Here is a 70,272-nt window from a genome sequence, read left to right on the forward strand (position 1 = left end):
TTTCTGTTCGATTGGGTTGGAGAACTGGCAGTGTAAATGGGAGGTTGCGTCTGCCTGTGTGCAGGTCTGCTGGATAGGTGGGAAATGGTTGTAGAGAAGAGTACGGAAACGAAGGGTCCGATGTCGCTGCTGTCAGGCAGTAGAATTCAAGCGAATGCAGCAGTGGCGGTTAAATCGTTTTCGGGTGACTGTGTTCTGGCTGCTGGGGGGCAGGGGGCATCCTGTCTAAAGTCAACTTCACCCTCGGCATGGGGGAGGCAGCTTTTCTGAAGTCACGGTGTTTGATGACGCAGTGCCGTTTAAGGTACCCGTTAAATGCCTTGTTAGCTTTTAGGATGCTTTAACGAGCGTGTCAGAAATGCCAAGGGGAGAAACTCCTCTCGTTGCTCTTTAGCCCCCCCCGCTCCCCTGTGCTCCAGGCGAGGGATGAGTACAAGGAATTAAAACTGGTGGTATATCCTGCGCAGAAGTTTGGCGCTCCGCAGTGTGTTTTCACAGTGGTGCTTTTCGACAGGCTTGAAGCCAAGAGGTGGCTTTACGTTGCAGACTGCAAGATGACAGAGCCCTGAGCTTTGGGGAAGCAGGACGGGAAGGTTGGCTGCTTCGTTAACAGCTGACCTCTTCTCTAGCTCTGACTACCTGCTCTCTCTGCATGTGGGGAGACTGGGAGCACTTCAAGTGGCAAAGGCTTAAGTTTGCGGCATCCTTTCCCTTTCCTTTGTATGATGACTTACTGGCATGATTTACTGGCCTGCTGTATCAGCCCGTTGCTTTAATAGGCTGCGTGCTAAGAGGGGCTACAGCATAAGTGTTAGTGCCACTGGCTGGCTGTGAAGCTTGGCTTGGCTCCAAGGCTAGGGACACGCTTGATGTCTTGGAGGTCACACAGCCGTTTTCTTGGGTGGCAGGAGGGCACATGGGAGCAGGGCCTAGCAGGAAGCTTGCCATCAGACAGCAGTTTTCCATAGCTCACATTGTGTCAGGAAGCCACTTCTGCAGGAATTGGACCTCTTGATTAACTGTTTCAGGAAAGCCAGGCCTCTAGCTTGACCTTCAGTAGGGGATCATCGGTGTGGTCTTTGAGAAAATGTCAGTGGTGGGGAAGGCAAGGCTCTTCCCTTCCAAACTGGGACGCTCGAGAAGTTGAGTGTACTAAGAAGAATATAGGAATTGCATGTATGCAGTAGACTGTGCGGTAGGGTAGAAAGAGGAGGGAAGAGAGAAAAATAATGCATCCACTTAGTGTGCCTGTGAGTAGAGTAGAAGCAGGAGAGGAGGCCAATGCCTGCATCCACATACTGTGCCTCCGTGCTGCTGCTTGACAAATGTCCATTAATAGTCCCAGATTTTGCAGGAGTATTTCACAGAGATGGTGTAGTTTAAAGTATCTGGCTTTCCGTGAAGTTATTCTGCTGCGCATGTGACGCAGCTTTATTGCTGTTTTGATGTGGGGCTGGCGGAATTGAGTGTATGCGTATGCGGTTGAGGAGGAACAGGGGGATTTGACCTGGTGCTTTCCAGATTTCTGAGACCACCACTTTAAATACATTTGCACGATTGCTTTAAATGGAACTGCATGGTTTGGCAGGTAAGCAAGCAGCTTTCTGACTGCCAATTTAAAGTAAAGACTAAGTTTTCAAGCCTCTTTATAAAGCTGGCAAAGTTCAGTCTCTGAAAGTGGCAACACCTTCAAAATAGTAGATTCTTTTTTACCCTCAGGTGAAGAGTTAGACAGAATCACAGAACCGTGAGGGTTGGAAGGGACCTCTGGAGATCATACAGCCCACCCGCCCTGGCAAGGCGGGGCCACCTAGAGCAGATGACACAGGAAGGTGCCCAGGCAGGTTTGGAATGTCTCCAGAGAGGGGGCCACCACTACTCTCCTGGGCAGCTTGTTCCAGTGCTCTGCCACCCTTGATGTAAAGAAGTTCTTCCTCACGTTGGGGTGAAGCTTCTTGACTTTTAGTTTGTGGCCATTGGTCCTCATCCTGCCGTTGAGCACCACTGAAAAGAGTCTGGAACCAGTGTTTGATGATTCAATGGACGGATAGTTTTTCCCTTCCCACCTTTCTTGATGTATGGTATCAAGAGTAGAAAGCCCCGAGAAGGATGCTTGCTGTACCTTGTATGTATTATAGCACCATGCGGTGACATGACGTAACTGATTTGCCAACTGTAAGCATCCTGTTCAAAATGACTTTCATGCTGGACATGCACTGTTGTCTGAGAAGCACAGTAGGTACTCGTTGGTAACAGTGGTGTAAAGCGTTAACCATCCTTTCTTTCTCTCTTTCCTAAAGCTTATGCAATGAGGACAGAAACCTGCTGCATGCTAGAGAGAGAGAGAGACGAATTGGGGAGGCTCAGCAGGAGAAAAACAAGCTCCCTGAGAAGCCTCCCGTCTTTGCAGCACCCTACAAGGTAATGGGGGCGGGGGGGGGGGGGGGCGGTGTGGTGGAGGGAGAGGAGGAAAGATGGTTGGAGCGTAAGAGCAGAGCTGTGGCTTCTGCATATGGTGTAGCAGAGTTGAGTGTGACACGTGCAGAACCAGCATCTTCCCATCTGCTTAACTTAAGCTCATCAGAGTATGGGTTTAAAGCTCTGAAGATGGTGCAAGCGCAGTAAGGTCTTTGGGCTGGGCAGATTCATTTGGAGGCTACTTCCTGTAGTTTGGGAATTTGAGGGAGAGCACCCAAGAGCAGCTTGGCTGCCTGTCTGTGTGCAGCTGTGATAGAAACAAACGGGTCTGCTGTTAGTGTTCCTGAAGACTGCAGGCACACCTACAAGTTTGGCTCAGAAGAACTAAGAGTGAGCAGAGCAGTCCCACTTGCTTTGGAGGGACTGCACTGCAGGATCAAGATGAGCTTGCCTAACTTTGCTTGTGGTGATACACAGTGATGCAATTAAGATCCTGACGAATCTCTCTTACAGAGCTGAGTCTCCTGAAGTTGAGGGTCCGTGCTTTTTCCATTTCTGCCTCTGTTCTTCTGTTGCAGACTCATAAAGGAGATGACTTGTCAAACCAAATTCGGAACGTGCTGGGCAATTATGAGGATGTCATGGGGCTCATCAACTCCAAAACCCAATGGAATTTCTTAGGGCTTCAGGAAGTCCTTCCTCCGGTCTCACCTGAAGCACCTCATTTCCCACACTCCCTTGATGAAAATACCAGCCCTACATCATCACCTTCATTCCACGACACAGCCCACCATCCACCCACTACGGCTGTAAGTGCTCCTCCTGCTCACCGCTCAAGTCCCTGCGAAAAGGCACAATCAAGGACAAAACCGCATTCAGGTTTGCACGTGCAGAGCGGCAGCTCATCCAACGGTCAGAGCCAAAGTCGCAAACGCAGTTGTGGTGACAAGGAAAGTCACGAAGGTCTTCATCGCAAGGGAAGTGACAGGCGTGCGGCTGGTGAAGGTCGTGCTCATGATCTGGACTACTCCATTTTCTCATTTTCTTCATTTCTGACACCTTTGCCTCCTCCACTGGAACCTCTGTCACCTCTGCGTTCCGACCTGCACGTCAGTTCCAAGTCAGAAAAGAGCAGCAAAAGCCAGGAGCTGACCTACAGTCAAAGAAAATCGTTTCAGGACCTAGTGACAGGATCAGAGGAAGAGGAAAGTCAGGACGGCTCAGACATTGACCTGAGCAGCAACACTCGGCCTTCCTCTCGGACGGTTCCTACAGCTTTGCCATCAAAGCCCAGCGCGATGCAGCAGAAACCAACTGCCTGTGTGAGACCAATGGATGTCCAAGATCAGGCGCGAGAGGAATCGCCAGATCTCAAACCTCTCCTGGAGGAATACCATAGAGAGCCCTTTGAAAAGATCTCAGATCTGAAGGTGAATGCCAGAGCCAGACTATTCAAATCAGAAATCCCTTCTGAGCCCGTAAAGGTGAGTTAGGAGACTCTGTTGCTGGCAGGGTAAGCTCAGCTATGGGAGGACAGGTCACCAAAGGGCAGAGACTACGAGCAGCATTGATGGCTGTGCACACTTTATCACTTTTAGAAGGTGTATTTTAAGAGTGCCTTTTGCCAGTACATCTGGGGGAGATACCTGGATGGTGAAAATGCAGCACTCGCCATGATTCCGTGTCTGTTTTATCAGTGAGGCTGCAGCAGGCCTTATGGTTAGAGCGACTGCTTCTGTTGCTGTGACTTTTGTCTTGCCTGTAAAGATTGTTGAAAAGAAGAAGGGGGAAATGATACGCTGAGAGGTCAGGGGGTTGGTACTCAGTGCTGGTGAGTAGAAGTCCCATATGTTCGCTGAGTACTGGGACAGCTGACTGTGCAGGGAGTTCTATGGTCACCTGGTAGGATGAAGGTTTTTGGGCTTTTTGGGGTTTTGGGTAGTTGTCTGTGAACACCACAGGGCTCTCCTAAGTGAGTTTGTACGATGTAACTGTAGACCCTCAGGGAAGTATCGATGTAAACAAAAAATATCCTGAAGATTTCTACCAGATGGACTTAGCCCTTGGGAAGCACGAGACCATTCTGTTTCCCGCTCCATGGAATGTTTTTTGAGCAGTTTCTCGAAGGAAATTTAGTGCAGAAGTGGGATTGTAAATCATAAGCAAGACCCTGAAAGCCCTCTAAAATTCTGCATTCAGGGAAAGACTGTAGGCTCTTTCTTGTCCCCCAGCTATGAGCAAAAGGAGCAGAGCTCTTTTGTTTGTTGTTGTCAGCAGAAGGCATCCTGGGCAGCAAGCTCGAGCATATCTTAGTTCTGGTCACTGCACTTGACCTTTCTCTGCCAAGGACTGAGACCTAAGGCAGCTGGGCAAGGAGAGAGGTGGAGAGAGTTTTAAGATTGTGTTTTGCCTTTGTAGGAGAAAGGGAGAGTGTGGGTGCCTTCTGCCTTTTGTGGAAGAGGGTGTTGATCAGCTGCAAATGGCTGTAGGCAATTTCTTGTGGAAAAGGAGAGGAAACTGGCAAAATGACATTGATGAGAAGTTAACAGGTACCTTAATGCCCAGGTTTGAAAAGAAACAAGTAATAGACACAGACTAAACCCAACCAAACAGTAGCTATGCTGGGTTTGGATCTAAGTGACTAGAATTTTGTTGCAAAATGCCTTTTAGCTTTTAATAGCCTGATTCCTGCTGACCTCCAGCAGTACATAAACCCTCAAGTGGTTAAATTGCTTTAGGAAGTAAAGCTAGAGCTTCTGAGAAACTTGAAACCTTCAGGCAAAGGAAGGCAAACCTGTGATTTTTTTTCTTTTTCTCCGAAGCTCTTTGGACACAAGAAAGAGGTCCATGCATTTAGTTTGAGATTGAGCAAAATAATCCATCTTGGAGTTAGAAAAGCATGTAATATCTTTGAGGACTGTTTTATTTCCTCCAGGCAGCCAGGCAGGAACAGGACAGTGCACCCATTGTTTACTGAGCATTTTGATGTAAAATGCTTCCATTGCCAGGAGCCTTCATTGTCAGCTGAAGAAAGCAAGAGTAGAAGTTGATGGAAACGGTTTGGTTTGTTTTCAAACCTGCAGCAAGGGTGGTGGCAGGCTGGAGCTGCTGTCTTGTCTTGTCTTGTCTTGTCTTGTCTTGTCTTGTCTTGTCTTGTCTTGTCTTGTCTGTGAGTGGGGCTTCTGGGTTGACCCTGGGACAGAAGCAGGAGAGTGCCTGGAGGTATGGCATTGTTTCAGTGACTCAACTTTAGGTTGCCTTGGAAAGGAGAGGAGTGGACTTGAATGGGTTAAGCGCGCTTGTGAAATCGTCCACAGGGGACTTGGCTGCATGCAACCTGCTGGTTAAACTGGGGCTCACAGAGGACCTGAAATAGCACCCAGATAAATTATTTTAGAAGGCTCCTGTGGACTTTGAGCCTGGTGGCTTTGATTTGTAGTCTGCCATGAAGTCGCGAGTGTCAAAACCAAGCGAGCAGCGTAAACACAAATACGAGAACAAGTAGATTTTGATGTAACTTTGAAGATTTCTGTCTCACTGGATGAGGCAGAGCCATTCTGTACATTTCTGTGGTGCCTCAGTATTGCTTTAGTGTGCATAAAGCAAAAAGTATAGCATGGTTTTTGTTTTTCATGAAATGTAGAAGTGAAACTTAACGCTGGGAGCAATGGCAAGCAGATGGACTTTAGCTTTGCTTTGCTGGAATTACAAGAGTCTTGCTCCATTACGGTCAAGAACTAAGTTGGTGAGGGAGATGTAGGATGCGTTGCTTGTTTCTGCTCCTCCTGCACTGCTAAACCCACCCAGCTGGCTACCTGAAGCTAGAAGAAAACTTGAACAAGTGCATCCCCAAACGTACATTTTACAGCTGCTGCAGTGTGAGGTGCCTTGTTAGTGCAGCACTGGAACCAAGTTTCTTCTCTTTCCACAAGGACAGTCGGATAGGAAGGTTTTTGAAAGTTGGGTTTCCGTTTCAGTTTTCTTTGAGTTGCATTTTGCCTTTCCTTCTCTCTTCCACCTTTTGTCTTGTTTGTTGTGGCCATTGTGTTTTTGATGAAATGAAGTGAATTTTCTGCGCTAAAAACGGTGCGTCTTGCGGTAATTATTAACCCTCTGTGAAAATTAATCCTAGCCTTAGGCAATCTGCTCAGAAAATTGCCTTCTCTGCTCATGGGTTTGTCGTTCTCTGACTGCAGCTTCCCGAATTTCGTAGAACAGCTCGAGCTGCTGCTACGGGGACTCGGCTGCCAAACAGTATCTGAACGTTATTTTGCAGTAGCAACGAACCCTCAGGCAATTTCCACGTAACAAAATGGCCTTTAAAGTCTGTAGCTATAATTCATGGAGCAGTCATGAAAGACATATTTAGCTCTGTGCAATCTGAGAATTTAAACAAATTATATCAACCAAGATTTTGTGACTAGATAACAAAAGTCCCTTTTTGAGCTTCTGATTTGAATGGTTTTGAGCCAATACAAAAATAGCACCAAGGGAAACCTAAGGGTGTGCAAGTATTCCCACGCTGAAGTCAGGGAAGGGATACTCATCCTTAAAATACAGCTTGTTTCGAAGTCTGTGCACACTTTATCTGGTTTGTTATTGGCTTAGTGCAAAGCCCACAGGCAACAGTGCGAAGACACCTCGGTAAGCTTCAGCTCAAGTTCCATATTTTTCCTTATAAAAAGGCTAATAACTCTTTTTGTGTGAACTTTAAAACAGAAACAAATATAAAAAACAACCCCTACAATTCCTGAACCTGAAAGAAGTCAGAAGAAAATCTTGTGTTAACTACCTGCCTGTACCTCCCGTACTTGATGCGGTTTTGCTGCTTTTGTTTGCTCGACACCAGTGTTGCGGTTTCCCCTGTGTAGCCAGTTCTCCTGTGGCTTGCAGGGGCCATTTTTACTGCAGCAGCTGCCAGTTTTGTTTGCCCTCTTAAGAAAGGGTAGACGTTCCCCATGCGTCAAACACTTGTGGGAATCGGTGAGCGGATGAAAGAAAGAGATCTGTTGAACAAGTGCACTGTGTCTGCAGCAAGCGATAAACATCCCTTAAAAACATGCTTAAGGACCACCCATGCTGATAGTTTGCTTGCAGGATGGTGCCTGCCTGACTAGAAATTATTTTAATCACAGGTATATTCACACAGTCTTCGTATTTGTTCCAATAAACGCTCTCCTGAATAGGTAACTAGGAACGGTTGCTTCAGCTTTCCCCAAAAGCAGCTTTGTCACCACATCCTCTAAAACCAGGTGGATGGAGTAAGCCATGCTTCAGATTGTTGGACCTGTCTTTGTATCAGAGATGTATTATCATCTCTTTAGTGGTAAATCTTTGGCAGAGCATCTGCTTTGGTGTCTGGTGTTCCTTAAGATAGCCTGCAAAAACCTGTATGGATTTCTGTGTTTACGTGTTTGTTTTCATCAAGTTGATTGTAGCTTCAAGTTTTGGCAGGCTTTTTCAGTACACAGCAGAACATTATTGCATCCCTAATCAAGATGATTAGAGGCTTGGTTAAAATACATACAGTCTCTTTTGTTGGCTGGGTCATTTTGGAAGCGTGCCCTATGTGTGTGCATCTTGCATCTACCTATAGTATTAGAGGGTAGATTCTTAACACAGAAATGCAGGTGGAAAATCACTTTGAAGAGTAAGTTAGTGTGTTATTCCTAGCGTGACTTGTGTGTGAACAGAGAGTGCATTTAATATGCAAGATCTCCTCCCGCTCTGAGCTAGCGAAGCACGTGCAGATGAAGTGAGGACAGGGTGGTAGGTTTTGGTCTGATCTTGCCCCGCCTGTTCTATTCAAACTAAGTCTTCATTCATGCATATGCAGTTTTGTGATCCCCGTTGCATTCAAGGGGCCAAAGCCCATGCGGTTGACATGGAAAAATAAATTTGTAACCAAATATTTCTCTTAAAATATAGTATTAAATTGGAAGCAGCTGTAAATGGGAAACTTTTTCAGCAGCCTGAAGAGGTGACCTTCTCTGCTGATAATTGATAGCTGCAGTGGCAAAGCTCTCATTAGGAAACAAAGAAAACTGCCAGCACAGTGAAGGGCATGGAACTCAAACTGGCTTTTCTGATCCTGCTCGCTCGGGTTTTCTCAGCACTAATAATTTAGCCTGAAACCAGGCAAAGAGCAGTAGCTGGTATTCTTGAGCCACACACACACACACACACGTTGCGAGTCCATTTCAATTAGGAGGAGATAGCAGGCAACATAGGAAATGCCTGCGTGCTCTAGCTCTTCTTGACCTACGCTGCTTGCATATCTACAGGCACCAGTTTCACCTGAGGTGAAAGGGACTGAGAAGCAGCACAGGGCTGATTGGTGTCAGAGGGGCAGCTCTACGTGGGCTGTGACGACAGAGGCATACAGATAAGCAGGCGGAAATTACTGAAATGAGAAGGAGCAGAAAGGTCTTTAGGCGAGGCAGGCTGTTTACAAATCAGGGAGCAAGCTTCAGCCCCCTACTTCCACATGCCAGAGCTGTGTGGTCCTTCAGCTCCATTTGGCACACCTTGGCAGAGTGGAATAAAAATGTGTGCTGTAATTTCTAATGGAATACCTTTGATAAAAAGCAGCAGCCTTAAAAGCTCTTCAGCCATTACCCCAAACCAGCGCTGCTTATTCCTTGTAGTATCTGTGGCAAAACCTTCTTTTCAAAAAGATGCCCACTTTCTGAGTTTCCCAGCTTTGGCGAGCGTTGACTGCATTGTGCAGAGAGGAGAAAGCTGGGCTTTTGCCACTATTCTGTCAATGCTTCTCGTGCTTTGCCCTTCCGCCTCCAGCTATCACACCGAGACCAAGGAGCAGGCTACTGGTGCCTCCTGCTGTGAGGCTGTAACTGAGTCTGCCACAAAAGACGGCAGTGCCGGGCAGGCTGATGCCGTCCCTGTCTTGAGTTACTGCCTGGTTGGGGCACTGCACTGCTTCTGGTTGATGGCTGGGTGTCTGGCCCACACATCATGGCCAGTGGACATCTCCTTTGTGTACCAGGTGGTTCCTCAAGCAATTTAGTTTGCTTTGGGGTGATTCTTATTATCCCGAGTTCCTTGTTCATCTCTCTCTAGTGTGTCTAAGAGATCTCTGTAAGCCTCAGGGCATGTGCTTATGGAAGTGTGTGGGTTTTTTGGAATTGCCGGTGAAAAGAGGACTTGGAGGTATTTCGGAGAGTTTTGTCACACAGTTGCTGTGCAGCTTGAACAGAATGCCTGTGCATTTCTTAAATTGTTTTCTACATAAAAATCTCCCTTCTTTTGCGGGTGTGTGCACCTGTACATTTGTGCAAGCCTGTTGTAGTGAAGGCAGGCTAGCTCCTCCCCGTGTTGCTCTAACCCGGCGGTGCATTCAAGGTTTTATCCTGAACTGCACAAGTTAGTCATACTGCTTTTCAACTTTTCTAATCACAGTTGGTGTTCCCTTGAGTCCAGGAGCTGGCATTTAAGAGTCCGGTGGGTTATTCTTCCACTTACAGCCACCTTTACTTTGCCTGCTCCCAGTTTAGGGCTTTATACTGGCTTCTTATTCTGCTGAGTGCACGTGGGTGCACAGAAGGACACCAGTTAGGAAGCAGGGGGAATCCTGTCAGCTGGACAAGCACCACTGTTTAATGAACTCTCTTTCACTTTGGTTCTTTCTCATCTTTATTGGAATATATCTTCTACTAAAGACTTGAAAACAACAGGCTTTGTAGAATAAAGTGCCCTTCTGATGGGGCTTTTTAGTCTTTTCTTATTAAGGGACTCCCGTGGCCTTTGTAGAACTGTTGGTAAGCAAACGTTTGATGAGTGCCTCTGTTTATCTCAGTCAGCTGGTAAAGGAACAAAGAAACTCATGCTGCTTCCTTCTTTTTATTTGCTTGTAGCAAACCTTCCGCTGGGATGCCCAAGCCGTTAAGGAAATTTTGAAGGTAGGTGCTCTTAAATAATAGATCGACGTGTTTGTGTTTTGTATACATTGAAGTAGTGGTGGGGGGAGGAGGAGGAATATCACCGCGTGCATGGCACTGCTGCTGGACTGGGCTTCTCTGTCCCTGTAATTATGGTACATTTGCGCCAATCTGAGCCAGCTCTTAATGCAAAACTGCCTCTGCAACCTGTGTCAGAGATGGCTTTGTGGGCAGCGCACAGGCTGCCAGTACTCAGCTGGGTCTGAGTACATGGGACCCTTTCACCGAGCACAGAGTGCAAATAAGATAAGTGTTCCAGGAGAGGCAGTGAGGGTGGCAGGCCATATGAGTTCCTTTATTTCTGGGAGTGAGTATTACACTCTTCAGGATTTAAACTTAATAGGGAGACAAGAAAAGTCTGTCTTGTGTGATTTCAACAGAGTGGTTCTGAATTTCTGAGCCCCAGCTTCCCCAAAGGCTTTGTCTAGATTGACCCCCATTAAGGTGTTTTAGCGTATGTTCAAGACAAAGATCGTTGTCTGTGCTAGGCTGTTCACGTGTTTGTTGCAGTGCAAGCCAAAGCTTTAGCCCAGTCCTCTGTGTCCAGCTGTGGTGCCAGAAGAGGCAGGTTGGAGGTTGATCCCTATCTCCTGGCTGCGGTCTGTGTGCTGTGCTCTTAGCCGGACCATGGCTTAGCCCAACTAGCTGGTCCCTGGGTGAGAGTTAGGGCAGGGCAACAGGGCAGAAAGGCTCCTAAAGACATAGCCCATCAGGCAGTCGCTCTCTTTGGTTTGAAACCACGTCTTGGAGCTCTGCAGCAAAGGCATCTTGGCCAGTCAGAGCAAAAGGCAGTGTTTCAGGTAGAATAGCATGAGGAATGGCTGGCAGTCAGAGCTCCCTAGCTGACCCCCTTGAGTTTTGAAAAGCCTTTCAGGGGGGTGTTGTTGCTGTAATAGGAACATAATAGGAAGTTCCTGAACTTTGAAAAAGTCCAGAGCTACTGGTAGACAGGTTTTATGTCCTTTTCCCTTTATTAACTGTGATAGCCTAATCCTGCAAACATAGGAAGTATTTAACTCTCTACAAGCTTCACTGAGATTGCTGCTAATTGGGCAATGCAAGTATGCTTGGAGAAAAGGAGCAAGTGCTCATGACGGTCTGGCTCGCTGAGCTCAAAGAGGGCTTCTTGCTGTGGTATTGCCTCTTGGGTTTACGATGGAAATGCTGCGTGGTCTCCTGCATCCTCCTGGGGCTCGGCGGGCGGCTTCCGGGGAATGCTCTCGGCCGTCGCAGGGCTCGGCTCCTCCGCGGGGCTCGGCTCCTCCGCCGCCTTCTCCCGCTGCTCGGCAGCCGCCTTCTTGCGCTCCTCGACCTCCTCCACCGGCAGCCGTCCCCTCGCGGCCTCGGGCCCCGCTGCCGCCGCCGCTTGGTCCCCGGGGCCGCTCTCCCGGGCAGCTTCAGCAGCCGCCGGCTCCCGGGGCCGCGCCCCCTCGGCTCCCCGGGGCCTCACCAAGACGGAGGCGAGGGCGAGGGCCAGGACGGTGAAGAGCAACCGGACGGGCAGGTACAAGTCCACGGCCACGTCCGTCCCGCCCTGCTGCTAGAGCCCGCCCGTGTTACAAGTCATTGCCATGAAGCACCACTAGTGAGACAAGAACCTTAGCCCAAGCCCCACACTTGATAAACACTAACACAGCAAATACCGGCTCTAAGTAAGTTACAACATTCTGAAACTGTGATATCAACAGGAACAACTCTGAGAGCCAATAAATCAGCATTGTGACGAGTGACTATTAATCCAGTCAGATCTGTTGTTATCTCAACCCCTCATGCCCCACGTTTGGGCACCAAAAAGAACTCTCGTGGTTTAAAACCAGGCAGAGGGCTCGTTCACTCACTCCCCCCCTCCTTTCCCTCCCCCTACTCCCAGAGGGACGGAGAGGAGAATTGAAAAGAATGCAACTCCCACGGGTTGAGATAAGAACAGTTCAGTAACTAAGGTATAACACAGATCACTACTGCTACCACCAATAATAATAATGATAAAGGAAATAACAAGGGAAGAGAATACATCACGTTGCCACCAGTCAACCAATACCTCGCCCGCCCCCCTTTCCCCCCCCCCAGCCCGACCAAGCACCGACCCATACCTCCTCCAACCGCGCAGTGCCCCAGCCCTTCCGGCTAACTCCCAGTTACATCCTGGGCATGACGTGCTGTGGTATGGAATACCTCTTTGGCTAGCTTGGGTCAGGTGTCCTGTCTCTGCTTCCTCCCGGCTTCCCCTCCTCCCTGGCAGAGCGTGAGGCTCACAAAGTCCTTGGCCAAACCAAAACATCATTGTTATCAGCTCTGTTCCCGAGCCGAAAGTCAAAACACTGCACTGCACCAGCTACCAAGGAGGAGAAAAATGACTGCTACTGCTGAACCCAGGATACCTGGGTGAGAGTTAGAGCAGGGCAACAGGGCAGAAAGGCTCCTAAAGACATAGCCCATCAGGCAGTCGCTCTCTTTGGTTTGAAACCACGTCTTGGAGCTCTGCAGCAAAGGCATCTTGGCCAGTCAGAGCAAAAGGCAGTGTTTCAGGTAGAATAGCATGAGGAATGGCTGGCAGTCAGAGCTCCCTAGCTGACCCCCTTGAGTTTTGAAAAGCCTTTCAGGGGGGTGTTGTTGCTGTAATAGGAACATAATAGGAAGTTCCTGAACTTTGAAAAAGTCCAGAGCTACTGGTAGACAGGTTTTATGTCCTTTTCCCTTTATTAACTGTGATAGCCTAATCCTGCAAACATAGGAAGTATTTAACTCTCTACAAGCTTCACCGAGATTGCTGCTAATTGGGCAATGCAAGTATGCTTGGAGAAAAAGAGCAAGTGCTCATGACGGTCTGGCTCGCTGAGCTCAAAGAGGGCTTCTTGCTGTGGTATTGCCTCTTGGGTTTACGATGGGCTCAGCTTTTTATTGTACATGAATATAAATGTCTTTGAGGTACAACTTCAGTTGCCTGTATCAGCAAAAATACTGTAACCCACTTCTGTCATTTGCTTTCCAGGAAATGACCCAGTCATGGCCACCTCTTCTGACAGATATTCCTACTCCTCCTACTGCAGAGCCTTCCAAATTTCCATTACCAACAAAGGTAAACACCCTCTTTTTGCCAAGGCTTTTGATAAATTAGAAGAGAGCTTTCCAACTCTTGCACGTACTTTCATCTGATGAGCTTTCCAACTCTTGCACCTCCTTTCATAGGTAAAGGCTTTTAGGAGAAATTATCTTTAGAAGTCACAATGGATTTTGAATTGTGTGATGGTTACTTGCAATGCATCACTTCTGTCCGTGCTAAGCTACATCAGGCAAGCTTAGACTATTGGAGACTTCGGAGTTATTCTTTGTCACGTTGCTCAAAGTATCGATTAGAGTAACAAACACAAGGAAATCGGATCACTGATACGCTGCTATTGAGAGATGATGTATTTGATTCTCAAGTTGCACCTTGTGCTTGCTTTCTAGGAGTCGCAGCCTGTTGGATGTGTAGCACAGAACCAGAGTAAGTAGAAATCCAAAGGAAAGCACACTGTTCTATGTGTATTGAGAGACGGTTTTGAGTGTCATACATTGAGAACATCAAATGTTTACCTTGATTAAGGGACGTGGTTTCCTGTGCTTTGTTAAACATTGATGAGTTTAGAAAATGCTGAAGAGACTGTATGCATTCCTTACCTAGAAATTAAGGCAGCAGTTCAGCAGAGAACAAACAGTATTTCATTAGGAAGCCCCATTTGGAGTGATAAATAATCTCAGTGGCAATCAGTTACGTCCTGGAAGAAAGTGACTTTCTAACCTGATGCTCAGAGACCATAGGGTAAAATACGCTACCGTTGAGGCAGATAAACCCCGCTGATTCTCTTTTGATTTACAGGACAGTGCGATGGACCTTCGGATACGTTGCCTCGTTCTCAGACAACAGTATCGTAAGTAACCAGACTCAGTTGCCATCTCTTGGTTGAGATTGTAGAGTCTTGCACTCAAGCTCTGTCAGGTCTGTAAAACTCAACCCTTTTCGTGCTGTTCTGACATTCTGCAGAGGAGCCTCCCCTGGCTGGTAGTGTGGGATAGTGTCTTCCTGAGTAGTTAGCTGCTGCTTTAATCCATTCTTTCTTTTGCTGCTCCTTCTTCCACCCCAGCTTGCTCCTCCTGAAGGACTTCTGGGACTTTTCTTTGCGCTGTTAAACATACTCGTTTCAACTGCTGCAGGCTCTGCCTTCCTCCACAGACAATCTTTTTCAGCTCTTCTCAGCTGCCTGTAAAAATCCCTTTTGAGCTTGAGTCAGTTTTCCAGGCAGCAGAGAGAGAAGAGACTTTTACTGTAGACAAGAATCTGAAAATACGCCTTTCTTAGCGCAGAGGTCCAGAATTGTAACTTCGGCATGGTACGTACCTCTGTCCTTCGCCAACATCCCCTCTCTGCTCAGCGTCCGTGCGGGCTCTTCAGAGCCAGTGTACCCACAGTCAGCAAAGACAGCTGAAGTGGGAGGAAGAGGGTGGCTTAGGCTAATGTCCAAAATGGAGTCAAGAAGGATTTCCCCAGGGACTTCCTCTGCACCTGTCCCTTGAACCGATGCATCCCTTCCTCTTTGTTTTTCTGTTTTCACTCGCACAACAGGGCTTGCTTTCTTTGCTGTTTAAAGCACACGTGACTGAAAATCCAGCTGCCTGGAGTAGCTTGCCTTACCAAGTGTAGCTGGCTGAAAACAAACAGCGCTTGTGCTGCTTAATTTGAAGCAGCCCTGAAATCCCAGGGTGCTCGTGTGCCCAAATTAAGCATTCGGCTTTACAGAGCGTGCAAGGGTTTCCCAGACGGCTTTCATTCTTGAATACAGCCTGAAGTTAGCACCTGGCAGTGCTGGAATGGAAGAGCCCTTCTTTTAAAAGGGGAAATGTCTCACTCATTTGTGGTGATGCATCTTTAGCCCAGCTGGCGGGGAAGGACCAGCCTTTGCTTTCAAGCGATGCTGATTTTAGTGCTCCTTCTCTCACTAACAGAGCTTTTATATAGCTTTGGAGGGAGATTGATGGTGTGTATCTAAGCTGGAAAAGAACAGGTCCTGCAAATGAAAACCTGGCGTCTGTTAAGGCATGAGCTAATTAAGGCAGCCACAGGGCAATGGCACGGGCCAAATGCAAAGAGAGCGCGGTAGGCCTTTGGGTGTAATCAAAGTCTGTGTGCGCAGAGAACCTCTTGTGCATCAGGGTAAGGTACTCGGGGACTGTGGGGTTGGTGCCTTTTCAACAGGCATCATCTGTGTGGCAAGGGTTGGCTCTGTACTGGTAGACACAGGAGACCTTTGGGGTTTCTTCGCGCCGTCCTGCTCAGTGGACAAGAGTGGATTTGTCACATCTGATTTGTGGAATAGTTTGTTGGGAGTCCGTGGTCAGCTTTGGCAGTAAATGTGGTCCTGTTTCAAGGAGAGTATCTCCGTGCATGGCAGCTGCTTTGGTGTGACTGTAAAATAGCGTGTCTCTTTTGTGGGAACTGTGCTTAAAGGAGGGAATCACTTTTTTGACTCAAGGTTTTCACTCCTCTGATGTCGCAGAATTAGGAAAGCAAAGGTCACCTCAGGGTCATCAGAGGTGACCTCCAAAGCTGTAAATGGTTTTTGCTTTGTTCATAATCGGACATGAAGGCGTGAAAGAACGTGAAGTTTTGTGTCGTTTTCCTTTTCCCCACAAGTATCAGGAACACAAACTCTGCCCCCACTTTTCAAGGTGGATGTGGTTTCCTGGGAATCTTTCTTACTTGTTTTCCTGCTCTAAAATGTCTTGTCCTGAGGGGTTGGAGGCTTACTTTTCTTATTTGGGCATGAGAGAAATTTCTCACAGAAAGCCCTTAGTTGGAAATGAGGTTGAAATAAATGCAGCTTTGACCTGATTGATCAAAATCCCTGTGTCAGTGGCCAAGCTTTCATCCCGTTTTGAAATGACACTTGTGTAATTCTCTGGGTTGAGGAGCTGGTCTCCAGCTAGTTTCAGGATTTGAATCACTGTACTTTCGAACAGCAGGAGTTTTGCCTGTCTGTTTTCCAGCTCCTTTTGAATATGCCTGTGTGATTTCCAGAGGAGAATAACACCTGGGGGAAGGCTGGGTCCCCGCCCACAGATCCTTCCCTTCCAGCCTCTCGAGGCCTTCAGTAATACATTGAAATAGCAAGCAGTAGTTACCACCTGCAGGCAGAGGACGAAATGATGCTTCTAGAAACATTTGCAGGCAGCCTGCTCTCTAGCAATAGTAAAAGAGAGTTTGTGGCTCCCCACTTGTAAGCTGCTTGGAGTGTCTGAACTGCTTGATTTACAGATATTGCTGAGATGTGCAGGAGCATCAAATTCATTGTGTAGAGAAGAAAGAGGAGGGAGGCTTGCCCTTGGCATTTACTTACGTATGTACGGTAGAACACTTGAGCAGCAAAAAGAGAACCCTTGTGACAGAAAAACATTTGCAGCCCCTGAGAGCAGAGAGCATGAGCGCACGCAGCTTCTGGTGCACAGATGATGCTTTCTGTCCCTTGGGGACTCAGTGCAGCCCAATAGCACGCCACTCTCTTAATGTACAAGGATCAGAGTTCTTCCACCCTGTGCTGCTGCGTTAGTGCGCTGGACAAACTTAAGCGAGGAGCATTCCCCTCACAGAGCTTCATCTTTGTTGTGTGTAGATGGCAGCCAATGATACTGACATCCTTTTCAAAATGTCCTGAGATTAGTTGAAAAGTACAATATAATGTTCCTAGATTGTGTGTTATCGTTTTATCATTCATTAACGACAGGGTTTAGCAGATAGAGAATGCCAAACATTCCTAAAGAATGTGGGAGGTTGGTTTCTTTTGGCAAGCACACACAAACCAAGTCGTTTTCAGTGTCTGGTACTTGAAAGTACGTCTGCCTTGGCTGATACTTATCTTCTGGTTGTCTTTCAGAGTGCTGCTCCAGGAAGACCTGCAAGTCAGTGATAGCGAAGACAGCGATGACAACCAAGTCGGTTTTAGATGTTTTATACGCTGGGCGCGCAGACATGCCTTTAAATCATCAGGCCTTGTTGCGTTGTTCCGAATGCCTTAAGCTAACCTTTACTCTCATTCTCCTCCTTCTTTTTTGTGAACAAAACAGGTTGCTGACAATCCACTTGCTCCTCCAAGGTACAGCTTTGTTCTTGAACTAACAGCTAGACTAAATAAGAAGGGAAAAACAAACTACGTCTTAATATATGGGGTGCATGGGTAAGGGGTTCCTTGTTTCTCCTGTAGATACAGGATTTGGTTTCTAGCTGCCCGAAGCTGCTGTTGAAAATTGGCGTTAGTTGTATGGGGTTTTACAGAAAGCTCCAATGAGAAATGAATAATCCAGGCATGCTGGATTTTTCTTATCAACCAGAATTATATTTCCCCAAGTTCTCTTGCCCTCCACCAGAGTATCTGAAGATCACCCTGGAGCCAAGGGGGTTCTCAGTTGTAGTAGTGCTGGGTGAGGTGTGAGTCCAGTTTTAGTTTAGAAGGAAGCCCAAAACAGCCAAGCAGGCGAAGAACGGAAAAGCGTTGGGTAGACTCACGGAGGCTGTTTCAGCTCCTCCTGATAAGGCAGCTCCTTATAAGTAGTTCCTGCCATGTATTGTTAGTCAGAAGCAATATTTAGGGTAGACGTAACGGCCACCTGCCAGTATTACAAGAAGTTGAGAAGCACAGAATTTTCAAGATTTTCAAGAAACTTGCCTCCAATCCATACAAATGTGTTGATTCTGACGTATGGAACAAGTTTCAAAGAGAAAAAAAAATATTCACAAGCCCATTTCGAAACAAAGGACTGCATCCAAGTCATGGCTCTTCCTCAGTTCCATTCACTCCTGTTGCCAGTGCTGGAGGAAAACACTCCTGAAGAGAGGAGAGTCTTGCAAAAACTGCTGGTGCTTGACGTGGTTGTTAAAGAAGCAGTTCCAGCACCTTGCCCAAGTAACACAGATGAATTGAAAACTTTATGGGAAGAATATAGAAAAGAGAAATCATCCTGGCGTGGATGTTTCTGTGTCATTAGCCTTTACGGCACCCTTTTCTTTTGAGGGATGAGGCTTTCAAAAGAGCACTTGCCAGTTTTGGTTCCTTTTTAAAATTCAGTTGGCTAAATGCAGCTGCAGACTGCAGCAGTCCTGCTCAGAGATTTCTCTGACCTGGTTATAGAGTTGGAGGTTTTATTACTTCTAGAGGTTTTTTATTCCGGTGCTTTATCTTTTGAGCATGGCACTGTATTCCTTGGCCTTATCCTTTCTCGTCTCAGTACCAAAACAGGGGTTTCAGTTTTAGTTTTGAATCTTGTCATGTCAATATAACAAGAAACTTCACCTATGCTGCTTTCTAATTTTATCTCATGGTGGCCTTGCAGTGTCCAACAGTCCCAGGCCAAGACTGTAGCATCAGCACATTCCAGCAGCTCGGAGTCAAGGAGCACCAGTGGCTCAGGGAGCACCAGTGACTCAGGGAGCACCAGTGACTCAGACAGCTCTTCAGACTCAGAGACAAGTGGCAGTGAAGCCAAGGAACCTTTGAGAGCGTCAGTGCCTGAGGTGAATGCAGATAAAATGCAGAGGCTGCTTAATACAGCCTCTTGCCTCAGCCTCCCCGCTGTCTGAATGCAGCCAGGACAGGAGACCTGAAATCCTCTCATGGCTCAGGTGTCCCTGTGACGTCTATGCTGCATCATCAGACTTTTCCTGCCCTTTGCTCCCCTTCTAGAATTGATCAATTCTATAACCCTTGTTAACAGCATAATTAGAGTTTTACCTGCTTAACCTTGAAGTGTTTGTCTAGCACTCCTTGAGGAATTAGTGACTTCACTGGCAAAACATAAGGAAGGCGCAGATGAGCAGCACAGCTCGTCTGGGGGTGTCTGGGACCCACCTCTGCTCACGGGGCTTTTCTGGGTGCTAAAGCTATGGACTGCTTCAGGATAAGACCACTTTCCTGATAGGTTAAGAGGAGCCCCTCTCTCAGTGCAGCTCCTGTGCACAAGTGACAGATTGAGCTTCTCCCAGATTGCAGCTGAAGTGATCAGACCTGCAGGAAGGGCTGGAATGTGCTTAGACTTGCTTCTGTTGGATTTGGCTCAGATAGTGCTGCACTGGCAATTCTGAGGCTTTTATTGGGAAAAGCAGACAAACAGAATGTGGTGCCTTAAGGTTTCATTACTGAGAGCATGCATTTTCTAAAAGTCTGCTGCGGAAGTGCTCGTGTCCCATGGTTTCAGACAGTTCCTCCAGCTTGCAAAACGTTCTCAGGCCAGTGGGAAGGGAAGCGCATGCCTATATCCTATGGACCACAGCTGATGTAAGCAGTCTGCTGACAGTTTTGAGGTGCTCTCACAAACCCCAGAAACCCTATAATTTATTTCTTCCCCCTCCGCCAGCCCTAGCTTTCCTGTCTTTTACCTGAGAAGCACCTCAACGGGGAAAATTTTATGTGCAGAAAACAGACTTTGAAAAGGAGTATCTTTCTCATCTTGCATCTACGTGCTTTACCATCCAGCAGTTCAGTTACAGACTTTGCCCTTTGCAACGTGGGTGTCTTTGGAAGGAAGCAGATGTTATGTGCTTCTCTTCTTTTACCAAATGCTGCCTGCTTTGTCCTGAGAACCCTCCATTGAAAGACCCTTCTTGCTCCAGTGAAGTTATTTGCCACTGTTTGCCAATGATCAGCTATTTGCCACTGATGGTTTATCCTTGTTTTATACAGCAAATTGTTCATCCATGATGCTCGAGGAGCAAGTTAGTGCACACGGCCTGTTTGTTTATAGTTAGTTCTTCCCATGCAAAAGCACAGACTTTGACCTACAGGCAATAGTTCCTTCTTCTTCTTAAACAGAAGTCTAGTGTTTGGAAAACCTAATGAAAACCCCTAAACCCATGGGGAAACAAACTGGGTTTTAAACCGGTTTTCTAGGTAGTTTCACTCAAAGAAAGTTGAGGACATGTCTTGTTTATCGACGTGTTCTACAGCGAGTTGAATGTGGATAGAGAAGAAAATCACAGCGGAAGGGACCCAGGAGTCTCGGTAAACCTTTCATGTAGTAGAGGCTGTCTTTTTGGAGAAGAACTGTGGTTCCTCTTGGAAGCAGAGTTGTGACTGAGGAGAACTGATGTGGGCAAGAGCATAGCTGTGCTCTGGTGTCCAGACAATGAGCTACACATTTGAGTGATGCTGACACACACATGGTAGTTTCAGCATGGGTCCCAGAGAATTGTGTCTGATTTGCAGCTTCTGTTGTCTGGTTTAGGGTTAGTTGGCTTTACTGTAATATGTCAGACTGCTATTAGATTAGGCAGGGCTTGTAGCAATCCCATTCTGTTATCTGACTGACTCCAGAGGCCTTCAGACCTCGGTCATTGCTTATGCCTTGCTTGATGCGGAGGGAAGCGTGTGTTGGGCTGTGTAGGCAGAGGAGTGGGAAGAGGCCAGACTTGATGTGCTATACAATTCTGGTAAATGGTTTTCTCATGGTTAAACCACAGGAGCCTGACAGCCGACCTGTCAGACTGCAGAGAGGTGTGACAGCTGGCACAGGTTCTTGTCGCTTTGAAAGCAGTGCTGCGTGCAGGAAGTTTTGCGCAAGCGTTGCGAGGACAGCACCTAATCTGTTTTTACAGTTGACGCTCTTTATAGATGTTGTCTCAGTTTGCAGCAGGGTTGGTTAGTGGCAAACAAAGATGAAGCTTTCATGTAGACTGGTGTCTTAGTGAGTGACAGGCAGGGCTAGCAGTGATCCAGGAGTGCTGTGCAAGACGTTTGACTGATCCTGTGGAGAAATGGGGTCTGTGTTTCTGAAGCAGATGTCGATGTGCACATGCTAGAGCATCCCCACGGTCTCATGGTCTCTCAAGCTCTTTCAAACAGTTGAAAGAGGAAATTTTCCTGGGTTCTAGTAAGCTGTGCTAGAAGGAAAATAGCTCATGAAGCCCTCAGTCTTTCATCTCTCCTTTCTCTTTTTGCCTGCAGCCTGACCCACCAACTTCCAGTAAGTGGCAGCCTGGCAACTGCCTAACCAAGGTAAGCCCACCCTTCTCCCTGCAACCCATTTAAAAGCAGCACAGTATCTGAAATGCCTGCTAGAGTGTGCAGTCATTTGTGCTACCCGTTTAATGTCTGTTGTGGGAGAGCACCTTGTCTGCAGTTTGGGGGGGTGCCCCGAAGAACTAACCCAGCCATCCCAGTTTGTGCTTTTCAGTTTTGTCCATGGGTGCCCCTTCTGCTGCCATTAGCCAAGTAAGCTCAGTCTGAGTAGCATAGCCTTTTCCTGTGTGGAGTAGTCTGAAACAGTTGTGATTGCTTGCTTACACAAAGGGAAAGGAATTCTGCAGGCTTGAACTGTGTTATTCCTTAGGGGCGATGGTAGAAGCTTCGTGCCTTTTGCTTTTCCATAAATGCAGGCTTTTAACTGAAGGAGGTTCACTGACAGTAACAACCATCCCTAAACCCTGCTTTGGATCTCAGTGCTTGGATAAATACATAGAAGGTTTCTTTGGCTTTCCCTGGAGCTGTCGTGGTTCTAGCAGTGAACAGACATACGTGAAAAGACACGTATGTCCAGTAAGGGGCTTTCCAGACACATCCTTGCAGAGTCCTTCTGCTGTAATAGTTGCTTTCCTTTGAATTAAAGGCAGCCCTTTATTTAGCAAAGATAGTAATTGCTCACAAGTGGTTTTTGGAAAGCTATCTATCTCCCAAAGGGGACTGTGAATAAGCTTCCAGGCAGGCACAGAGAAAGTTGGCTGCAAGCCTTATGGTGGATGGGTATTCGCTATGGATATTTCTGTGCCTGTATACCTTTTTGGTGGTCCGCACCAAGCGGGTAGCTTAGCATGTGTAGGTGAATAAGCCTGGTTCCCATGTGGGTTTAGTTTAGTCTTGGCATTTTCTGAACTTCCCATAGTTGTAGGGGAGAATTCAGGAGGGTGGGGAAATCGTGAAGAAATTTGAGAGACCCCAGCAGTCCCCCTTGTGCAGAGCAGTGGGAGAAAGGTGAAGAGGCAGTAAATCTGTCACTTCTCCTGCTGCCTCAGAAGACCCAAGGCAGGAGCTGTTTGATCTTAGACATGTCCTGCCTGGCAGTCTGAGCGTCTGACTTCAGGACCCCCCCCCTCAGAGCCTCACTGTCTGTATTATGTAAGCATGCATCTGTCCTTGGAGGCTCATCACAGCCAGCTAGGTCAGTACAGCTGTCAGACACCTTTTGCAGCAGTGTGGAGCTCAACCTGAGAGACAGTTGAAGGTCATGATCTGGAGCCTTGCCCTGAGCACACTGCCAAAGGTAGACTCGGTGCTGCACGCAGCCCACTGAGCTCTGTGATAGTGACATAAACCTGGATGTACTCTTGGGAGTCACAAAGTCCTAGCATGCTATTGGCTATTGACAGCCAGTGGATAACGCTGACTGATAAGTGCAGGTTCTTTTACATTTTCTTGGCTTGTAGCAAAGTATTCTGAAGATTTTCATTCATGTGAGCTGATGATTTTTGATATCTTGTACTTTTCCATCCAGGGAGTGTAATTGAAAAGTAGTATTTATTACCTCTCTACCTTAATGGTTCCTGTTGGAAGACTGGCAGCAATTTTAACTGACTCTTAAAATTTCATCTAGATCATAGTTTTGTTAATAAACCCAAGAACCCCTGCACATCTGAATGCAGCGTTTTCCTTCCCTTTGATAAGACTTATCAAAACCCCCAACTGTCTGCTGTTCATGACTACATCAGGAGGAATCTGAATACATTTCTGTATAATTCATACCAAGTAGGAGAAAAAAAGCCCAGCCAGAACAGATGCAATGCTTATTTTGAGCAATGGAAGTGCCTTAATTTTGATTACTATTAGCCGCAAGAGGTTGAGCAGTTCCATCTCTGCCACTACAAAATATCCAAGCAGAAGGAGATAAAATGTCATCTTAGGATACTGCTCAGTGAACCTGAAATCTGTATCTGCTGTGGTCTGGGTTTCCACTTTGTTGGTTCCACTATCTTTTCAATACTTCTAACAAGAATTGATCAAACTTAGCTGCATTGGTTTATACTTTACGTGAACTTTAAAAACCTGAGTGATTTGGTTTTCTTTCTTCCTGTTAGAGGAAAGCGGTGGACGAAGAGACGAATAGGAAGAAATTGAAATCAGAGAAAGAAAAAAAATCACTGAACTCTTCACCTAAGAAAGACTCCAAGAAACTGAAGTGAGTATACGGTGGTGGAATGGCAGAAAGATGCACGAAAGTGAGTGTGTCTTAAACAAGGAACTGTATCTTCTGTCCTCACACATTTGCTTATAACGTAATGTGCCTCCTGAGGCTTCATCTGCTGAAGACTTGTCTTTAACTCCTGGAACCCACCAGGTGGCTGTGGGAATGGAATTTATTCACCTTATTATTTGTTGCAGGTGTGAAGTGATACTTGGGTGTCACCTGTTTCCGATCCCTTCTTAATGCTGAGGATTATGGTTCTAACCATTCAAGAATAAGCTGATGTTGCAGTGGCCGATCGTCCTCCCATTCTTGCTGTACGCTGCTGCACAAGCGTTGAATGTTGTGGCATTTGTCCAGATTTCTAACCGTCGAGATGGACATGATTTTAAACGCTTCCCATCCTGCAGCTTCCGTTGCCGTATGCTCTGTTCCATGTATTGCGCATAGCTCGGGATATCTCTTTACGCTGCAGGAAATGTAATTGCCAGTTGTGCCCATATTGCTTGTCCTTTTAAGCTGGTAGGCAACTATTTACGCTGCTGCCTTTTGGACCAGATGCAGGAAACACATTTTTGCCAACCAGATTTGTTGGTTGAGTTTCATACAGTGCGGTAGACTGCCTGCCTGCTGGGATGCAGGAGTCATTCCCCTTCTCCAAACCTCCGTGGAGGCAATCTGTCAGCAGGTGATTGCTCTAGGTGGTCTGGGGGGTGTTAGCTGTTCTATGGGGAGTGGCGTCTGCTTGTTCTGCATGATAGTTGAGGTGTTTCAGGGGATGGCAAGAGAACTTGCTGTCTAGCTGAAGATGCCCCTGCTCATTGCAGAGGAGTTGAACTAGACAAGTGTTAAAGGTCCCTTCCAAACCAAACTACGATTCTATTCTGTGATGTTTGAACTCTCAGAGAGTCCATTATTTCTGCTTTCATGAGAAACAGAAGTAGCCTTAAAATGCTTTCTAGGCAGGTGGAGAGCATTTCCCTTCTCCACTGAAATCATCTTGTTGGTTTTGTCTTTTTGTGTCTGTGACTTAATGGGCAGACAAGCGTGTGTTTTGAATCATGACTCTGTCTGGAATTTCAGGGGGCCTTTATGGCCGGGAATTTCTCCTTTATTCCAGCATAGCGTTTGCAGTGCTTCTAATGGATGTACTGAGATTTCCCCTATATAATTTGCGTAATTTGTGCTGCCAGCATTTTGGCTAGATCTTTGCTAGAGCAAATGCTTCCAGGCGCATGTCTTCAAATGGGAGGCTTGCGCATCAGTCATGGGCTACTGAATTAAATTCTTGCTGTGACTTGAATTTGAGGCATTGCCTTGGATTGGTATAGCGTTGAGGTTTGTGGCCTGAAAATACGAGTAAACTGCTTTTCTGCCGAGAAAATAGAGATGTACTCTTGAAGCGCTGAAACGCTGGGCTAACGTTTAGTTGGGTCGTATTTCAGCTGGTGTCATAACGGAGGGGCTTTGACACTGGGGTTCATTCCTCCCTTTTTCTCAGTGAAGGCAAACCCCATGCTCCGGCTTTGGGAGTGAAAGGAGAATATGTATTTTGGAGGAGAGAGGGCACTGGATCAGGTCAGAGGGTGCTGCTGTGCTATAATCCTCTCTGGAGCTGTAACAAGGCAGTGAAGTGAGGGAGCACGAGTGCAGTGAGTAGGGACTGTGCCATGGGAAAAGTGGGTTGTGGAACAGGGGAGAGGACTGTCCCATGCACAGCAGAAGGAAGCCAGATGTGCAACGTTACACTTCAGTCTTTTCTCTGGGTTTAGCTTAATTTCCTCCTTGTGATGTTGCAGTCCCTGAGTTGGAATGCCCTGTTGGCTGATTTCTCACAGAGAACTGACTGTCTCTGTCTTTAAGTAAAAAGGGGCTGTGTTGGAGGGATGTCTTTTTTGCAATATCCTGCTATCCTGGTTATAAATTTTTATTCCAGGGACAAGTCCTGGGGCTTAATTCTACTTGAAAAGCAACTCGCTTGTCTGTTGTTAGCAGCTGAAGATGTGGTATCTAATGCACACTGAAATTTCATTTTGCCTTTGTTGGATTCTTAATGTCATCTTCACTTCCAGAGAGATTTCAGCATCATCGGTACATGATGCAACGAATTTTGTAAAAATTCACCACATTATTGATGCACCGTATTCATCCCAATTGCTGAATGCTCTTCCCGTCTCCAGAGCATCAAACTCCAAAGCTTCATTTGAATACTGGAAGAATGATTTTCAACCTCCACCACTGCCACCACTGTGTCCTATACCTCCTGCACCAAAGTCAACAAAGGTGGCCCAGAAGAGACGCAGAAGCCAGAACGACGAGCTGTCTGCCATCGACAACACAACCAAGACCGAGAGCAACAACAAGGATCCTTTGATCTGCAAGCACCGCAAAGTGCAGAGTAATGAAGCTGAACTATCAAAGGATATCAAGGTAGGTATCTGTTATAACTAACAGGAAGTTCCCTGCAACCCGTGGGTGCTGCGTGATTCTCTTTAGAAACATGCTCTGAGGATATAGAAAAGGAAAGAAGATAAACCAGCCACCAGAGAAAGCTCTCTGAGGCATTTTGCCCCTTTCACGGCTATCTGTAACCGTACGTCACTAGCCCAGAAGCCTACACTGTAACTTCTCTGCTGACTTGCCATCGTTTGTTTTCATCTCATTTAGTGGAGCTTAGTGAGAAGAGGTGCCCGTGTAAAAACCAAAGGCATCGTGTTGATGGCAGTAACTGTTTCTGACTGTAGGCAACTGCAAGTACAATACTGGTGTAAAATAAGGGTGTTTACAAAAGGGAAAAGTGGGCTGCTTAAAAATAAGAAACATACAACCCGCGTGTAAGGTTTTCATAGTATCATAGAATGGTTTGGGATGGGATGGAGCATTTACCACTTCTTTGGGCAACCTGTTTCAGTGCCTCACCACCCTCACAGTTTGCTTATGAAATTGTTAGTGATCCTTGCAGCTGGATCTTTGTATTTTTGGGTTGTAAAATTCAGTTGTCTTCCTATTTACTAGTGACTGGGTGGGTGTGCTCTAGTATGTTGTGTGAGTCAAGCCCGACTGTGCTCGCTCTCTCAGCTGGCTTCTAACTGCTTGCTTTTTCCTTATAATGTAGTTGGTAATGGAGAATCAACGATTTTGTGGTTAAGCTGGAAATAAGTGTGAATGGATATTACCTCTTGCTGCCTTGGTTAGTGAAAGGTTTCCTGAAAAATGTGCTGCTTGCAGCCTTACTGCTATCTTAGCCATTGTGCAAGGAAAGCTGCTACTTAATTTCCCCATGCTTGGGAAAAGTATTAATGATGTGAATGGTATTAAGCCTTTCTACTAGCAGTCAGGTAAGAAGCCAGGTTTTCATTTCCATTATTGGAGGAGGTGCTGGGGAAGTAGGTTAGAAGACAGGTAGAGCCTGGGAGATAGACTATGCCTGGGACAAAAAAATATTTCCTATTGAAATTCAGGAAAGGCAAGCTTTGGAATCGTTTTCGACATCTCTCTAAGCAGATTTATCTGTATTCTGTGATTTGTCAGGGATCTGCCGGACACGTCACAAAACTTTTCCCAGTGCCTTCTTTGCCAAATGGTACCTCCCAGCCAAAGAGACCTCAACTCAAGTTTGAAAGGTAAGGTTTTGTCTTACACCCGTCATCTGTACTTTGTAAAGCCACCAGGCCAGCCTGGCCCTGCAGCTACCCTGGCTTCTGCCTTAATAGGCATTTCTCTGGGGAGGAAAGAGAGAAGGAGAGGTGTCGGCGACTTGCCCTGTACTGTCTTCTCATGTCTGGGACTTACCCCACCTACCCCAAAGCAAAGGTCTAATTACAGCATTTCTTGGACTAGAAGCACTACTCTAGAAATTAGTTACTTTTTCACTCTGAGAGGAGGTACCTCTTGTGCCTGCCTACAAATGATAGGTTTTGATTTGCCTCCTTCTTGGCAAGTGGTAAACTACTCTGTGACAAGGTGCTGGGCAGGCAGGTAACTTTTTCTGAGAGGGCATGACTCTTTACTTGCTCGTTTTGTTAGTGCACGACTGGTTGTGTGCCATTTGCACGGTGAATAGTTTATCCCACTGCCTTTTCTCTGTTTTCTGTTTTTCCTCTCTGTGTCCCAAATTCAGACATCTGAAGTATCCAGCAGAATACTACGCAGAAGAGGCCAGGAGGCTGAAACACAAAGCTGATGCAATGGTAAGTTTTGGCTCTGTGCTAGAAATGTAAAGCAGCTCATGCATTGGGAGCCAGTATTTGTGTTCATGTGCATAAGGATTCACCAGTTAAAATGACTTCCCATACTCCAAACTTGGAGTCTGTTCAAGTCATATGTGGGGATGCTGTCTTTGTTTCCCAAAATGTTCAGACATTTCCCTTTGCTATAAACACATCTAGAGAACATGCCTCAAGAACAGGATTTAGAGCAGATGTTGTCTGAGGTTAGCAGGCCACTTTGCTTTGCAGAGCTATGACAAAGCCCTTGTCAGAACAGTTATAGGACAGTTTACCCTGCAATGTCACGATCCTGACAGTAATTGTGTTGCTGGTGGACAAGACTTGGACGTGCCCTTTGCAGATGTAAGCAGCTCTCTTCTTTATGTGCAGTTTAGCAGTGTACATGAAGTAGTGTAGTTTTTGCTAGTTAGGCCTCAGTCAGATAATTTACATACGCTACTTGCCATTTACCTGTGAAAATGAAGTGAGGGAACCTGCCTTTCACGAGGCAGGCCTCCAAGACCAGACAGTAATATCCAAAAACTGTACAGATAATAAATACTTGGGGAAACCATTGGTCAAGAGGAAGAGCTACAAACAGCCAGAGCACACCCAGACCACATTAACTGTCACCTGGAGGCCTGGCCCGCATCTTTTTCTTCCTTCAACTCCTGACTTACTAGGGAGAAAAAGGGAATGTGGGTACACTTGAGACATTTGGGTACACTAAGCCATTTTTGTCGTAGTCTAAAAATGAGAATATTCTTCCCAATAGACTGACAAGATTGCGAAGGCCTTTCAGTACCTAGAATCTGCCCTTTTCTTCATCGAGTACGGAATTGCCTTGGAAGCGAATGCACAGAATTTCGCCTACAAAATATTCCAGGACACCACAGATTTCATCAAGTAAGCAGTTTTCAAAGCAGCATGTTTGGAGGGGAAGGGTTAGTTGCATTGCTTGTTTGCACCTGTGGCAGCTGTGGGTTCCCACCATGGAGCAGAGTTCAGGTTGCTGTACAAGCACGAGACAGGCCATGCAAAGGCACCAGAGACAAATCCTTTGAAATGGTTCAGCATTGCTTATCGGAAGACGTAGGCGCCATGTCCTCTTGAGCATTTGAGCCTTGCAGCTGAGGTACACCAGAGAACACCGGTTCTGACAAGAAAGGACATGAAGGGATTTTTCCTTTATCCAGACCTGAAGTTGCTTTTGCATGCGAGCTCAGTAGCATTTCAGTTTTAAAAAGCAAAGCAGCAATACAGCATGTGGAAGAGCAGTCAGTGCCCCAGAGGTCTTGCAACTTGATTGAGGGCAGACTTTACTGGTTTCTGCCATGTGTTTTTCTACCAGTACGCTTTATTGGGGCTTCTTTTAGCAACCTTCCCCATTTAGTTTCAGAGCCATAGTAGATATATGCAGGTAGTATGACATACACGGGCCGTGTGACATGTACAGGCAGCACAACCTGAGGAACCATGTATTGGATAGGAGGGAGACAGGTATCAGTTTATTCCTATTGAAATGAGGGGATGTATGAGTGTGTTTGAGAGTTGATTTGATGCCTTGCCTCACAGCTGAAACAGCTGTCAGGTTTTTCTGTCATAGCCTGCAAACTTTTAAAAGGAATTGTTTGCTTTCTGCTCTTGAAGGACTGTATTTCCCAGCTGCTGCTGTTGCTTTGCTTTGCTTTCAGAAAGCAGAGTTGCTTGGCTGTGTTTTACCAAGCGACGCATTTCCTCTGAGATGTCTGCCCCAGGCCATTAGGTGGCCCATGGGGAACATCTACTTGAAGGGGTGCTGCCTGTTAATCGTGTAAGAGGAGAGTGAGTCACATAAGAGGCCGTTATCTGTTCCTGTGGCATGGAAAACAAGGCGTTTTGAGACAGTCCTCTGCACAAGGTCATAAAAGCACTTGGTGCCAGGACTAAGACCTCAGGGCATGTTCCCTGACTTTTGGACCAGCCTTTGAGATAATGGCATGCACTGTTTTCTCCTATAAAGAGCGGGCCATCAGATCACTGACGGCTGACAAGGTTCTCCTTCTTTTGTTTCCTTAGATTCATCATGACGCTAAAATACTGTATGAGCCCCTCAGCACCTTCACATGAAGAAATCTTTACCGTGTTATGGTGCGTAACTCTTTTTCTGTGCCTTCGTACTTTTTAGACTTGATCGAGTGAACGACTCATTACTTTCAGGGGAAAAGGAATGAGTGAAATGGGAATCAGGGTTCTGCAAGGAAGAAATCCTCACACTTGAAAATCCAGACTGAACTGGAACACCTCTAGTGTGAGCCAACATATCACAAGGGACCACACGTGGAAGGCACAGGCTCTAAAATCTGATATTCTGGTAACTCGAGAGCACCTAAGGGCTTTCACCTAAGGTGAAAGAATGCAATTTGGCTGCTCATGTTGGAGCCACCTCACTGAAGCTGTAGCTTGAACGTAGCTGAGGCACGTGGCTGCAGGGGGGCTTACTCAGCCTGTGGCACCTGTAAGAGGCTGGGCACCTGTTTATATGAAAGACCAGACCCCGCCCTCGTTTGGTTTCTTTCCCCTTGTGATTATTTCACAGTGACTTTTTTAAAGATAGGCAGAAGGAGGAGAAATCCCGAGCTTTCTGGACTTTGCAGTAGAGCTGAGGCATGCCTGCCTGCGTCCCGCAAGGCTGGTGACTGCTGAGCAGGCAGCAGCAAGCGTGAATATTGACCAAGCTTGGGTGTGTTTCTGTTGACAGCATGCGCTGCCTGTCCCTTCTGAACATGGCCCTGTTCCGTGGCAAAAAAGAGACTGCAGCAAAGTATTCCAGCATTCTGAACGACCACTTCAAGGTAGGGCACGCGTAACTGAACTGCCAGATGCATGGCTGCGCTAGTTACTGATGGCAGCTGAGCAGCCCAAATCTAACAAGAGTTCTTTTCTTGCTGCAGAGATTTCCCACAAAAGCACCTTCTCCGTCTGTTGCAAGGTAAGATTTGAAAATACATGGTTGTAATGTGCCCATAAGGGTGTGAGTGAAAACAGCAGCTGGAGTATTTGAGTTGCAAGCTGCATGTGAGAGTGCCTTTCCATTGGCTCTTTCTTGCCACCTGAAATCTACTGTTAGGGGCCATGAGTATGTTTCTGCTCTCTCTTTCCCACCTCTTCTTGTTGGGAAGAGGTTTTCTTTGTTACGAGGTCCAGAGTTACCGTGTATCAGGAGGCGGAGCAGGTCTTTACCAAAGAAGTGGTCAGAGGAGCAAAGAAGGTATCATCACTAGGCTGTTTCAAAGCCCTTGTTGTCATCTTTGTTCTGTTAGAGATCCTTTGATACTTAGTGAGATACCCTTCCTGTCTTCCTGGCCACTGTCCGGTAGGGTCGTGCCTTCACCCTGTGGCTGCATAACTTTGAGGTGATACCTGAATATTTGTCTCTTTAGCTCAGTCACCAATTAAGAAACTCATTTTCTAATTTGTGAGTTCTAGAGCATGTTGTCCTTTCTAGGTATCTGCAGCAGTGTTGCTGTGTATGTGGCAGCGAAAGTTAAATGTTCATGATGGTGTTTCTTTCTCCTGCAGGAGCACAGGCATGCCTTCTCCATCGTTTCCAGTGCCGTCTCCTACCACTTCTCAGCGGGGAGCTGGCAACTGCAGTGGCAACAGTATATGCTCTTCAACCACCGTCTCCTCCGATATCCCAGACATCACCTATTCCTACGTCAACATCACTTCCTATGTTCTCTCTGCGCTTAATAATTGGGAACGAGCTGATGCACTGATCCTGAAGAATCAGGGTGAGCTTTTGCCCTCTGGCTTTTCTGTCTTTTGTGTTGTGTTTGTACGTATGTGCATGCCTAAATTCTAACAGTGTAGCAAGCACCATACCTAAAGATCAAAGCATTACATACAGACAGCTATAGCATGTTGGCAGAGATGCCAGATGATGATATATTGATGAGTGTTGCCATTTAAAGGTTGGCTCGGCATCCTCAAACGTCTAAGAGCTAAGGGGTGAGCGTATCAAGTGCAGGGAACCAGCCAACTCGCATTTCCTGGTAACACAAGAGGCATAAGGAGTTTTTTGCTCTTTACTTTTCCCTTTGGGATGCGTAGGTTTGCTGAGTGGGTTCACTTTCACTAGAATCATTTTGGCCTGCAGCCCTGTGCTTTTGTTGGTCAATCTTCCAGGTAGTTTTGTCTTGAGAGCAGTGGGGCTGGCATCACCCTGTAACAGAGAGGCTGAGCTGCCCTTGAACTGGAGTTCTTCTGGGGCACATGATCAGTATTTGCCGGTAGCATCTCCTGACATTGCTGCTACTTTTTGTGTTTTACAGTTTTGTTGTTAAAAAGATTGTACTGTCCTGTGGTGCCGCGACAGGTACAAGCAGCGGTGAATGCTCAAAAGCCCTAGATTGGGTGCCTTCAGTGTGTAACCTGCTATTCCATGTGGCATTTGCAGCCATTGCAGTCATTTTCCATAAACCACAGCTTTCTGAGCTGCTGTGGGTGAAGGGGTGTAGTGTCACAATCTGTTGGCAAACTCAGAAAAACCCAAAAAGACCAATGTGCCTGGCTCAGTTGCTGGAAGGTTGTAAAAATTCGCTAACGAGGCAGTGGCTGGAATTCAGAGAATACTCCCGAAATGTTCCTTACACAGCTGAGCAGAAGTTTTCAGCCTCCAATCTTTGTGTGTAAAAAAGGAGAGCCGAAAGGTACTCTGCAACATGATTGAGACTGGAGGGACTAAGGGACTGGGAAAAGCCCATGTCACTGGAAGGCAGGTCCTACAGGAACGTCTCAGAAAGGTGACCGGAAAGGAACAGGTGGGCTGATTTCCCATAACTTGCTGTCACCTGCAGAGAAGATTGCCAGTACAGAGCAGGGTGTGCGGCCTGACGGCACCTCCCAGCAGCCTCAGATAGGCTACAAGAGCCGTCTCCTACCTGTGCAGGAGAAGGAGCATGGTGCCTGAAGTTGGTGGGAGGATAGGAGCACTACCTTAACCCTGCCTCAAGTGCCCAGCTAAAAGCAACTCAAATTAGAGCTGTATAGCCTGTCAAGCCTTAGAAATGTTTAAACCTGTTCAGTTGAGAAATCGTGATGGCTCCAGGGTTTGAGGATGGATGAAAGGAAAGGGCTGTTCTGACAGCTGTGTGTGCTTCTGGGCATCCTTCAGAAAGACGGTCAAATCTGGCCGGTTCAACATCTGGAGGAGCATGTGGCAGGGACTGGGGTGTGAACACCCAGACTTCTGCCCCCTGCCGTGGAGTCTCAATGTCCTTTTACAGGCACTGGGGGAGGTGGTTCAGTGTGTATGCACACGCGAGTGCCTTTTCCTCTCGTATGCCCTGCCGTGCGTGCTTGTTAACACTTCCCAGCCTTCTAATACCGCTGAGCTGTCTGTATTAACCATGTGTTTAACGGGACTTCCCAAGTGACAGTGTGCTGCTGTTGTTCCTCCGTGCCTCTTGTGTGAAACCAACCAAATGTTTTCTCTCTTTTTTTTTCCAGAGTTTTTTGGGGAACTCGGCGCAGCATCGGAGGAGCTGTCACTGACCAGCAGCTTGATCAGACTAGTCCGCTATGTTAGACAGGGTTTACACTGGCTGAGACTGGAAAACAACATGCCTTAACTGGTGCTCAAGTTAGTTAAGTTGGTTGTTCTTCTTCTTCTTAAGTAGCTGGAACAACTTCTTCTTCTTAGGTACCTCGACCAACTTCTTGGGTACCTCGACCAACTTCTTAGGTACCTAGGTACCTGCAACAATTTCTTAGGTACCTGCAACCACTTCTTAGGTGCATGCAACAACTTCTTTGGTACCTGCAACAACTTCTTTGGTACCTGCAACAACTTCTTAGGTACCTGAAACCTCTTCTTAGGTGCCTGCAACCACTTCTTAGGTGCCTGCAACCACTTCTCTAGGTGCCTGCAACCACTTCTTAGGTGCCTGCAACCACTTCTTAGGTGCCTGCAACCACTTCTTAGGTGCCTGCAACCACTTCTTAGGTACCTGCAACCACTTCTTAGGTGCCTGCAACCACTTCTTAGGTACCTCCCAGCACTTCTTAGGTGCCTGCAACCACTTCTTAGGTGCCTGCAACCACTTCTTAGGTGCCTGCAACCACTTCTTAGGTGCCTGCAACCACTTCTTAGGTACCTCCCAGCACTTCTTAGGTGCCTGCAACCACTTCTTAGGTGCCTGCAACCACTTCTTAGGTGCCTGCAACCACTTCTTAGGTGCCTGCAACCACTTCTTAGGTGCCTGCAACCACTTCTTAGGTACCTCCCAGCACTTCTTAGGTGCCTGCAACCACTTCTTAGGTGCCTGCAACCACTTCTTAGGTACATCCCAGCACTTCTTAGGTGCCTGCAACCACTTCTTAGGTGCCTGCAACCACTTCTTAGGTACATCCCAGCACTTCTTAGGTGCCTGCAAACACTTCTTAGGTACCTGAACCACTTCTTAGGTACCTGAAACCTCTTCTTAGGTGCCTGAAACCACTTCTTAGGTACCTCCAACAACTTCTTAGGTACCTCCAACAACTTCTTAACTGCCAGGAACAACTTCTTAGGCACGTGGAACAACTTCTTAGGTACCTCAAAGAACCCCTGCTGTAAGCTATGGGTGCACCAGGTCCTGTCCTTGCCGGCCCTTTAGGCACTTTGCTGCCCAGATGGCAATCATCTGCTGCCCTGGAAAGCTCATGCAAGTGCATTATGTGAGCAGAGTTGGTAAGAAGACACCTGGGCAAGGCAGATGTACTGGCATTTGCCTCTTTACAGCTGGGAAAAGGCACATGTGCTCTGCTACTGTGTGGCAGTGGTCATGCAAGGACTGCTCCCACTCCCAAAGCAAACTCCCCTGGAACTGGAGGAAATGGGATCCTGGGCAGTTCATGTCACAGGTGTGCAGGGCGGTATTTGGGGGCTTTCATTTCAAAAGCAATCTGAGGAAGCATCGGTACCAAGCTACATAGGAAGCTGTGCTTTGTTGCAGGTCATGGAGGAGACTGTTTCAATAATAGTTAATTTTTTTAAAGCCATCATGTTTCCACCTCGAGCCAGCTCAGAGGCCTGTGAAGGGTTAGGCAAGATGCTCATCATTTGCACTTGGGCCTGTATCAGGTCTTAACAAGTGCGAATGAAGGAATGACTAAAACCAAAACACGTAATAGTGGAGGAAATAACATTTGCCATTGAGGAACAAAATCATGAATCCAAGGGAAACGGGTGATGGTGAAGTCCCGTAAGGAAAGGAGGCAGCTGTGGTAGCAAAGCGAAACCATTTCCATGCCCTATTTATTTAGGAGAAATAATGCACGTGTTGAAACTGTCAAATGATCTATTTTTAAGATGCCATTTATTCAATAGTTGAAACCCCCCAGAGATCTCTTCTGTAAATTAAGGTCAAAGTCTGACTGCGATGTCCTTGGTTTTGTTTTGTCCTCTCCCTTCCCTCTTGGTTCCCATTCTAAATCTATACGCCTGAAACTTATTTTGGGGACACAGGTTCGTCTTGTAAATGATGTTTTCTGCCCTGTGTGTGATGGAGTTTCTGAGATGGCCGATTCATTTATGTGGGGAAATAAACAATAAATGAAATAGCCCATTTGTTATGAGTTGTTGCAAGCGTCTTCGTGCTTCTTGTAGAGAAGTTGCGGGTTGCCTTTTCTCTCTGACTGGTCTTAGCGTTTCCCTTCTGAATGAGGTTTAAGTATGAATTTATGTACAAGAAGTCTCCGTTTCAATTGCTCCCCTGTTTGTCACCCCTTGCCCTTTCCTTTGGGAACAAGAATGTGTGCAAATCTAGGTGCTCAGAGTGGCAGGAGGGTCATGATTCAAGGCATCAGCCTCTTCTCCTCCTGAAATGGATTCAGAGAAGACTGTGCCAGAGTCAGCCGCCGGCAGCCACCAGAGCCTGGCTCTGAGCACTCGCTGACAGGGAAATCCCATTGCCTCAGGGAATCCCACAGGGTTCCATGCCCTGTGGTAGCTCTGCTTCTCGTGGGTTGTGTGAGGTGAGCTCTTTGCAACGGCCTTAACAGTTCTTGTTTGGGGCTTTTCCCATTATTTGGTTTTATGTTGGGCAGTGTGACTGTGCCTTGGAAGAATGATTTCTGCATGTCTCTATGCACTATTGTGATACAGTTCGTGCATTATTCAGGTCCTTTCTGCATCAGACTCTGCGCCAAAGACGTCTGCTAAGCATGGATGTGGTTTTCTAATGTAGTCTGTAAATTGTAGAGGATTCTGAAGCCTGTTGTAATACCCACCAGACACTTTCCTGTTACAGACGTAGAGAAAAGGTACACTTTTGGGGGGCTCAGTTCGCTTTTTTGCTGCACACGTAAAGCCCCGGTGGCAAAACTGGTACTGAAGAAAGAGTAAAGGAAAGAAGTATCTCATTAGTAAAATAACCCAGATGTGAAACATCCCCATGTGAGCATCTGGTGGGAATTTTAGTTACAGGCTTAGACAGGAGGAGCTTGGTGGTGCCTTTGCTCAGGCAAGGTGGGACTGGGACTCAGTTCACTGCCATCAACCAGTGTTTCAAGTGGTGTGACAGCAGGTCTCCCCCAGGCCAGCTGCAAGATGCATGGAAGGTAAGAAGAGGAGCATGGGAAGGCAGCTCGTGGTTGTGGCCATACATGTGTGGATCTTGCTGTGGTTCTGGTGGGGAGCGAGGGTGAGTTGAACACAAGCTGCCCTCTCTGCTGGCCAGGGTGCAGCTGCACCTGTGTCACTCGCATCCTCTGTTCCATCATTTCCCTACCCCTCGCACCCCAAAAGGTTTGTTTCCTACAATCCTTGCTTGGGGCTAAAGGGAGGAGGGTTCATTTTGGAGGTGGGATGGAGATGGGGAGCGGAAGAGGAGGGACGCAGCAGGAGGAGGAGGTGTGACGTGCCAGCAGGGAGGTCATCTCAAAGCCAGGGAGGGCAAAGGGGGAGCAGGAGGCCGTGGGGCTGCAGCAAGCATCCATGGCCCTACTCAGCTCTGTGCCCAAGGCAGTGGCCCCATCCCCAGCTAAAGCAGCCAAAACTACGTTGGGGTTGCTTTGCAATCAGATTTTGTTTGTTTGTTTATTGAGCCTTTCTTGACTAAATCTCATTTTGCAACTGTGTTTAATCTCTTTTGAGATTTGTTACGTACCATAAACTGTCTGGCTTTGTCGCTTCGGCTTGGCTTATCCTTTTCAAAGCCAAATGTTACATTTGGCAAAGCAGCTGCATTCAAGTTGACTGCGGTTTCTCAGCCCCGTGCTGCTCTCCAAACACTAAAATAGCCTGCTGGCAGCCTCTGCTTTCTGTATGCTAATGGCACTTTTAGTAACCCATCACTACCTGAAATCAGCAGTGCTCTTGGGTCACCATTTTCTGTAACCTTTATGCTCCTGCAGTGAGGACTTGGGCACGTTACAGCCCATGTCAAACACAAGCGACGTGTTCAGTCAAGGTACGGGATTCCTGGGATTCCCACTGGTTTTTCTCCTCTCCTACTCCGTATCGCTGAGGTTAATGTTTCCTTGGGTCCAGCGTTCCGTAATGTAACGATACGGCAATGTTGTCCGCTGTCACCCAGGACAGGCAGCCTGGGAGGAATACTGAGGAAAAGTCAGAGCAGCCAGGGATCAGGTTAGGAAAGGTAAAAGCCCTGGCAGAACCAAATCTGGCCAAGGACGTTAGGGGCAACAAGAAAAACTCCTACAGGTGTGTCAATGATAAAAGGAAGCCGAGGGAAAGTGTGGCCCCCTTGCAGAAGGAAATGAAAGACCAAGTTACCTGGGGCATGGAGAAGGGACACTGAGGTACTCAGGGACAGTTTTTTGCTTCGGTCTTCACCCGCCGGAGCTCCAGCCAACTGCCCAAGTCACAGAAGGCAAAGGCAGGGACTGGCAGAACTGCGCCCATGGGATGCTGTGGTCCACACCCCGTCCTCGGAGACGTTCAAGGCCAGGGTGGATGTGGGTCTGTCTGGGCAGCCTGATGTAGCTGATGTCGCTGCTCATTGCGGGGGGATTGGACTGGATGGGCTTTGAAGGTCCCTCCCAACCCAACCCAACCCAATCCAATCTGATTCAGAAGCCAGGCAGGCAGCCGCAGGCACACGTGCGTTCTCTTCAGCGCAGCCCAGTGCCCGTGTGTCTGATCTCTGTGAGGACACTGCTGCCCCACCTACCATAGGTTGTGTGCACTCACTGGAAGCCCGAGTCACCGGTCTGGTGGCAAACTGAGGGCAGGTATGGATTGGCATGGGCTTTTGGCCTGGAGCGATGGAGCGCCACAACCCCTGCACACCAGGCAAGTCAGATGGCAGGAACCACACAGCTTCCTGGTGGCTTTTCTTGTGCTGGAACAGCTCGGAAATGCAACAGTCTGGAATCCAAGGAGCTGCGCTGGAATGCCACGAAGTGGCAGCAACACCACCAACCTTGCTGCTAGAGCCAGGAAGGAACTGCAGATCTAAGTGTCATCTCTTGGCTAGAAGCGCTTTATTTGCTGCCAGCTCCAGTCGAGAGAACATGCAAAGGTTCAGAAAACAAATACAGATGTGGTAACAGCAGCCAGCAAACAATTCAGGTGGAGCATCTGGAATAAAGTACTTGGGTTTGCACAACTCTGCACTGCAGCAGTGCTGAGAACAGTTTTGAAAGCAGTTTCAGCCTAATTCAAGATAGAAAGCCCCATTTAATGGTGGGAGTCATCTGGAGTCCCCAGCCACAATCATACCTTAGAATCACAGAATTGTTAGGGTTGGAAAGGACCTTAAGATGATCTATTTCCAAACCCCCTGCCACGGGCAGGGACACCTCACACTAAACCGTGTCACCCAAGGCTCTGTCCGACCTGGCCCTCAACACCGCCAGGGATGGAGCATTCGCAACTTCCTTGGGCAATCCATCCCAGTGCCTCACCACCCTCACGGTAAAGAACTTCCTTCTTATATCCAATCTAAACTTCCCCTGTTTCAGTTTTAAACCGTCACCCCTTGTCCTGTCACTACAGTCCCTAATCAAGAGGCCTTCCTCAGCATCCCTATAGGCCCCCTTCAGGTACTGGAAGGCTGCTATGAGGTCTCCACGCAGCCTTCTCTTCTCCAGGCTGAACAGCCCCAACTTCCTCAGCCCGTCTTGATACGGGAGGTGCTCCAGTGCCCTGGTCATCCTCGTGGCCCTCCTCTGGACTCATTCCAACAGTTCCATGTCCTTTTGATGTTGAGGACACCAGAACTGCACACAATACTCCAGGTGAGGTCTCACGAGAGCAGAGTAGAGGGGCAGGATCACCTCCTTCGACCTGCTGGTCACGCTCCTTTTGATGCAGCCCAGCATACGGTTGGCTCTCTGGGCTGCGAGCGCACACTGAAGCCGGCTCAAGTTCAGTTTCTCATCGACCAACACCCCCAAGTCCTTCTCCGCAGGGCTGCTCTGAATCTCTTCTCTGTCCAACCTGTAGCTGTGCCTGGGATTGCTCTGACCCAGGTGAAGGACCTTTACTTGGCATGGTTAAACTTCCTAAGGTTGGCATCAGTCCCCCTCACAAGCGTGTCAAGGTCCCTCTGGATGGCATTCCTTCCCTCCAGCGTATCAACCGAACCACACAGCTTGGTGACATCGGCAAACTCGCTGAGGGCGCGCTCGATCCCACTGTCCCTGTCAGCGACGAAGATGCTGAACAAGACTGGTCCCAGCACTGATCCTTCAGGGACATCACTCATGACTGGTCTCCAGCTGGACACTGAGCTATTGACCACAACTCCTCTTGTGCGGCCATCCAACCAGTTTTTTATCCACCAAGCGTTCTGTGGGTGATGGGATAAAAATAGTTAACGAAATGGATCCAGGCGTTATCGCCCTGGTCCGGCTTAAGCCTTTGGGAATGGTAAAGAAAATACCAGGTGCTGTTGCCCTGATGAGGCCTAAGCCTTGGGAACTGTAAAGAGAACAATGAAGGGTAAACATTGGTTAGCAAAACAAAGCAGGCAGTTTGCAAGATAAAGCAGGATGTGCATCTCAAAGACAGACCAAAGAGTGCGAATATTTGTAACCCCTAGCAGTTTTGCTAAATGGGGATGATAAGGGAGTAAAAGTGTGAAAGTTACTGCTTAGCACTTAGGAAACTCTAAAAGGGATGCGAGAGGCGAAATAAAGGTCTTCAGATTTCACCAGAGCTGGAGTCCGTCTTTGATACGCCACAAACGGTGCCCAAACAGGAGGAACTCGGGCTAATCTTTCGGAGTCGGCGGCCGGTGGCATAGCTCTGCTGAACTCAGAGGAGGCCGGTGGGGGAGCACCGAAGTGATCCAGACACGGACCTGTCACCTGGCAGAGGTGAGGAGGCTGCTGGGGTAGCACTGAAGAGGTCTGGACATGCGATCACCTGGAAAAGGTGAGCAATCGGGAACGGGACTATGGGGGGGAATATTACTAAGGAAGAAACCTCCGTTTTACGGATGTTTTCAGTCCTGCCCCTCCTCAGGGCAGGTTCCCTGACTTTTGGACCAGCCTTTGAGATAATGGCATGCACTGTTTTCTCCTATAAAGAGCGGGCCATCAGATCACTGACGGCTGACAAGGTTCTCCTTCTTTTGTTTCCTTAGATTCATCATGACGCTAAAATACTGTATGAGCCCCTCAGCACCTTCACATGAAGAAATCTTTACCGTGTTATGGTGCGTAACTCTTTTTCTGTGCCTTCGTACTTTTTAGACTTGATCGAGTGAACGACTCATTACTTTCAGGGGAAAAGGAATGAGTGAAATGGGAATCAGGGTTCTGCAAGGAAGAAATCCTCACACTTGAAAATCCAGACTGAACTGGAACACCTCTAGTGTGAGCCAGGACAACACAAGGGACCACACGTGGAAGGCACAGGCTCTAAAATCTGATATTCTGGTAACTCGAGAGCACCTAAGGGCTTTCACCTAAGGTGAAAGAATGCAATTTGGCTGCTCATGTTGGAGCCACCTAACTGAAGCTGTAGCTTGAACGTAGCTAAGGCACGTGGCTGCAGGGGGGCTTACTCAGCCTGTGGCACCTGTAAGAGGCTGGGCACCTGTTTATATGAAAGACCAGACCCCGCCCTCGTTTGGTTTCTTTCCCCTTGTGATTATTTCACAGTGACTTTTCTAAAGATAGGCAGAAGGAGGAGAAATCCCGAGCTTTCTGGACTTTGCAGCAGAGCTGAGGCATGCCTGCCTGCGTCCCGCAAGGCTGGTGACTGCTGAGCAGGCAGCAGCAAGCGTGAATATTGACCAAGCTTGGGTGTGTTTCTGTTGACAGCATGCGCTGCCTGTCCCTTCTGAACATGGCCCTGTTCCGTGGCAAAAAAGAGACTGCAGCAAAGTATTCCAGCATTCTGAACGACCACTTCAAGGTAGGGCACGCGTAACTGAGCTGCCAGATGCATGGCTGCGCTAGTTACTGATGGCAGCTGAGCAGCCCAAATCTAACAAGAGTTCTTTTCTTGCTGCAGAGATTTCCCACAAAAGCACCTTCTCCGTCTGTTGCAAGGTAAGATTTGAAAATACATGGGTTGTAATGTGCCCATAAGGGTGTGAGTGAAAACAGCAGCTGGAGTATTTGAGTTGCAAGCTGCATGTGAGAGTGCCTTTCCATTGGCTCTTTCTTGCCACCTGAAATCTACTCTATTAGGGGCCATGAGTATGTTTCTGCTCTCTCTTTCCCACCTCTTCTTGTTGGGAAGAGGTTTTCTTTGTTACGAGGTCCAGAGTTACCGTGTATCAGGCGGAGCAGGTCTTTACCAAAGAAGTGGTCAGAGGAGCAAAGAAGGTATCATCACTAGGCTGTTTCAAAGCCCTTGTTGTCATCTTTGTTCTGTTAGAGATCCTTTGATACTTAGTGAGATAGCTTTCCTGTCCAGTAGGGTCGTGCCTTCACCCTGTGGCAGCATAACTTTGAGGTGATACCTGAATATTTGTCTCTTTAGCTCAGTCGCCAATTAAGAAACTCATTTTCTAATTTGTGAGTTCTAGAGCATGTTGTCCTTTCTAGGTATCTGCAGCAGTGTTGCTGTGTATGTGGCAGCAGTTTTTCTTCAGTGGATCCTTAGGACTGCCCGAAGAGGAGAGTGCAGCGTAAGTGGGCAATGAGCGGTGATAACTGGGAAACGGCAAGCTTGATTGAAAGGAAATTTGCCAAGAAATAAACATGGATTGATTTATTTTTTACATAATTCAGCATCCCATATAATAACGTGGGGACTCAGGAGCTGGTGTGCTTGAAACCAAAACTGCACGCTTAAAGGTGAGGAAGCAGAAAATTCCACACTCATTAAACCTTGGATTTTCTTGCCAGTGACTGCAGAAGTTCAGGCTGGGAACCTGGGGTAGGTGGAAAGAGGCTGGGCAGTATCTCCTCTAGGCACAGCATTTGGTTTCTAGCAGCCCAAAGCCGCTGTTGAAAATTGGCTTTAGTTGTGTGAGGTTTTACAGAAAGCTCCAATGAGAAATGAATACTCCAGAATTAGATATGTACTAGAATTGTATGAACCAGAATTATATTTCCCCATCTCCTCTTCCCCACCACCACCTCCACTGTATCTGAAGATCACACTGGAGCTAAGGGGATTCTCAGCTGCAGTCCTGGTGGGTGAGGTGTGAGTCCTGTTTTAACTCGAAAGGAAGGCCAAAACAGCCAAGCAGGTGAGGAACAGAAGAGTGTCGGGCAGACTCACTGAGTCTGTTTCAGCTCCTCCTCATAAGGCAGCTGCTTGTAAGTAGGTCCTGCCACGTGTTGTTATAACGCATGTCACAAGCAGCATTTAAGGTAGACTTGACGGTCACATGCCAGTATTAAAGGAAGAAAGGTGGAGAAGCCCAGAACTTTTCCTAGAGGAGAGCGCTGACGTACACGTTTGGCTTGATACGTGTACTCTGCAAGCGCAGGGTAACGGTCTGCAAAGTCAGATTTGCAGAAGGGCACGCCGATTCTTGCCATAATCTGTGTCTCTGCAAGCTCTTAAGCGCACAAGTTCAGGCTGGGAACCTGGGTTAGGTGGAAAGAGGCTGGGCAGTATTGTGTCCCCAGTCAGTACAGGCAGCAAAACGGTTACTTGGGCTTTCAAGTTGGAAACGACGGTGCAGTTTTGATTCCGAGTTCAGTGCTGTTTGATGGATCTCAAGTCTCCTGTAGGAAGTGGTATACTGAAGATCCATAAGCTCCACAGGTTCAGCTGCACCAAAATGAAATCATTCAGGCAGTATGTTTTGGTTCAGGATCTCGTGCCTGCGGCTCTTTGAGGAAAACGCAGAAGAATGTGGAGCTGTGTGTGGGAAGATTGAAAATGAGGCAGCTGAACGCATTGCACAAGGCGTGTTACGCTAACCTCCCATGGAACAGGCTGGAAGCTTGTTTTGGTTTGTGCACGGCTGATGGGGAGAAAGATCTAGAATTCTTGTTAATTTCTGTGCCTTTTGATACGGTATCCTTTTTGTGAAATAACAGCATTCCACTATTTATGTGTGCAGAGCCTGCCCCTGGAGACCAGTCGATCACCCACCAGCGCTGTAGGGGATCAGGCTATCGTGACGGAAAGCTTTCTTCAACAGGAACCTGACACAGGATTCGCCCTTTCCACAGAAAATCTTCAACCAAACATCACAGAAGACTGTGGAAGTGGCAGGGAATCTCAGAAATTGAGTTGCAGGGATCAGCTCTCACCAAGCAATCACCTGGTGAGTAGTTTCCAGCATAGGGTTGAGCAAATCCTCTTGGTCAGCGCATGAGCAATTTGTGGAACTGGTAACTCGCACCGCATCAGAGATGTGTTCATTTATTGTGTTTTAGATTAACAGAGTGTATTTGACTGAGATGATTTAATACTGCACTCACAAGCTAAGGGGGTTACTCAGCAAAGCCTGCAGGAGCTGCAAGGGCTGCTATGAGGTCTCCACACAGCCTTCTCTTCTACAGGCTGAACAGCCCCAACTCTCTCAGCCTATCTTGGTCTGTTGTGGCCTCCTCTGCACTTGCTCCAACAACTCCATGTCCTTCTTCCGCTGAGGACAGGGGAACCGTGCACGGTGCTGCAAGTGAGGCCTCACAACCCTCCCCTTCTATTTTTGTGGGGTTCTGTTGTGGGGTTTTGTTTGCTTTGCTTTGGTTTTGGTTGGTTTTTGGTTTTTGGTTTTTTTTGGGGGGGGGGTGTGGTTTGGTTTTGTTTTTTTTTTGCTGTTTTTTGTTTTTTTGGGGGGGGTGTGTGGTTTGGTTTTGGTTGTTTTTTGTTGTTTTTTGTTTTTTTTTGGGGGGGTGTGGTTTGGTTTTGGTTGGTTTTTGGTGTTTTTTGTTTTTTTGCGGGGGGGGTGTGGTTTGGTTTTGGTTGGTTTTTGTTGTTTTTTTTGGGGGGTGTGGTTTGGTTGTTTTTTATTTTTTTTTTTTGGGGGGGGGGTAGTTTGGGGTTTGGTTTGTTTTTGTTGTTTCTGTGGTTTGCTTTTCTCATCCAGTTCCCAAGGAATTTAAAAATGGCTTCGAAGCGCTCGCAGGCTCAGTTCTGCACTACTGCCCCTTAGCACGTTCTGGAACCCCCGGGCACGCCGCGGCGCGACGGAGCTCCCATTGTTAGCTCACGTTATTCGCTCCCCCTGCGGCGGTGCGGGGCGGCTTATCCGCATCAGGCCGGAGCGCCGAAGCGCGGCCAGCAGCGGCGTCACGGAGGTGCACGTTAAGGCGGACGGGAGCAGCTTCCCGGCGCCTGCCTGCAGCTGCCGGGGACAACCCGCGGGGAAGGGCGGGCCGGGGCCAGCAGCCGTTGGTGCTCCCCGCAGCCCGTCGCGGTCGTCGCGCGGCGACGTGAGCTCTGCCACCTCCCGTTGTGTAAGTTAATAACGGAACAGTTGCTTTAGAGCAAGACGGGAGCTCCTGACTGAATTAACCAGCTAGGCCAGAAGCCGTCGGGGAGGAAAGCTTGGGTTTACATACACAGCTTGTTTGCAGAAAGTAAAAGCAAAGGCGTTTGTACCTTGTTGAAATAGGTTACAGTAGTAATGCCCGTGCACCCTCAAATGGATGCTGCATCAGTACGGTTGAAAAGCTGGCCCTGTCAAAGGCACCTGCAAACCCTGGATTGTTCAGGGAAATGTAGATTTTACTGCTGGCCGCTCACATGCTTCATAGCCCTGTCAAGGATAAGTTGGTGACAGAGCAGGCTTCCCCAGCAGCCTGTTTAGTCAAACATGGGCATGCATCTCTCTGCATATGTTACTACCCTGTGACATCCGTGCAGTGGCTGAACGTTTGGAGACCAGGAATGTAGAATTAAAGAAACAGGAGTTAAAAAGAAGTTGGAATTCTTTCAGTATGTGCTTCCTGCTTCTCCTGCCTTTGTTTATTTTTAAATTCAAGTGGACCTCTTGTTCTTTTAAGGCTGCTTATTTACCAGCAAAAGTGACATTTTTCATGGTTCTGAGGAGGGAACAAATATTAAGGGTTGGTTTGCTTTCAGATCTGTAAACTTAGTGTGCACATCTACTACTTAGTCTCGCTAGCTGCAGGTTGAGGTGGGTGCCTGAGAGGCATCCCGTCTTTCCCATCCGTATCTTTGTATGGCTTGCAGAAGGGTTATCCCATGTTATCTTACCTGGGATTAAAACCATGACCCAGAGATCAGCTCCTTCATCTAATCATCAAAGCATCTGTGCTCCTGTTGACTGTCACTTGCTCTAAGTGGGTTCACAAGGTTTCACATCATGCTAGTGTGGCCTCTTCCCCAGCCGTAAATCATTTTGCTCACTCAGGAGTGTGAGATGCTGCAAATGAATGTCACAAACTGAAACAGGAATGTTTTCAGTCGTATTTCTTCCTGTTGGAGATTTGTTGCTTCTACTGAGGTGTTCCTGCGCTTTAATCTAGGCTTGCTCTCCATGTCTTTGTGTTTCCAGGCTTGTTTCTTTTCTTCTGCTGTTACAGGGATGGGAGGGGGTCGCTCTCTTGCGGTAATTGATGCAACGTCCTTCCCCTTGTTTTCTCCTTGCTTCCTCAACACTGCTGCTTTGAATTTGTATTTGGAGTTACCTTTTAATCTGTAGCTGTATTTTTAATGCTTGGTTTTTTTCTCTCCACTCCTTCCCCTTTTCACAGCTGTTTCCATTCATCACAGGGCTATCTGGCTGTCTGAAGGGAGTGCCCTGATGGCATATTTGAAGTTGAACTAACTGTAGTGGAGCCTATAGCCTGGCTTGTCATACTCTTGGCCAAGCCTGTAGTTCTCTTTAAGAGCTGCCCTGAAATGCAGCATCACTGCTGGGGGAAGGGGAAAATGGGTATCTTGGTTCTCCCATTCATCCTGGAATTCCTGGGATGCCAGTGGGACAGCTCAGGCTCTGTGCATAGCTCCCTGGAGATCTTGACCCAGACCCCTTGCTTTAGGCAGGTATTCAGAACAGCTGCCATGTAGCTCGCTGGGTTGAATGATGAAGGGCTCAGCAGAGATTGGCACAGATGCTGGCTTCGGTAGCTGCTAGTCCTTTGGGAAACCTGCCGTGAGAGCCAGCGTCACGTGGGGGCTCCTGCTGCCTTGCTGTTCCAGGCAGGTGAATACTGAACATATTTTGTTGTTCCTAAACATCTAAGGCCAATCTCTGCAAACACTCGTTACAATATAGTGATGAGTGCTTGTGGCTTGTTTGTGGCTCTAACAGGTCTCTCTGAAACCAGCAGAGGTGTTTACGGGAGCATTCCCAGCATTTACGAGCTTTTCCAGAAGTCGGTGTCTTGAACTGTAGGTGTGTTTGATGCAGAGATTGTGCCTCAGCCTGCCAATATTGAGGATTGTGCAGAAATCTGTCAAACTAGTGAACCTCAGAAATTCAAAGGATTTGTTGTCTTGCGGAAGAAATCTGTTCTTTAGGTTACATCTAACCTTCCTGTTGTGTAGTATTTCACACCATCGTCCTGAACGTAACTGAAAGACGATTTAGACTGCTGGGGAGAATTGAGGGATTCACACAGCTCTGAAATACCTGCAGGAGAGTGCAGAGGGGTGAGTCTTAAATTTTGCAGTGAAAAAATAACTTTGGAGACTGTGTGCACCGAAACACACAGACAAAGGAAATTAACAGTTGGGGTTTATGTTTTGTTTGCTGTAACAGGCATTCTGGCCATCACTGTACTGTAATGAGTCGCTGCTCTGGAAACCCAAGATTTTTCACGCTTGCTCGTTTGACTTTCTCTTTTTTCTCTCTGCTGACTCTGAGGAAGGACGTTCCTGGGTTGGCCTTTGTGACCGTTGAAGCACAGCTTGAGTGACATCTACTGAGCACAATGCGTTGTTCTTTTGTAAAAAAGATGTTTGATATCTTTTTTTCGTCTTCCAGTTGAAGATACTCCATTAGTATTGACGTGACTCACCTGAAGGCGTCATAATGGACAAGAGCAGCAGCGACAGGTATGGATAATTTGATGTATCCGTGGCTTCCCAGGTGCTGTGACAAATTCTGAGAGGTTTGAAAACAATAGTCCCCCCATCAATGCAAGCATCATAATGACTGAGTGGGAGAGGAGGAGTCTCATATCTAACATTCTGTCTTTACGAAAGGCATCAGCTCTTTGGTAAACCAGAATCTGCTGCAAAACGGACAGTGATTAACACTGGATATCAACGTGACCCTCGTGTAGATGTAGCGCTTAGGGACACCTTTCAGTGGTGGACATGGTAGTGCTAGCTAATGGATGGGCTGCATGATCTTCATGTCCTTTTCCAACCTAAATGATTCTGTGATTCTCACGGATGAGAGCAGTCCCTTGTCCCATGGAAACTACTCATCGCAGGGAGGTGAGGTGTTTGTTTACAACACACCTTGCCTTGATACTTCCTGCTTCGCATCCTGTCCTTTTCACAGCCTCAGCGTAGCAGGGGGCAATGTTGCCATCCCAGTGATCTGTGTGAAGCAAGCCAGCCTTTAAAGTAAGGATTTCTGCACTCATTTGGATTTCTGCATGCATTTGGATTGAGAAAAGCAGTGCTGGTTCATATGGTTATGGAATATTTTATGGCATTCGGAACGATAAGTGGATAATGCCAAGGAAGACGATGCAAATTGCTCCCGATGGCTGTCAAAAGCTTGTAGGGCGCAGCCTCTGCTGCGGTCTGGTTCCTGGGAGAAGGTGATTTCTCTTTGAAATCTATTTTCATCAATTTAAATATTGAAGGAGAAAAGGTTGTTTCAATTTCTTTTCTCAGAATTGTTCGATTCCTAACATCTGTAAAGCAGTTTCTTTCGTAACAGGCTGCATCCAACTTAGTCTTCTGTTGTTGTTAAAGTCGTTGGGTTTTTTTTTTTGATTCTCTCAGGTATTTTACTCAGTTTCTTCCCTTTGGCCTGCTGCTGCTCTAGCCTCACCGTAGCTATGCTGTGTGGTGAAATCTAACTGCTTTTCATGATTTGCCCAGCAAGGATGTGCTGCTGGCAGTCAGCTTTGGCTCTGGAAAGTGCCAAGTTTAAGAAGGTGCTATAAAGCAAGGCTATGTAAAAGTGCTTTGCTGATTCAGGGTCAGCAGAGAATTTTGCTGCCTCAGCCTTCTTCAGACTTGCCACTGCTTACAGCACACAGCTTCATTCACCTTGTTAAGCTGGTTTTTGTGTATGCTTCCACGTATGGGTTTCTGAATTTTGCTTGCCTTCCAAGTGTATTTGGAAGCAGAAGTTCGGGGATCAGGTGAATCTATTTCTCCAGGTACATGGAGCCCTTAAAATTGTGTGGTTTATGGTTTATAACCTGTGCTTTACAGTAGCACAGGCTGCATGGCTATTCCTGGACTACTGGTGGAGAAAGACGCAAGATGTTCTACTTTACAGCAAAGGGATTTTAGGAAAGCTTACTAGCCATGCATTTAATGATTTTAATATCGCTTGGTATCTATTCCTTCTTCATTGGTACTCTGCTTGATTGTTTCACAATACTTAAGCTTCTGGGATTTGTGCCAGAAACTTAATGGGTTATCATATCTTTATTAGTGTAATGTCACACTGCATTTTTTCTTGAGGTAAGGGATGCTGTATTCCCCTTTGAACAGTCCCTGATTCGGTTTTGTTGGAATCTTGCAACCAACGCTAGGTACTGATTGCTACTGTTAAGTTTTTCTTTCTGTTGGTGTTTGTTTTATTTAATGCTTCTTGAAAACACAATGTGCAAAGATTTATTTCGTAATATTACCCCCATGCGTGCCCACCCAGCCAGCCCCCTAAGTAGCATTGTAACAGAAGAGACCCAGGAGCAAGGAAATTTCACAGCAGGTGAAAATTACTGACTTCCCCAAGCTCTGGGGACATGTGGAAAACTCTCAGGTGCTTCAGGAGGACTCAGTTGAACAGAGGAACAAGGGAAGAGATTTGAAAATCCATGGGTGTGTGAGGTGAGTAGGACTGAACCAACACTCAGGGCAAGCACTGTTAAATGGAGAGCAAAGAGATGCCACACTTCCGTCTGGAAGTACTGGGTTGGGCAATGTATCAGCACCTGCACTTTGTATGGAAACATTGTCACTTTAGGCTTGAAACCTCTGAGTCGTGTTGTGGTTTTTTTTTTCTTTCTCCCATGTAAAATTGTAAGTATATGGCGAGGTAAGATGGTGCTGTGTACATAAAATACATCTAATGTTCCCACCACCTGTGCTTCATCGCTGATGCCTGAGGTCAGTAGCGCGGCATTTTCAGGAATTCAGAATTGAGAAACAACGGCATCCAGTTTGCCTGCACACCTTTGCTTGTTCTTCTCTTGGATTTGAATTTCTATGCAGTGTTTATTTAAATGAGAGGCTTTCTCTGGAGACCCCCATTTTTATTCAGTGCATAAGTAGGTAAGAATGGATCTTCTAAAATTCACATGCTCATAAACAGCTTAAATACATTTGGAATTAGGATCACCAGTAGGAAGCTTGTCCTGTTAGGTTTTTCAGAATTATTACTCTGGTAATCCTCTTCACCTCAGAAATGCCCTTTTGAGTTAAGGATAAGCTGCAGAGTACAAGAAGCTTATGTTATCGATTTGTTTTGTTTGCATTGTACCTAATGGGGTCAGTTTCCTTCACTTGCAACACATCTGTCAGAGACAAGGACCTGAAAAAGGGGACACTTCTATCCCTGATCAGTGAATAAAAACACAGGTGGGAAAAGCTGCAGTGTGCTAATGTTGAAAAGAGAAGCAAGGGAGGGGGGGTCTACAGGTTACAGGGTATGTTCTGGCAGGAAGCTTTCTTCAGGGAAACGCTCATTTATCAGACTTGAAATGTTCCCCAGGAACTTAGCGTTTTTCATCAAGTCTTGCAATGAAAATGGCGTTCATTTTGTTGTTGGGGCAATGACAGCACTGGGGTAGAGGCTCGAGGAGCAAGACCCAAAGAGCTTGTTACGAACACTGACTCCCCTTCTCTTGTAAGCAGGTATTTCACTGCCAGGATAGGTTTGTCCTGAAGACTACCAGTGGTTCATGGTCATGTCTTGGTCAGTGCCTGGGTGTCAGTGATTCTAACATTTCTTAAGTGCCCTTTTCATCACAGTGTATCTGTTTAAGGAATATGTTCAAAAAAAGGCCAGCAGGTACCTCTGTGCCACAGTTCTATTGGGTCATCCTCTTGATTATTTGCAGGTTTGCAGTCTCTTCAGAGCCTCAGCAGAAGTCTGTGCTCTGTGCTTTGAAGAAATGGATGGTAGGCAGCGTGAAGCAGGGTTAGGTTTTTTAACTGTCTCGCAGGGTTTCATAGGCATTAGTGAGACAAGCACTGAAATACAGAAGTTGAATTATGGCATGGAGAAATAAGAAATGTAACTGCATTCAGTATCATAGTGAAAAGCCTTCTTTTCAATGGCTTCTTCCATGACTACAAGACTGATTATGCAGGAAAACATTAAAGCATTGACCCGTTAAGAAAATGCGTGTTTAAACCTCATACCGCAGAGCAAATGCAAGACTGCTGCCTACATCTAGGGGGGGTGTAGATACAGTTGGCTCGCCGCGGTGCAGCGCATTTCTTCAATGCTGTGATATTGGATAGTGTACGTTATGTCCACATCTAGCATTGGAACCTGCTGCAAGCCATATGACTGACATATGCTGCAAGCCGTATGACATATGCTGCAAGCCATATGACAAGTCGCACCCCTTGAAATTCCCTAAGCAGGGGGTCTGTGTAGCCTGCACAGGCAAAAGCTTTGCTGAGTTGTATTGGGGTGGTGCCTGCAGGGGTGGCTTCGGTGAGAAGCTGCCAGGAGCTTCCCCCGTGTGCAGTGTAGTCAATGCCAGCTGGCTCCAAGACAGACCCGCCAAGGCCAAGCCCATCAGCAACAGCGGTAGCGCCTCTGGGATAATGTATGTAAGAAGGGGAAAAAGAAAATCCTGGCCCCTTCCGTAACCTTCGAGTTTGCTGGCAGGACTTGTGACCCTATGGGGGCCCCACGCTGAAGCAGAGTGTTCCTGAAGGACTGCACCCCATGGAAGGGGCTGATGCTGGAGCCATTCCTGAAGAACTGCCACCTCTGGGGAGGATTCACATTGGACTGTGTGCCCTGGGAGGGAGCCCACGCTGGAGCAGGGGAAGAGCGTGAGGAGTCCTCCCCTGAGGGATCTTTCCTTTCGGGACAAAGATGTGGAATGGGAAGAACCCAACCGTTTTCTGGTTGTTTTTACATTTTTAAACTATGCACTTAAAATTATGTAGCTTTATGTAGAAGCTTTCTGTAAATGGCCTCTAAAATTGTAATTTACTATTTGCTATAAATGGGGTATAAACTGTTCCCTGGTTATCTGCCCAGTGCTTTGATGGGAGTTGTGCCCTGAACCAGAAAATGAGGAGTGTAACCTTGCTTCAGTGTTGGTTTAAATCTCAGCTGTTCTGAAAGAAGTTGGGTAAATGTTTGGTTAATTACTGGAGGAAAGGAGTTGCAGGCGCAGTTTGGTTTTATCATTGTGCACGCAGAGCAAAGGCCAGCAGAGCTGCTTTCGAGTGAGTCTACAAACCGCCAGCAGGCCTAGAGCCCAGCAGAATTTGGGTGAGAGGCTTTATTTTCCCCAAGTTTCTTAGCCTGCAATTTCAAGCATGGGTACTTGCAAGTTTAGCAGCAGCAGCAGCAGCCGCCTCGGCTTTCCATTCGCTACACCTGCGTAGCCACGTGCGTCCTGTACTTGCTTTTGAAAACGCTAAAAGCCACGCGAGCCTCTTTTCCTCTACAAAAGCAAGCAAACGTTGCACACCCATACGCACACGCGCAAGCCGCTGGGAGGGATGCGGCAGCGGGCAGGGAGCCGCCGCTCGCAGCGCTACGCCCGCGGTCCACAGAGCGCCGGCTGCAAGCGGCCAGGCTGAAGAGACTCGTGCGCGGCGGCGGCGGCAGTGCCCGCCCACCCGCCCGCTCCTGTCCAATCGCGCCGCTCTGCTGCGCTGACTGACAGAACCGCCTGCCCAATTTAGGAGGTTGGGTCGTACCATGACAGCGCTGCTAAAAAGGGTGGTGGGCGCACCACAGTGCGGGTACTCGTGGGGGCAGTGAGCTGCTGCCAGACCCGCTCCCCATAAAGCGACAGAGGACTAAAAGAGCAGCGGGCCGCGGTTGATGTTGGCACGCTGCGAGCCAGATCTTGGTTTTTCACAGAGGGCCGTGTGGTCAGGTCCGGTCCCCCCCGTGAGTTCCCCCCTCCCAGCTGAAAGTGCCGAGGCCCGCATCGTCCTCCTCGTCGCCGGCCGGGCATGACTGGCGCCGGAGGAGGGCGCGGCTGCCCGGATGTCTGTCAAGATGAGTGTGAGGCAGGCCGGGCTCGGGGCGCCGGGCTGCGGGGAGCGAGGGCTGCGGTGCGGTGGCCGCTTGGAGCCGCACGCTGACGGGCGTCCGGAGGAGGGCGACGCGGCACCGCCACATGGACGAGGAGGCGTGGCAGCCGGGTAGAGCCTGGGTAGCTGGGGAGAGAACTCATGGAGAGAAGACACTTGGGGCGTAAACTTGGGCGACGGCTGCCCAGTCGAGGTAGGGCGTTAAAGAGCTTGTGTCGCTGTTGGTGTGGTAATGAGCCTTCGCTCCTTGCCGGGCAGAGTTTGCTGTTGGTGCGGTGTGTGTGGAGAGGCGTCCTGGCTGGATTCCGTTGATGCGTTTCGCTCACTGAGGCGCCGCTGCCTCAGCTCAGCATAAAGCTGCTTTTAGCTGGATACCCAGAGTCCTAATTCTCGGCTGTCAAACCCCTCCCCAGCAAGTTAACAACACTGGGAAACTGATTTTCTCCTCCCCTGGGGGACTTGTCCGTATCTCTTTTGGTGGTTTTCCTCTTGTAGCCTAGCCCAGCCTAAACAGGTTTCTGTGGTTGCCCGCAGCGCTGTTTGAAGAGGTGGTAAATGGTTTCTGTTCGATTGGGTTGGAGAACTGGCAGTGTAAATGGGAGGTTGCGTCTGCCTGTGTGCAGGGTCTGCTGGATAGGTGGGAAATGGTTGTAGAGAAGAGTACGGAAACGAAGGGTCCGATGTCGTTGCTGTCAGGCAGTAGAATTCAAGCGAATGCAGCAGTGGCGGTTAAATCGTTTTCGGGTGACTGTGTTCTGGCTGCTGGGGGGCAGGGGCATCCTGTCTAAAGTCAACTTCACCCTCGGCATGGGGAGGCCAGCTTTTCTGAAGTCACGGTGTTTGATGAACGCAGTGCCGTTTAAGGTACCCGTTAAATGCCTGTTAGCTTTTAGGATGCTTTAACGAGCGTGTCAGAAATGCCAAGGGGAGAAACTCCTCTCGTTGCTCTTTAGCCCCCCCCCCCCCCCCCCCCCCCCCCCCGCTCCCTGTGCTCCAGGCGAGGGATGAGTACAAGGAATTAAAACTGGTGGTATATCCTGCACAGAAGTTTGGCGCTCCGCAGTGTGTTTCACAGTGGTGCTTTTCGACAGGCTTGAAGCCAAGGAGGTGGCTTTACGTTGCAGACTGCAAGATGACAGAGCCCTGAGCTTTGGGGAAGCAGGACGGGAAGGTTGCTGCTTCGTTAACAGCTGACCTCTTCTCTAGCTCTGACTACCTGCTCTCTCTGCATGTGGGGAGACTGGGCACTTCAAGTGGCAAAGGCTTAAGTTTGCCGCCATCCTTTCCTTTTCCTTTGTATGATGACTTACTGGCATGATTTACTGGCCTGCTGTATCAGCCCGTTGCTTTAATAGGCTGCGTGCTAAGAGGGGCTACAGCATAAATGTTAGCGCCACTGGCTGGCTGTGAAGCTTGGCTTGGCTCCAAGGCTAGGGACACGCTTGATGTCTTGGAGGTCACACAGCCGTTTTCTTGGGTGGCAGGAGGGCACATGGGAGCAGGGCCTAGCAGGAAGCTTGCCATCAGACAGCAGTTTTCCATAGCTCACATTGTGTCAGGAAGCCACTTCTGCAGGAATTGGACCTCTTGATTAACTGTTTCAGGAAAGCCAGGCCTCTAGCTTGACCTTCAGTAGGGGATCATCGGTGTGGTCTTTGAGAAAATGTCAGTGGTGGGGAAGGCAAGGCTCTTCCCTTCCAAACTGGGACGCTCGAGAAGTTGAGTGTACTAAGAAGAATATAGGAATTGCATGTATGCAGTAGACTGTGCGGCTTGACAAATGTCCATTAATAGTCCCAGATTTTGCAGGAGTATTTCACAGAGGTGGTGTAGTTTAAAGTATCTGGCTTTCCGTGAAGTTATTCTGCTGCGCATGTGACGCAGCTTTATTGCTGTTTTGATGTGGGGCTGGCAGAATTGAGTGTATGCGTATGTGGTTGAGGAGAAACAGGGGGATTTGACCTTGTGCTTTCCAGATTTCTGAGACCCCCACTTTAAATACATTTGCACGATTGCTTTAAATGGAACTGCATGGTTTGGCAGGTAAGCAAGCAGCTTTCTGACTGCCCATTTAAAGTAAAGACTAAGTTTTCAAGCCTGTTTATAAAGCTGGCAAAGTTCAGTCTCTGAAAGTGGCAGCACCTTCAAAACAGTAGATTCTTTTTTACCCTCAGGTGAAGAGTTAGACAGAATCACAGAATCGTGAGGGTTGGAAGGGACCTCTGGAGATCATACAGCCCACCCGCCCTGGCAAGGCGGGGCCACCTAGAGCAGATGACACAGGAAGGTGCCCAGGCAGGTTTGGAATGTCTCCAGAGAGGGGGCCACCACTACTCTCCTGGGCAGCTTGTTCCAGTGCTCTGCCACCCTTGATGTAAAGAAGTTCTTCCTCACGTTAGGGTGAAGCTTCTTGACTTTTAGTTTGTGGCCATTGGTCCTCATCCTGCCGTTGAGCACCACTGAAAAGATTCAATGGACGGATAGTTTTTCCCTTCCCACCTTTCTTGATGTATGGTATCAAGAGTAGAAAGCCCCGAGAAGGATGCTTGCTGTACCTTGTATGTATTATAGCACCATGCGGTGACATGACGTAACTGATTTGCCAACTGTAAGCATCCTGTTCAAAATGACTTTCATGCTGGACATGCACTGTTGTCTGAAAAGCACAGTAGGTACTTGTTGGTAACAGTGGTGTAAAGCGTTAACCATCCTTTCTTTCTCTCTTTCCTAAAGCTTATGCAATGAGGACAGAAACCTGCTGCATGCTAGAGAGAGAGAGAGACGAATTAGGGAGGCTCAGCAGGAGAAAAACAAGCTCCCTGAGAAGCCTCCCGTCTTTGCAGCACCCTACAAGGTAATGATGGGGGGGGGGGGGGTGTGGGGGTGTGTGTGGTGGAGGGAGAGGAGGAAAGATGGTTGGAGCGTAAGAGCAGAGCTGTGGCTTCTGCATATGGTGTAGCAGAGTTGAGTGTGACACGTGCAGAACCAGCATCTTCCCATCTGCTTAACTTAAGCTCATCAGAGTATGGGTTTAAAGCTCTGAAGATGGTGCAAGCGCAGTAAGGTCTTTGGGCTGGGCAGATTCATTTGGAGGCTACTTCCTGTAGTTTGGGAATTTGAGGGAGAGCACCCAAGAGCAGCTTGGCTGCCTGTCTGTGTGCAGCTGTGATAGAAACAAATGGGTCTGCTGTTAGTGTTCCTGAAGACTGCAGGCACACCTACAAGTTTGGCTCAGAAGAACTAAGAGTGAGCAGAGCAGTCCCACTGCAGTACATAAACCCTCAAGTGGTTAAATGGCTTTAGGAAGTAAAGCTAGAGCTTCTGAGAAACTTGAAACCTTCAGGCAAAGGAGGGCAAACCTGTGATTTTTTTTCTTTTTCTCCGAAGCTGTTTGGACACAAGAAAGAGGTCCATGCATTTAGTTTGAGATTGAGCAAAATAATCCATCTTGGAGTTAGAAAAGCATGTAATATCTTTGAGGACTGTTTTATTTCCTCCAAGCAGCCAGGCAGGAACAGGACAGTGCACCCATTGTTTACTGAGCATTTTGATGTAAAATGCTTCCATTGCCAGGAGCCTTCATTGTCAGCTGAAGAAAGCAAGAGTAGAAGTTGATGGAAACGGTTTGGTTTGTTTTCAAACCTGCAGCAAGGGTGGTGGCAGGCTGGAGCTGCTGTCTTGTCTTGTCTTGTCTTGTCTTGTCTTGTCTGTGAGTGGGGCTTCTGGGTTGACCCTGGGACAGAAGCAGGAGAGTGCCTGGAGGTATGGCATTGTTTCAGTGACTCAACTTTAGGTTGCCTTGGAAAGGAGAGGAGTGGACTTGAATGGGTTAAGCGCGCTTGTGAAATCGTCCACAGGGGACTTGGCTGCATGCAACCTGCTGGTTAAACTGGGGCTCACAGAGGACCTGAAATAGCACCCAGATAAATTATTTTAGAAGGCTCCTGTGGACTTTGAGCCTGGTGGCTTTGATTTGTAGTCTGCCATGAAGTCGCGGGTGTCAAAACCAAGCGAGCAGCGTAAACACAAATATGAGAACAAGTAGATTTTGATGTAACTTTGAAGATTTCTGTCTCGCTGGATGAGGCAGAGCCATTCTGTACATTTCTGTGGTGCCTCAGTATTGCTTTAGTGTGCATAAAGCAAAAAGTATAGCATGGTTTTTGTTTTTCATGAAATGTAGAAGTGAAACTTAACGCTGGGAGCAATGGCAAGCAGATGGACTTTAGCTTTGCTTTGCTGGAATTACAAGAGTCTTGCTCCATTACGGTCAAGAACTAAGCTGGTGAGAGGGGAGATGTAGGATGCGTTGCTTGTTTCTGCTCCTCCTGCACTGCTAAACCCACCCAGCTGGCTACCTGAAGCTAGAAGAAAACTTGAACAAGTGCATCCCCAAACGTACATTTTACAGCTGCTGCAGTGTGAGGTGCCTTGTTAGTGCAGCACTGGAACCAAGTTTCTTCTCTTTCCACAAGGACAGTCGGATAGGAAGGTTTTTGAAAGTTGGGTTTCCGTTTCAGTTTTCTTTGAGTTGCATTTTGCCTTTCCTTCTCTCTTCCACCTTTTGTCTTGTTTGTTGTGGCCATTGTGTTTTTGATGAAATGAAGTGAATTTTCTGCGCTAAAAACGGTGCGTCTTGCGGTAATTATTAACCCTCTGTGAAAATTAATCCTAGCCTTAGGCAATCTGCTCAGAAAATTGCCTTCTCTGCTCATGGGTTTGTCGTTCTCTGACTGCAGCTTCCCGAATTTCGTAGAACAGCTCGAGCTGCTGCTACGGGGACTCGGCTGCCAAACAGTATCTGTATGTTATTTTGCAGTAGCAACGAACCCTCAGGCAATTTCCACGTAACAAAATGGCCTTTAAAGTCTGTAGCTATAATTCATGGAGCAGTCATGAAAGACATATTTAGCTCTGTGCAATCTGAGAATTTAAACAAATTATATCAACCAAGATTTTGTGACTAGATAACAAAAGTCCCTTTTTGAGCTTCTGATTTGAATGGTTTTGAGCCAATACAAAAATAGCACCAAGGGAAACCTAAGGGTGTGCAAGTATTCCCACGCTGAAGTCAGGGAAGGGATACTCATCCTTAAAATACAGCTTGTTTCGAAGTCTGTGCACACTTTATCTGGTTTGTTATTGGCTTAGTGCAAAGCCCACAGGCAACAGTGCGAAGACACCTCGGTAAGCTTCAGCTCAAGTTCCATATTTTTCCTTATAAAAAGGCTAATAACTCTTTTTGTGTGAACTTTAAAACAGAAACAAATATAAAAAACAACCCCTACAATTCCTGAACCTGAAAGAAGTCAGAAGAAAATCTTGTGTTAACTACCTGCCTGTACCTCCCGTACTTGATGCGGTTTTGCTGCTTTTGTTTGCTCGACACCAGTGTTGCGGTTTCCCCTGTGTAGCCAGTTCTCCTGTGGCTTGCAGGGGCCTTTTTTACTGCAGCAGCTGCCAGTTTTGTTTGCCCTCTTAAGAAAGGGTAGACGTTCCCCATGCGTCAAACACTTGTGGGAATCGGTGAGCGGATGAAAGAAAGAGATCTGTTGAACAAGTGCACTGTGTCTGCAGCAAGCGATAAACATCCCTTAAAAACATGCTTAAGGACCACCCATGCTGATAGTTTGCTTGCAGGATGGTGCCTGCCTGACTAGAAATTATTTTAATCACAGGTATATTCACACAGTCTTCGTATTTGTTCCAATAAACGCTCTCCTGAATAGGTAACTAGGAACGGTTGCTTCAGCTTTCCCCAAAAGCAGCTTTGTCACCACATCCTCTAAAACCAGGTGGATGGAGTAAGCCATGCTTCAGATCGTTGGACCTGTCTTTGTATCAGAGATGTATTATCATCTCTTTAGTGGTAAATCTCTGGCAGAGCATCTGCTTTGGTGTCTGGTGTTCCTTAAGATAGCCTGCAAAAACCTGTATGGATTTCTGTGTTTACGTGTTTGTTTTCATCAAGTTGATTGTAGCTTCAAGTTTTGGCAGGCTTTTTCAGTACACAGCAGCACATTATTGCATCCCTAATCAAGATGATTAGAGGCTTGGTTAAAATACATACAGTCTCTTTTGTTGGCTGGGTCATTTTGGAAGCGTGCCCTTTGTGTGTGCATCTTGCATCTATCTATAGTATTAGAGGGTAGATTCTTAACACAGAAATGCAGGTGGAAAATCACTTTGAAGAGTAAGTTAGTGTGTTATTCCTAGCGTGACTTGTGTGTGAACAGAGAGTGCATTTAATATGCAAGATCTCCTCCCGCTCTGAGCTAGCGAAGCACGTACAGATGAAGTGAGGAAGGGTGGTAGGTTTTGGTCTGATCTTGCCCCGCCTGTTCTATTCAAACTAAGTCTTCATTCATGCATATGCAGTTTTGTGATCCCCATTGCATTCAAGGGGCAAAAGCCCATGCGGTTGACATGGAAAAATAAATTTGTAACCAAATATTTCTATTAAAATATAGTATTAAATTGGAAGCAGCTGTAAATGGGAAACTTTTTCAGCAGCCTGAAGAGGTGACCTTCTCTGCTGATAATTGATAGCTGCAGTGGCGAAGCTCTCATTAGGAAACAAAGAAAACTGCCAGCACAGTGAAGGGCATGGAACTCAAATTGGCTTTTCTGATCCTGCTCGCTCGGGTTTTCTCAGCACTAATAATTTAGCCTGAAACCAGGCAAAGAGCAGTAGCTGGTATTCTTGAGCCACACACACACACACACACGTTACGAGTCCATTTCAATTAGGAGGAGATAGCAGGCAACATAGGAAATGCCTGCGTGCTCTAGCTCTTCTTGACCTACGCTGCTTGCATATCTACAGGCACCAGTTTCACCTGAGGTGAAAGGGACTGAGAAGCAGCACAGGGCTGATTGGTGTCAGAGGGGCAGCTCTACGTGGGCTGTGACGACAGAGGCATACAGATAAGCAGGCGGAAATTACTGAAATGAGAAGGAGCAGAAAGGTCTTTAGGCGAGGCAGGCTGTTTACAAATCAGGGAGCAAGCTTCAGCCCCCTACTTCCACATGCCAGAGCTGTGTGGTCCTTCAGCTCCATTTGGCACACCTTGGCAGAGTGGAATAAAAATGTGTGCTGTAATTTCTAATGGAATACCTTTGATAAAAAGCAGCAGCCTTAAAAGCTCTTCAGCCATTACCCCAAACCAGCGCTGCTTATTCCTTGTAGTATCTGTGGCAAAACCTTCTTTTCAAAAAGATGCCCACTTTCTGAGTTTCCCAGCTTTGGCGAGCGTTGACTGCATTGTGCAGAGAGGAGAAAGCTGGGCTTTTGCCACTATTCTGTCAATGCTTCTCGTGCTTTGCCCTTCCGCCTCCAGCTATCACACCGAGACCAAGGAGCAGGCTACTGGTGCCTCCTGCTGTGAGGCTGTAACTGAGTCTGCCACAAAAGACGGCAGTGCCGGGCAGGCTGATGCCGTCCCTGTCTTGAGTTACTGCCTGGTTGGGGCACTGCACTGCTTCTGGTTGATGGCTGGGTGTCTGGCCCACACATCATGGCCAGTGGACATCTCCTTTGTGTACCAGGTGGTTCCTCAAGCAATTTAGTTTGCTTTGGGGTGATTCTTATTATCCCGAGTTCCTTGTTCATCTCTCTCTAGTGTGTCTAAGAGATCTCTGTAAGCCTCAGGGCATGTGCTTATGGAAGTGTGTGGGTTTTTTGGAATTGCCGGTGAAAAGAGGACTTGGAGGTATTTCGGAGAGTTTTGTCACACAGCTGCTGTGCAGCTTGAACAGAATGCCTGTGCATTTCTTAAATTGTTTTCTACATGAAAATCTCCCTCCCTTCTTTTGCGGGTGTGTGCACCTGTGCATTTGTGCAAGCCTGTTGTAGTGAAGGCAGGCTAGTTCCTCCCCGTGTTGCTCTAACCCGGCGGTGCATTCAAGGTTTTATCCTGAACTGCACAAGTTAGTCATACTGCTTTTCAACTTTTCTAATCACAGTTGGTGTTCCCTTGAGTCCAGGAGCTGGCATTTAAGAGTCCGGTGGGTTATTCTTCCACTTACAGCCACCTTTACTTTGCCTGCTCCCAGTTTAGGGCTTTATACTGGCTTCTTATTCTGCTGAGTGCACGTGGGTGCACAGAAGGACACCAGTTAGGAAGCAGGGGGAATCCTGTCAGCTGGACAAGCACCACTGTTTAATGAACTCTCTTTCACTTTGGTTCTTTCTCATCTTTATTAGAATATATCTTCTACTAAAGACTTGAAAACAACAGGCTTTGTAGAATAAAGTGCCCTTCTGATGGGGCTTTTTAGTCTTTTCTTATTAAGGGACTCCCGTGGCCTTTGTAGAACTGTTGGTAAGCAAACGTTTGATGAGTGCCTCTGTTTATCTCAGTCAGCTGGTAAAGGAACAAAGAAACTCATGCTGCTTCCTTCTTTTTATTTGCTTGTAGCAAACCTTCCGCTGGGATGCCCAAGCCGTTAAGGAAATTTTGAAGGTAGGTGCTCTTAAATAATAGATCGACGTGTTTGTGTTTTGTATACATTGAAGTAGTGGTGGGGGGAGGAGGAGGAATATCACCGCGTGCATGGCACTGCTGCTGGACTGGGCTTCTCTGTCCCTGTAATTATGGTACATTTGCGCCAATCTGAGCCAGCTCTTAATGCAAAACTGCCTCTGCAACCTGTGTCAGAGATGGCTTTGTGGGCAGCGCACAGGCTGCCAGTACTCAGCTGGGTCTGAGTACATGGGACCCTTTCACCGAGCACAGAGTGCAAATAAGATAAGTGTTCCAGGAGAGGCAGTGAGGGTGGCAGGCCATATGAATTCCTTTATTTCTGGGAGTATTACACTCTTCAGGATTTAAACTTAATAGGGAGACAAGAAAAGTCTGTCTTGTGTGATTTCAACAGAGTGGTTCTGAATTTCTGAGCCCCAGCTTCCCCAAAGGCTTTGTCTAGATTCACCCCCATTAAGGTGTTTTAGTGTATGTTCAAGACAAAGATCGTTGTCTGTGCTAGGCTGTTCACGTGTTTGTTGCAGTGCAAGCCAAAGCTTTAGCCCAGTCCTCTGTGTCCAGCTGTGGTGCCAGAAGAGGCAGGTTGGAGGTTGATCCCTATCTCCTGGCTGCGGTCTGTGTGCTGTGCTCTTAGCCGGACCATGGCTTAGCCCAACTAGCTGGTCCCTGGGTGAGAGTTAGGGCAGGGCAACAGGGCAGAAAGGCTCCTAAAGACATAGCCCATCAGGCAGTTGCTCTCTTTGGTTTGAAACCACGTCTTGGAGCTCTGCAGCAAAGGCATCTTGGCCAGTCAGAGCAAAAGGCAGTGTTTCAGGTAGAATAGCATGAGGAATGGCTGGCAGTCAGAGCTCCCTAGCTGACCCCCTTGAGTTTTGAAAAGCCTTTCAGGGGGGTGTTGTTGCTGTAATAGGAACATAATAGGAAGTTCCTGAACTTTGAAAAAGTCCAGAGCTACTGGTAGACAGGTTTTATGTCCTTTTCCCTTTATTAACTGTGATAGCCTAATCCTGCAAACATAGGAAGTATTTAACTCTCTACAAGCTTCACTGAGGTTGCTGCTAATTGGGCAATGCAAGTATGCTTGGAGAAAAAGAGCAAGTGCTCATGACGGTCTGGCTCGCTGAGCTCAAAGAGGGCTTCTTGCTGTGGTATTGCCTCTTGGGTTTACGATGGGCTCAGCTTTTTATTGTACTTGAATATAAATGTCTTTGAGGTACAACTTCAGTTGCCTGTATCAGCAAAAATACTGTAACCCACTTCTGTCATTTGCTTTCCAGGAAATGACCCAGTCATGGCCACCTCTTCTGACAGATATTCCTACTCCTCCTACTGCAGAGCCTTCCAAATTTCCATTACCAACAAAGGTAAACACCCTCTTTTTGCCAAGGCTTTTGATAAATTAGAAGAGAGCTTTCCAACTCTTGCACGTACTTTCATCTGATGAGCTTTCCAACTCTTGCACCTCCTTTCATAGGTAAAGGCTTTTAGGAGAAATTATCTTTAGAAGTCACAATGGATTTTGAATTGTGTGATGGTTACTTGCAATGCATCACTTCTGTCCGTGCTAAGCTACATCAGGCAAGCTTAGACTATTGGAGACTTCGGAGTTATTCCTTGTCACGTTGCTCAAAGTATCGATTAGAGTAACAAACACAAGGAAATCGGATCACTGATACGCTGCTATTGAGAGATGATGTATTTGATTCTCAAGTTGCACCTTGTGCTTGCTTTCTAGGAGTCGCAGCCTGTTGGATGTGTAGCACAGAACCAGAGTAAGTAGAAATCCAAAGGAAAGCACACTGTTCTATGTGTATTGAGAGATGGTTTTGAGTCTCATACATTGAGAACATCAAATGTTTACCTTGATTAAGGGACGTGGTTTCCTGTGCTTTGTTAAACATTGATGAGTTTAGAAAATGCTGAAGAGACTGTATGCATTCCTTACCTAGAAATTAAGGCAGCAGTTCAGCAGAGAACAAACAGTATTTCATTAGGAAGCCCCATTTGGAGTGATAAATAATCTCAGTGGCAATCAGTTACGTCCTGGAAGAAAGTGACTTTCTAACCTGATGCTCAGAGACCATAGGGTAAAATACGCTACCGGTGAGGCAGATAAACCCCGCTGATTCTCTTTTGATTTCCAGGACAGTACGATGGACCTTCGGATACGTTGCCTCGTTCTCAGACAACAGTATCGTAAGTAACCAGACTCAGTTGCCATCTCTTGGTTGAGATTGTAGAGTCTTGCACTCAAGCTCTCTCAGGTCTGTAAAACTCAACCCTTTTCGTGCTGTTCTAACATTCTGCAGTGGAGCCTCCCCTGGCTGGTAGTGTGGGATAGTGTCTTCCTGAGTAGTTAGCTGCTGCTTTAATCCATTCTTTCTTTTGCTGCTCCTTCTTCCACCCCAGCTTGCTCCTCCTGAAGGACTTCTGGGACTTTTCTTTGCGCTGTTAAACATACTCGTTTCAACTGCTGCAGGCTCTGCCTTCCTCCACAGACAATCTTTTTCAGCTCTTCTCAGCTGCCTGTAAAAATCCCTTTTGAGCTTGAGTCAGTTTTCCAGGCAGCAGAGAGAGAAGAGACTTTTACTGTAGACAAGAATCTGAAAATACGCCTTTCTTAGCGCAGAGGTCCAGAATTGTAACTTCGGCATGGTACGTACCTCTGTCCTTCGCCAACATCCCCTCTCTGCTCAGCGTCCGTGCAGGCTCTTCAGAGCCAGTGTACCCACAGTCAGCAAAGACAGCTGAAGTGGGAGGAAGAGGGTGGCTTAGGCTAATGTCCAAAATGGAGTCAAGAAGGATTTCCCCAGGGACTTCCTCTGCACCTGTCCCTTGAACCGATGCATCCCTTCCTCTTTGTTTTTCTGTTTTCACTCGCACAACAGGGCTTGCTTTCTTTGCTGTTTAAATCACACGTGACTGAAAATCCAGCTGCCTGGAGTAGCTTGCCTTACCAAGTGTAGCTGGCTGAAAACAAACAGCACTTGTGCTGCTTAATTTGAACCAGCCCTGAAATCCCAGGGCGCTCGTGTGCCCAAATTAAGCATTCGGCTTTACAGAGCGTGCAAGGGTTTCCCAGACGGCTTTCATTCTTGAATACAGCCTGAAGTTAGCACCTGGCAGTGCTGGAATGGAAGAGCCCTTCTTTTAAAAGGGGAAATGTCTCACTCATTTGTGGTGATGCATCTTTAGCCCAGCTGGCGGGGAAGGACCAGCCTTTGCTTTCAAGCGATGCTGATTTTAGTGCTCCTTCTCTCACTAACAGAGCTTTTATATAGCTTTGGAGGGAGATTGATGGTGTGTATCTAAGCTGGAAAAGAACAGGTCCTGCAAATGAAAACCTGGCGTCTGTTAAGGCATGAGCTAATTAAGGCAGCCACAGGGCAATGGCACGGGCCAAATGCAAAGAGAGCGCGGTAGGCCTTTGGGTGTAATCAAAGTCTGTGTGCGCAGAGAACCTCTTGTGCATCAGGGTAAGGTACTCGGGGACTGTGGGGTTGGTGCCTTTTCAACAGGCATCATCTGTGTGGCAATGGTTGGCTCTGTACTGGTAGACACAGGAGACCTTTGGGGTTTCTTCGCGCCATCCTGCTCAGTGGGCAAGAGTGGATTTGTCACATCTGATTTGTGGAATTGTTTGTTGGGAGTCCGTGGTCAGCTTTGGCAGTAAATGTGGTCCTGTTTCAAGGAGAGTATCTCCGTGCATGGCAGCTGCTTTGGTGTGACTGTAAAATAGCGTGTCTCTTTTGTGGGAACTGTGCTTAAAGGAGGGAATCACTTTTTTGACTCAAGGTTTTCACTCCTCCGATGTCGCAGAATTAGGAAAGCAAAGGTCACCTCAGGGTCATCAGAGGTGACCTCCAGAGCTGTAAATGGTTTTTGCTTTGTTCATAATCGGACATGAAGGCGTGAAAGAACGTGAAGTTTTGTGTCGTTTTCCTTTTCCCCACAAGTATCAGGAACACAAACTCTGCCCCCACTTTTCAAGGTGGATGTGGTTTCCTGGGAATCTTTCTTACTTGTTTTCCTGCTCTAAAATGTCTTGTCCTGAGGGGTTGGAGGCTTACTTTTCTTATTTGGGCATGAGAGAAATTTCTCACAGAAAGCCCTTAGTTGGAAATGAGGTTGAAATAAATGCAGCTTTGACCTGATTGATCAAAATCCCTGTGTCAGTGGCCAAGCTTTCATCCCGTTTTGAAATGACACTTGTGTAATTCTCTGGGTTGAGGAGCTGGTCTCCAGCTAGTTTCAGGATTTGAATCACTGTACTTTCGAACAGCAGGAGTTTTGCCTGTCTGTTTTCCAGCTCCTTTTGAATATGCCTGTGTGATTTCCAGAGGAGAATAACACCTGGGGGAAGGCTGGGTCCCCGCCCACAGATCCTTCCCTTCCAGCCTCTCGAGGCCTTCAGTAATACATTGAAATAGCAAGCAGTAGTTACCACCTGCAGGCAGAGGACGAAATGATGCTTCTAGAAACATTTGCAGGCAGCCTGCTCTCTAGCAATAGTAGAAGAGAGTTTGCGGCTCCCCACTTGTAAGCTGCTTGGAGTGTCTGAACTGCTTGATTTACAGTTATTGCTGAGATGTGCAGGAGCATCAAATTCATTGTGTAGAGAAGAAAGAGGAGGGAGGCTTGCCCTTGGCATTTACTTACGTATGTACGGTAGAACACTTGAGCAGCAAAAAGAGAACCCTTGTGACAGAAAAACATTTGCAGCCCCTGAGAGCAGAGAGCATGAGCGCACGCAGCTTCTGGTGCACAGATGATGCTTTCTGTCCCTTGGGGACTCAGTGCAGCCCAATAGCACGCCACTCTCTTAATGTACAAGGATCAGAGTTCTTCCACCCTGTGCTGCTGCGTTAGTGCGCTGGACAAACTTAAGCGAGGAGCATTCCCCTCACAGAGCTTCATCTTTGTTGTGTGTAGATGGCAGCCAATGATACTGACATCCTTTTCAAAATGTCCTGAGATTAGTTGAAAAGTACAATATAATGTTCCTAGATTGTGTGTTATCGTTTTATCATTCATTAACGACAGGGTTTAGCAGATAGAGAATGCCAAACATTCCTAAAGAATGTGGGAGGTTGGTTTCTTTTGGCAAGCACACACAAACCAAGTCGTTTTCAGTGTCTGGTACTTGAAAGTACGTCTGCCTTGGCTGATACTTATCTTCTGGTTGTCTTTCAGAGTGCTGCTCCAGGAAGACCTGCAAGTCAGTGATAGCGAAGACAGCGATGACAACCAAGTCGGTTTTAGATGTTTTATACGCTGGGCGCGCAGACATGCCTTTAAATCATCAGGCCTTGTTGCGTTGTTCCGAATGCCTTAAGCTAACCTTTACTCTCATTCTCCTCCTTCTTTTTTGTGAACAAAACAGGTTGCTGACAATCCACTTGCTCCTCCAAGGTACAGCTTTGTTCTTGAACTAACAGCTAGACTAAATAAGAAGGGAAAAACAAACTACGTCTTAATATATGGGGTGCATGGGTAAGGGGTTCCTTGTTTCTCCTGTAGATACAGGATTTGGTTTCTAGCTGCCCGAAGCTGCTGTTGAAAATTGGCGTTAGTTGTATGGGGTTTTACAGAAAGCTCCAATGAGAAATGAATAATCCAGGCATGCTGGATTTTTCTTATCAACCAGAATTATATTTCCCCAAGTTCTCTTGCCCTCCACCAGAGTATCTGAAGATCACCCTGGAGCCAAGGGGGTTCTCAGTTGTAGTAGTGCTGGGTGAGGTGTGAGTCCAGTTTTAGTTTAGAAGGAAGCCCAAAACAGCCAAGCAGGCGAAGAACGGAAAAGCGTTGGGTAGACTCACGGAGGCTGTTTCAGCTCCTCCTGATAAGGCAGCTCCTTATAAGTAGTTCCTGCCATGTATTGTTAGTCAGAAGCAATATTTAGGGTAGACGTAACGGCCACCTGCCAGTATTACAAGAAGTTGAGAAGCACAGAATTTTCAAGATTTTCAAGAAACTTGCCTCCAATCCATACAAATGTGTTGATTCTGACGTATGGAACAAGTTTCAAAGAGAAAAAAAAATATTCACAAGCCCATTTCGAAACAAAGGACTGCATCCAAGTCATGGCTCTTCCTCAGTTCCATTCACTCCTGTTGCCAGTGCTGGAGGAAAACACTCCTGAAGAGAGGAGAGTCTTGCAAAAACTGCTGGTGCTTGACGTGGTTGTTAAAGAAGCAGTTCCAGCACCTTGCCCAAGTAACACAGATGAATTGAAAACTTTATGGGAAGAATATAGAAAAGAGAAATCATCCTGGCGTGGATGTTTCTGTGTCATTAGCCTTTACGGCACCCTTTTCTTTTGAGGGATGAGGCTTTCAAAAGAGCACTTGCCAGTTTTGGTTCCTTTTTAAAATTCAGTTGGCTAAATGCAGCTGCAGACTGCAGCAGTCCTGCTCAGAGATTTCTCTGACCTGGTTATAGAGTTGGAGGTTTTATTACTTCTAGAGGTTTTTTATTCCGGTGCTTTATCTTTTGAGCATGGCACTGTATTCCTTGGCCTTATCCTTTCTCGTCTCAGTACCAAAACAGGGGTTTCAGTTTTAGTTTTGAATCTTGTCATGTCAATATAACAAGAAACTTCACCTATGCTGCTTTCTAATTTTATCTCATGGTGGCCTTGCAGTGTCCAACAGTCCCAGGCCAAGACTGTAGCATCAGCACATTCCAGCAGCTCGGAGTCAAGGAGCACCAGTGGCTCAGGGAGCACCAGTGACTCAGGGAGCACCAGTGACTCAGACAGCTCTTCAGACTCAGAGACAAGTGGCAGTGAAGCCAAGGAACCTTTGAGAGCGTCAGCGCCTGAGGTGAATGCAGATAACATGCAGAGGCTGCTTAATACAGCCTCTTGCCTCAGCCTCCCCGCTGTCTGAATGCAGCCAGGACAGGAGACCTGAAATCCTCTCATGGCTCAGGTGTCCCTGTGACGTCTATGCTGCATCATCAGACTTTTCCTGCCCTTTGCTCCCCTTCTAGAATTGATCAATTCTATAACCCTTGTTAACAGCATAATTAGAGTTTTACCTGCTTAACCTTGAAGTGTTTGTCTAGCACTCCTTGAGGAATTAGTGACTTCACTGGCAAAACATAAGGAAGGCGCAGATGAGCAGCACAGCTCGTCTGGGGTGTCTGGGACCCACCTCTGCTCACGGGGCTTTTCTGGGTGCTACAGCTATGGACTGCTTCAGGATAAGACCACTTTCCTGATAGGTTAAGAGGAGCCCCTCTCTCAGTGCAGCTCCTGTGCACAAGTGACAGATTGAGCTTCTCCCAGATTGCAGCTGAAGTGATCAGACCTGCAGGAAGGGCTGGAATGTGCTTAGACTTGCTTCTGTTGGATTTGGCTCAGATAGTGCTGCACTGGCAATTCTGAGGCTTTTATTGGGAAAAGCAGACAAACAGAATGTGGTGCCTTAAGGTTTCATTACTGAGAGCATGCATTTTCTAAAAGTCTGCTGCGGAAGTGCTCGTGTCCCATGGTTTCAGACAGTTCCTCCAGCTTGCAAAACGTTCTCAGGCCAGTGGGAAGGGAAGCGCATGCCTATATCCTATGGACCACAGCTGATGTAAGCAGTCTGCTGACAGTTTTGAGGTGCTCTCACAAACCCCAGAAACCCTATAATTTATTTCTTCCCCCTCCGCCAGCCCTAGCTTTCCTGTCTTTTACCTGAGAAGCACCTCAACGGGGAAAATTTTATGTGCAGAAAACAGACTTTGAAAAGGAGTATCTTTCTCATCTTGGATCTACACGCTTTACCCTCCAGCAGTTCAGTTACAGACTTTGCCCTTTGCAACGTGGGTGTCTTTGGAAGGAAGCAGATGTTATGTGCTTCTCTTCTTTTACCAAATGCTGCCTGCTTTGTCCTGAGAACCCTCCATTGAAAGACCCTTCTTGCTCCAGTGAAGTTATTTGCCACTGTTTGCCAATGATCAGCTATTTGCCACTGATGGTTTATCCTTGTTTTATACAGCAAATTGTTCATCCATGATGCTCGAGGAGCAAGTTAGTGCACACGGCCTGTTTGTTTATAGTTAGTTCTTCCCATGCAAAAGCACAGACTTTGACCTACAGGCCATAGTTCCTTCTTCTTCTTAAACAGAAGTCTAGTGTTTGGAAAACCTAATGAAAACCCCTAAACCCATGGGGAAACAAACTGGGTTTTAAACCGGTTTTCTAGGTAGTTTCACTCAAAGAAAGTTGAGGACATGTCTTGTTTATCGACGTGTTCTACAGCGAGTTGAATGTGGATAGAGAAGAAAATCACAGCGGAAGGGACCCAGGAGTCTCGGTAAACTTTTCATGTAGTAGAGGCTGTCTTTTTGGAGAAGAACTGTGGTTCCTCTTGGAAGCAGAGTTGTGACTGAGGAGAACTGATGTGGGCAAGAGCATAGCTGTGCTCTGGTGTCCAGACAATGAGCTACACATTTGAGTGATGCTGACACACACATGGTAGTTTCAGCATGGGTCCTAGAGAATTGTGTCTGATTTGCAGCTTCTGTTGTCTGGTTTTAGTTAGTTTTCTTTACTGTAATATGTCAGACTGCTGTTAGATTAGGCAGGGCTTGTAGCAATCCCATTCTGTTATCTGACTGACTCCAGAGGCCTTCAGACCTCGGTCATTGCTTATGCCTTGCTTGATGCGGAGGGAGGGAAGCGTGTGTTGGGCTGTGTAGGCAGAGGAGTGGGAAGAGGCCGGACTTGATGTGCTATACAATTCTGGTAAATGGTTTTCTCATGGTTAAACCACAGGAGCCTGACAGCCGACCTGTCAGACTGCAGAGAGGTGTGACAGCTGGCACAGGTTCTTGTCGCTTTGAAAGCAGTGCTGCGTGCAGGAAGTTTTGCGCAAACGTTGCGAGGACAGCACCTAATCTGTTTTTACAGTTGACGCTCTTTATAGATGTTGTCTCAGTTTGCAGCAGGGTTGGTTAGTGGCAAACAAAGATGAAGCTTTCATGTAGACTGGTGTCTTAGTGAGTGACAGGCAGGGCTAGCAGTGATCCAGGAGTGCTGTGCAACACGTTTGACTGATCCTGTGGAGAAATGGGGTCTGTGTTTCTGAAGCAGATGTCGATGTGCACATGCTAGAGCATCCCCACGGTCTCATGGTCTCTCAAGCTCTTTCAAACAGCTGAAAGAGGAAATTTTCCTGGGTTCTAGTAAGCTGTGCTAGAAGGAAAATAGCTCATGAAGCCCTCAGTCTTTCATCTCTCCTTTCTCTTTTTGC

General features: G+C 47.2%; 1 protein-coding gene across 1 annotated transcript; it reads left to right on the forward strand.

Annotated features, from left to right (window-relative positions):
• The first annotated feature begins 2,152 nt into the window (after positions 1-2,152).
• On the forward strand, positions 2,153-32,732 carry LOC133264978 (AF4/FMR2 family member 1-like). Its single transcript, XM_061445175.1, has 20 exons — positions 2,153-2,157; positions 2,301-2,421; positions 2,997-3,902; positions 10,293-10,337; positions 13,366-13,452; positions 13,824-13,860; positions 14,233-14,284; positions 17,282-17,339; positions 21,341-21,391; positions 23,464-23,564; positions 25,751-26,000; positions 27,102-27,193; positions 27,545-27,548; positions 27,701-27,760; positions 28,554-28,684; positions 29,837-29,908; positions 30,519-30,621; positions 30,712-30,749; positions 31,340-31,554; positions 32,620-32,732. Exons 1-20 carry the CDS (start codon positions 2,153-2,155, stop codon positions 32,730-32,732), a joined length of 2,541 nt encoding a protein of 846 aa, XP_061301159.1.
• Positions 32,733-70,272: the final 37,540 nt, after the last annotated feature.

This window comes from Pezoporus flaviventris, unplaced genomic scaffold, assembly GCF_033815535.1.
Source record: "Pezoporus flaviventris isolate CSIRO_AGI_PZ_B2104156 unplaced genomic scaffold, CSIRO_AGI_Pfla_v1 ptg000002l, whole genome shotgun sequence".
Lineage (NCBI taxonomy): Eukaryota > Metazoa > Chordata > Aves > Psittaciformes > Psittacidae > Pezoporus > Pezoporus flaviventris.

What these genes read in the sequence shown, in the direction of transcription:
- LOC133264978 (XM_061445175.1), top strand. An exon ending in AATTTCCATTACCAACAAAG is followed by an intron (nt 13,453 to 13,823) that starts GTAAACACCCTC and finishes CTTGCTTTCTAG; the next exon opens with GAGTCGCAGCCTGTTGGATG. An exon ending in AACACAAAGCTGATGCAATG is followed by an intron (nt 27,761 to 28,553) that starts GTAAGTTTTGGC and finishes TCTTCCCAATAG; the next exon opens with ACTGACAAGATTGCGAAGGC.